This window comes from Triticum urartu, chromosome 6A (genome assembly GCF_056163025.1).
Source record: "Triticum urartu cultivar PI428250 chromosome 6A, HENAU_Tu73, whole genome shotgun sequence".
Classification (NCBI taxonomy): domain Eukaryota; kingdom Viridiplantae; phylum Streptophyta; class Magnoliopsida; order Poales; family Poaceae; genus Triticum; species Triticum urartu.
Window position 1 is genome coordinate 279,566,222 of NC_141878.1, and position 72,089 is coordinate 279,638,310.

Consider the following 72,089-nt stretch of genomic DNA (forward strand, 5'->3'; position numbering starts at 1 on the left):
TAGTAGAATGCAATGAACGATTATAAGCAAATTCAATATGAGGCAAGCATTCTTCCCACATTTTCTTGTTATTCTTCAAAACAGCCCTAAGCATAGTAGACAATGTTCTATTGACTACTTCAGTTTGTCCATCAGTTTGGGGGTGACAAGTAGTACTAAAAAGCAGCTTAGTCCCCAACTTAGCCCATAAACATCTCCAAAAGTGGCTAAGAAATTTAGTATCACGATCTGAAACAATAGTATTTGGCACACCATGTAAGCGAATAATTTCACGAAAGAACAAATCAGCAACATGAACAGCATCATCGCTTTTATGACATGGTATAAAGTGTGCCATTTTCGAGAACCTATCCACGACAACAAATATGCTATCCCTCCCCTTCTTTGTTCGAGGTAAACCTAAAACAAAGTCCATAGATATATCCTCCCAAGGAACACTAGGTACAGGCAAAGGCATATATAAACCATGAGGATTGAGGCGTGACTTAGCTCTTTGACATGTAGTGCAGCGAGCAACAAAATGCTCAACATCCCGTCTCATCTTTGGCCAAAAGAAATGTGTAGCAAGTATATCCTCCGTCTTCTTGACGCCAAAGTGTCCCATTAATCCTCCTCCATGCGCCTCCTGCAACAACAAAAGATGAACGGAGCTAGCTGGAATGCACAGCTTGTTAGCACGAAACACAAATCCATCGTTAAGAATGAACTTGTTCCAAGTTCTCCCTTCCTTACAATTCTGCAATACATCTTTAAATTCAGCATCATGAACATATTGATCTTTGATGGTCTCCAAACCAAATATTTTAAAGTCAAGTTGTGAAAGCATAGTATAACGACGAGACAAGGCATCAGCAATAACATTTTCTTTACCCTTCTTGTGTTTAATGACATAAGGGAAAGTCTCAATGAATTCAACCCATTTAGCATGTCTACGGTTCAGTTTTGCTTGACTTTTAATGTGTTTCAAAGATTCATGATCACAATGTATAACAAATTCCTTGGGCCATAAATAATGTTGCCATGTTTCTAAGGTCCGAACAAGAGCATATAATTCTTTATCATAAGTAGAATAGTTCAGACTAGGCCCACTCATTTTTTCAGAAAAGTATGCAACAGGTTTTCCATCTTGTAATAACACACCTCCTAATCCAATTCCACTAGCATCACATTCAAGCTCAAAAGTCTTATTGAAATTAGGAAGTTGGAGTAAAGGAGCATGTGTCAACTTATCTTTCAATACCGTGAAGGCTTCTTCCTGTGCGGTACCCCAAACAAAAGGCACATCCTTCTTTGTAAGCTCGTTGAGAGGTGCAGCAATGGTGCTGAAATCTCTCACAAAACGCCTATAGAAACCAGCGAGGCCAAGGAAACTCCTCACTTGTGTGACCGTTTTGGGCTGCGGCCAACTCTCAATAGCTTCAATCTTGGCTTTATCAACTTCAATTCCCTGTGGAGTAACAACATAGCCAAGAAAAGATACTCGGTCGGTGCAAAAGGTGAACTTTCCAAGGTTTCCAAACAAACGTGCATCACGTAGAGAAATAAAACAGCACGTAAATGTTCCAAATGTTCCTCCAAAGATTTGCTATAAATCAACATGTCATCAAAGTAAACTACCACAAATCGTCCAATGAAAGCACGTAAAACTTCGTTCATTAACCTCATGAAAGTACTAGGTGCATTAGTTAACCCAAAAGGCATGACTAACCACTCATATAATCCAAACTTAGTTTTAAATGCTATTTTCCATTCATCACCCAATTTCATACGAATTTGATGGTATCCACTACGGAAATCAACTTTGGAGAATATTGTAGAGCCACTCAATTCATCAAGCATATCATCTAGCCTAGGAATAGGATGACGATAACGAATAGTAATATTATTAATGCCTCTACAATCAACGCACATACGTGACGTACCATCCTTTTTCGGCACTAAAATGATAGGTACAGCACAAGGACTAAGGGATTCGCGTATATAACCTTTGTCGAGCAGTTCTTGTACTTGACGCATAATCTCCTTCGTCTCCTCTGGATTGGTACGGTATGGTGCACGGTTGGGTAAGGATGCACCAGGAATTAAGTCAATTTGATGCTCAATCCCTCGTATAGGTGGTAATCCCGGTGGCACGTCTTGTGGAAAGACGCCAGTGAACTCCTGCAAAATGTTAGTGACAGCAGGAGGCAAAGAAGAAGGCACGTCCTCGAATGAAAATAATGCCTCTTTGCACACAAAAGCATAGCAAACAGATTTGCTAAAATCTAGATCATCAATATCAGATTTGGTGGCAAGTAAACATGCACTTTTCAATTTAATTTCAGAGGCAACACTAGATTGTTTATTATTATTAGGCTGCATTTGTTGCTCAAATTCTTTTGCCACAATCTGATTTTCACTCTTATTTTTCTCCTGTTTTGCTTTATTAGCTCTATTGATATCATCTTTCAAAATGGAATCAGGAGTCATAGGAAGCAAAGTAATATTTTTATCCTTATGAACAAGAGTATTCTGATTGTTTCTACCATGGTGTACAGAATTTTTATCAAATTGCCATGGTCTACCAAGTAATAAGGAACATGCTTGCATAGGTACCACATCACAATCAACATAATCAGCATATGTAGAGATACTAAAATGCACACGAACAGTACGTGTTACCTTAACCTTGCCGCTGTTGTTGAACGATTGGATGTAGTAAGGATGTGGATGTGGTCTTGTGGTGAGAGATAGCTTCTCCACCATCTCCATGCTAGCCAAGTTATTGCAGCTCCCTCCATCTATGATCACGTGAACAGAACGTTCCTTCACAACTCCCTTTGTATGGAACAAATTATGCCTCTGATTTTGCTCAGCTTGTGTAACCTGCACACTCAAAACACGTTGAGAAACTAAACATTCATACCTGTCAGCATCTTCAGGAGCCATGTATTGCGTCTCATGATCAGAATCGTCTCCACCGTGTTTTTCACGTGTAATAAGAGCCAAAGTCTCCTCATCATAGTCACTAGCGGACTCATACCCACCATCCTCAGTAACAATCATCACACGCTTAGATGGGCATTCTCTCGCATAATGACCTCCACCCTTGCAACGTCGACAAATAATATCATGTGTTTGCCCTGTTGATGCCATGGATGAAGAAGAGCTCTTTGCAGGCCCAGAAGGTGTGCTCTTGGCAGATAGTGGTGATTGTGCCTGCTTTATTGTATCACGGTTGAAAGTGGTAGCCGACGGAGGCGCTGGTGTAGCAGAATGTGTGGAAGTAGATGATGCATGTGGTGTCCATGATGAAGGTCGACCTGCAGAAAAGTTAGTCCGCGCCAATGCCTGTCGATCCTGCACTTCACGTTCAGCTTTACAAGCAAGATGGAATAAACGAGTGATATTAGTATACTCCTTATACTCCTTATACTCTAGAATCGTCTGAATCTCTCTATTTAATCCACCCATAAAACGTGCAAGCATAGCTTCATTCTCCTCAACAATACCACATCTAATCATGCCAGTTTGTAATTCCTGATAATATTCTTCTACAGAATTTTTTCCCTGTCTTAAGCGCTGCAATTTTTGAAGTAATTCACGTTGATAATATGGTGGAACCCAACGAGTACGCATAGCAGTTTTCAAAGCAGCCCAAGTAGCCGGAATAGGATATAATCTACAATGCTCAGACCACCAAACACATGCAAAACTAGTGAATGCACAAACAACAGCAGGAACACGTCTCTCCTCGGGATATTGTAAACATGTAAATCGTTGTTCAGTTTCTAACTCCCAAGTAAGATATATATCAGGAACATATCTACCCTCAAATGGTGGAATATTCAATTTAGTTTAGGGAGATGGTCATGATCTCGTACCTGAGGGTGAGCCCTACCATTGCCATTATTTGCATGTGGACGACCTGGTGGTTGCTGTGCTGGTGGTGGCATGTAGTTCTGATTTTGATCAACCTCATCCTCATAATCTTCCACATAATCATCCTCCTCCACATCAGCAGTAGGAGCCACAGAAGTATCAACAACAGCACCAGCAGTTTGGCCCGACTGAAGAGGGACACGGCTTGCTCAGCGGAGGGCTGTTTCCCGACGTGGAGGTAGTCGATGTTGTTGCTGTTGTTGCAGAGGTGCGGCAGGAGCAGCCGGTGGTGGTGGTGGAAAACGCGAAAGCAATTCAGCAAACTTGTTATCGAGCTTTGTTTCAAACGTCTTCTCCATGCCATCTATCTTCTCCATGGCCTCTTCAAATCTGTTTATCACATCGTGCACCTGTCCACTCATCATTTGTTGAAACGTATCATGAAGCTCCTTGTTCGTCAAGTTCTCCCAGTCAGTCTCGTCGGCTTGTGATCCTGGCATGGTTAGCAGCAATAGAAAAACACAAGAATATGATCCTACAGACTACTAACAAGTGGTGGTGGTGGCGGGTGTCACAAATCCGTCAAGCAAATCTCAAATTCTTACCAGTTCTTACCCAGCAGCAGGCGGTGATCGGCAACCGTTGTAGTCAAAACTCTCAAAAGCTTGGATAGAGCGATTGCCAGGGAGAGTCAAACACACGACGTAGATGTATTTGGAGCTGGGAAGGCTTATAGTATGGTAGCAAAAAGGGTCAGCAATAATCAATTCAGAGATGCAAAGTTGAATAAACGCTCAACGACGGTACTGTGCTGGTCCTAGGCTAGACCGTACTAGACGCGAGCCTAGAACACTAACAAAATCACGGCGCTGCACGTAAATAAGGGAAAAGCACACTCTGGAACTCTTTTTTTTCGGTCTTTTTTTTGCGCTCCTTTTTTTTGCGCTCCTCTTTTTTTTTGCGAAAAATCACTATAATGGCGAGTGTCTCAAAACTCTTCCCTCGTCAAACTGATAGGATGGGCACGAAATTTTTTTCACTTTTTTTTCGGAAATCAGGGCAGCGACGACGAAAAAGTGCGACAAAAAATCACTATGATGGCACGTGGCTCAAAAGACTCAGAAAAGCCTAAAAATAGGATAGGGAAAAAAAATTTTGCCCGTGAAAATTTTGGCCCAATTTTTTTTCTTTTTTCGAGACCTACGCAGGCAAGGAAACACGAATCGGAATTTAGATTGATCTCAAGAACAAACCTAATATGAGAAGAACTCGGATTGGTGGTGGATATATGGTTGTGGTATATGGCAGCGGTGGTGGTATATGGTAGCGGTGGTGGTATATGGATAGAGATTGGTGGTGGTATATGGATACGGATTGGTGGTGGTATATGGATATGGATTCACAGCGGTGGAGGATAAGCAAAAGTGGTAGATGGACGATGATGATGGTGCGGCGGCGGCGTGACAACTTATGACCAGAACTCGAAACTCTAAAAGACTAGACTCTAAGACCAGCAACTTGACACGACGATGCAACCGCAAATTCAACAAAGCAAAAACCCTAAAAAGATTATGCAAAGGCTCAGATTGGTTCGGATATGATGAACTAACCCTAATTTTTTTTTCTAGCTTTTTCGTGGACTGTAGGTATGAAGAACAGACTCGATCTAATTGACAAAAAACTGTAAAATCTCACCGAGCAACCTGGAAAGCTGATACCACTTGATAGAGGCTAAGGTGTCCCGATGTTTCGATGAGATGGTGGCTATCATTTTTTGTGGGAGTTGACCTTGACGATCTGACTACGAATGTGCGAGACGTCGCGCCTTAGCAATCGCTAAACCAACTTTCGAGGGTTATTGACCACGCCGGAGCACGATCAACCTGACCACGAGGGTCTGTTTCCTGCGAGCAAATGAAGAACAAGCAAGAAACTGAGATTGCAATCGGGATATTGCGAATATAAGATGAAAGCTTTATTGATCAAGGTGGGGTTCTGTGACGTCTTGGTCTGGTCGTTGGACACAAACGAAGTACGCGAAGTTGCAGCTATGGCGAACTTTTAATCTAAACAAAACCCAAAGTCTAAACGACGCCCTAAGGGCTGTATATATGGAGGAAGAGGGGGAATTTCGTGGCCCTTGAGGGTGGGGTCCGAAACCAACCCTAACTCTTGTTTCCCCATACATACGGACTCTAAAAATAGCCTATACTTAAGTATTTCGAAATTACATGGGCCTGGCCCATTAATAAGGTGACGCAGCACCTAGAATAGCCTATGGACGAATATTATGAAGTGGCATCTTGTATATTTCGTCCAAGGCTTCATGCACTCCTTATGGCGGCTTCAAAGTCCTGAAATCATCACTTGTAACTCCGTTCTTGATCCCCTTGCGCATGCCATCAACTCCATGCGTGTTCTTGCTCCAATGTTCATCCTTCTCCAAGCTAGGCCCTTCATTTGTAAGCAAAACAAATGTATCCAATTTAGGCAGCATCATAATCTCATGAACATTACAATCATTACCAAGAAACGAAAGTACCTGGTAATTTAATTGGCGTGCGCGAGCTCTAGTAATTGGTCCAGTATATGTAACAGTAGGGGCTGTGGGTGTAACAATGGTATTGATGTCCTCATCAGATTTGTCACTCCGATTGTCGGAGAGGTATCTCTGGGCCCACTCGGTAATACACATCACTTAAGCCTTGCAAGCATTACAACTAATGAGTTAGTTGCGGGATGATGTATTACGGAACGAGTAAACAGACTTGCCGGTAACGAGATTGAACTAGGTATTGAGATGCCTACAATTGAATCTCGGGCAAGTAACATACCGATGACAAAGGGAACAACGTATGTTGTTATGTGGTTTGATCGATAAAGATCTTCATAGAATATGTAGGAGCCATATGAGCATCCAGGTTCCGCTATTGGTTATTGACCGGAGACATGTCTCGGTCATGTCTACATAGTTCTCGAACCCGTAGGGTCCGCACGCTTAAAGTTCGATGATGGTTATATTATGAGTTTATGTGTTTGATGTACCGAAGGTAGTTCGGAGTCCCGGATGTGATCACGGACATGACAAGGAGTCTCGAAATGGTCGAGACATGAAGTTTGATATATTGGACGACTATATTCGGACACCGGAATGGTTCTGGGGGTTATCGGATATATACCGGAGTACCGGGGGGGGGGGGGTTACCGGAACCCCCCGGAGGTTAATGGGCCTCATGGGCCCAATTGGTGGAAGAGTAGAGGCGGTCAAGGGGCAGCCGCACGCCCCTCCCCTCCCAAGTCCGAATTGGACTAGGAAAGGGGGCGCCCCCCTTCCTTTCTCCCTCTTTCTCCTTCCCTCTCCTCTCCTACTCCAACATGGAAAGAGGGGAGTCCTACTCCCAGTGGGAGGACTCCTCATGGGGCGCGCCAAGGGTGGCCGGCCCCTCCCCCTCCTCTACTCCTTTATATACGAGGCGGGAGGCACCCCCTAGAGACACAACAATTGATCTCTTGGATCTTTTAGCCAGGTGCGGTGCCCTCCTCCACCATAATCCATCTCGGTCATATCGTAGCGGTGCTTAGGCGAAGCCCTGCGTCGGTGGAACATCATCATCGTCACCATGCCGTCGTGCTGACGGAACTCTCCCTTAAAGCTTGTCTGGATCGAAATTCGAGGGACGCCATCGAGTTGAACGTGTGCAGAACTCGGAGGTGTCGTGCGTTCGGTGCTTGATCGGCCGGATCGTGAAGACGTACGACTACATCTGCCGCGTTGTGCTAACGCTTCCGCTTTCGGTCTACGAGGGTACGTAGACACACTCTCCCCTCTTGTTGCTATGCATCACCATGATCTTGCGTGTGCGCAGGAATTTTTTTGAAATTACTACGTTCCCCAACAGTGGCATTTGAGCCAGGTTTTATGCGTCGATGTTATGTGCACGAGTAGAACACAAGTGAGTTGTGGGCGATACAAGTCATACTGCTTACCAGCATGTCATACTTTGGTTCGGCGGTATTGTTGGATGAAGCAGCCCGGACCGACATTACGCGTACGCTTACACGAGACTGGTTCTACCGACGTGCTTTGCACACAGGTGGCTGGCGGGTGTTAGTTTCTCCAACTTTAGTTGAACCGAGTGTGGCTACACCCGGTCCTTGAGAAGGTTAAAACATCACCAACTTGACGAACTATCGACGTGGTTTTGATGCGTAGGTAAGAACGGTTCTTGCTCAGCCCGTAGCAGCCATGTAAAACTTGCAACAACAAAGTAGAGGACGTCTAACTTGTTTTTGCAGGGCATGTTGTGATGTGATATGGTCAAGGCATGATGCTATATTTTATTGTATGAGATGATCATGTTTTGTAACCGAGTTATCGGCAACTGGCAGGAGCCATATGGTTGTCGCTTTATTGTATGCAATGCAATCGCCCTGTAATGCTTTACTTTATCACTAAGCGGTAGCGATAGTCGTGGAAGCATAAGTTGGCGAGACGACAACGATGCTACGATGGAGATCAAAGTGTCGTGCCGGTGACAATGGTGATCATGATGGTGCTTCGGAGATGAATACCACAAGCACAAGATGATGATGGCCATATCATATCACTTATATTGATTGCGTGTGATGTTTATCTTTTATACATCTTATCTTGCTTTGATTGACAGTAGTATTATAAGATGATCTCTCACTAAATTATCAAGGCATAAGTGTTCTCCCTGAGTATGCACCATTGCGAAAGTTATTCGTGCTGAGACACCACGTGATGATCGGGTGTGATAGGCTCTACGTTCAAATACAACGGGTGCAAAACAGTTGCACACGTGGAATACTCAGGTTAAACTTGACGAGCCTAGCATATGCAGATATGACCTCGAAACACTGAGACCGAAAGGTCGAGCGTGAATCATATAGTAGATATGATCAACATAGTGATGTTCACCATTGAAACTACTCCATCTCACGTGATGATCGGACATGGTTTAGTTGATTTGGATCACGTGATCACTTAGAGGATTAGAGGGATGTCTATCTAAGTGGGAATTCTTTAGTAATATGATTAATCGAACTTAAATTTATCATGGACATAGTACCTGATAGTTTTTTGCTTGTCTATGTTGATTGTAGATAGATGGCTCGTGCTATTGTTCCGTTGAATTTTAATGCGTTCCTTGATAAAGCAAAGTTGAAAGATGGTGGTAGCAATTACACGGACTGGGTCCGTAACTTGAGGATTATCCTCATTGTTGCACAGAAGAATTACGTCCTGGAAGCACCGCTGGGTGCTAGGCCTGCTGCAGATGCCGCTGATAATGTTAAGAACGTTTGGTAGAGTAAAGCTGATGACTACTCGATAGTTCAGTATGCCATGCTTTACGGCTTAGAACCGGGACTTCAACGACGTTTTGAACGTCATGGAGCATATGAGATGTTCCAGGTTGAAGTTAATATTTCAAGCAAATGCCCGGATTGAGAGGTATGAAGTCTCCAATAAGTTCTATAGCTGCAAGATGGAGGAGAATAGTTCTGTCAGTGAACATATACTCAAAATGTCTGGGTATCATAATCACTTGACTCAACTGGGAGTTAATCTTCCTGTTGATAGTGTCATTGACAAAGTTCTTCAATCACTGCCACCAAGCTACAAAAGCTTTGTGATGAACTATAATATGCAAGGGATGGATAAGAGAATTCCCGAGCTCTTCGCAATGTTAAAGGCTGCGGAGGTAGAAATCAAAAAGGAGCATCAAGTGTTGATGGTCAACAAGACCACTAGTTTCAAGAAAAAGGGTAAAGGGGAGAAGAAAGGGAACTTCAAGAAGAACGACAAACAAGTTGCTGCTCAAGAGAAGAAACCCAAGTCTGGACCTAAGCCTGAAATTGAGTGCTTCTACTACAAACAGACTGGTCACTGGAAGCGGAACTGCCCCAAGTATTTGGCGGATAAGAAGGATGGCAAGATGAACAAAGGTATATGTGATATACATGTTATTGATGTATACCTTACTAATGCTCGTAGTAGCACCTGGGTATTTGATATTGGTTCTGTTGCTAATATTTGCAACTCGAAACAGGGACTACGGATTAAGCGAAGATTGGCTAAGGACGAGGTGACGATGCGCGTGGGAAATGGTTTCAAAGTCGATGTGATCGCAGTCGGCATGCTACCTCTACATCTACCTTCGGGATTAGTTTTAGACCTGAATAATTGTTATTTGGTGCCAGCGTTAAGCATGAACATTATATCTGGATCTTGTTTGATGCGAGACGGTTATTCATTTAAATCAGAGAATAATGGTTGTTCTATTTATATGAGTAATATCTTTTATGGTCATGCACCCTTGAAGAGTGATCTATTCTTATTGAATCTCGATAGTAGTGATACACATATTCATAATATTGAAGCCAAAAGATGCAGGGTTGATAATGATAATGCAACTTATTTATGGCATTGCCATTTAGGTCATATTGGTGTAAAGCGCATGAAGAAACTCCATACCGATGGACTTTTGGAACCACTTGATTATGATTCACTTGGTACTTGCGAACCGTGCCTCATGGGCAAGATGACTAAAACGCCGTTCTCCGGAACTATGGAGCAAGCAACAAATCTGTTGGAAATCATACATACAGATGTATGTGGTCCAATGAATGTTGAGGCTCGCGGCGGGTATCGTTATTTTCTCATCTTCACAGATGATTTAAGCAGATATGGGTATATCTACTTAATGAAACATAAGTCTGAAACATTTGAAAAGTTCAAAGAATTTCAGAGTGAAGTTGAAAATCATCATAACAAGAAAATAAAGTTTCTACGATCTGATCGTGGAGGATAATATTTGAGTTACGAGTTTGGTCTTCATTTGAAACAATGCGGAATAGTTTCGCAACTCATGCCACCCGGAACACCACAGCGTAATGGTGTGTCCGAACGTCGTAATCGTACTTTACTAGATATGGTGCGATCTATGATGTCTCTTACTGATTTACCGCTATCATTTTGGGGTTATGCTTTAGAGATGGCTGCATTCACGTTAAATTGGGCACCATCGAAATCCGTTGAGATGACGCCTTATGAACTGTGGTTTGGCAAGAAACCAAAGTCGTCGTTTCTTAAAGTTTGGGGCTGCGATGCTTATGTGAAAAAACTTCAACCTGATAAGCTCGAACCCAAATCGGAGAAATGTGTCTTCATAGGATACCCAAAGGAAACTGTTGGGTACACCTTCTAACACAGATCTGAAGGCAAAAATGTTTGTTGCTAAATTTGGATCCTTTCTAGAGAAGGAGTTTCCCTCGAAAGAAGTGAGTGGGAGGAAAGTAGAACTTGATGAGGTAACTGTACCTGCTCCCTTATTGGAAAGTAGTTCATCACAGAAACTGGTTCCTGTGACACCTACACCAATTAGTGAGGAAGTTAATGATGATGATCATGAAACTTCAGATCAAGTTATTACTGAGCCTCGTAGGTCAACCGGAGTGAGATCCACACCGGAGTGGTTCTGTAATCCTGTTCTGGAGGTTATGTTGCTAGACCATGACGAACCTACGAACTATGAAGAAGCGATGGTGAGCCCAGATTCCGCAAAATGGCTTGAGGCTATGAAATCTGAGATGGGATCCATGTATGAGAACAAAGTGTGGACTTTGGTTGACTTGGCAGTTGATCGGCAAGCCATTGAAAATAAATGGATCTTCAAGAAGAAGACCGACACTGACGGTAATGTTACTATCTATAAAGCTCGACTTGTTGCAAAAGGTTTTCGACAAGTTCAAGGGATTGACTACGATGAGACTTTCTCACCCGTAGCGATGCTTAAGTCTGTCCGAATCATGTTAGCAAATGCCATATTTTATGATTATGAAATTTGGCAAATGGATGTCAAAACTGCATTCCTGAATGGATTTCTGGAAGAAGAGTTGTATATGATGCAACCAGAAGGTTTTGTCGATCCAAAGGGAGCTAACAAAGTGTGCAAGCTCCAGCGATCCATTTATGGACTGGTGCAAGCCTCTCGGAGTTGGAATAAACATTTTGATAGTGTGATCAAAGCATATGGTTTTATACAGACTTTTGGAGAAGTCTGTATTTACAAGAAAGTGAGTGGGAGCTCTGTAGCATTTCTGATATTATATGTGGATGACATATTGTTAATTGGAAATGATATAGAATTTCTGGATAGCATAAAAGTATATTTGAATAAGAGTTTTTCAATGAAAGACCTCGGTGAAGCTGCTTATATATTGGGCATCAAGATCTATAGAGATAGATCGAGACGCTTAATTGGACTTTCACAAAGCACATACCTTGACAAAGTTTTGAGGAAGTTCAAAATGGATCAAGCAAAGAAAGGGTTCTTGCCTGTGTTACAAGGTGTGAAGTTGAGTAAGACTCAATGCCCGACCATTGCAGAAGATAGAGAGAAAATGAAAGATGTTCCCTATGCTTCAGCCATAGGCTCTATCATGTATGCAATGCTGTGTACCAGACCTGATGTGTGCCTTGCTATTAGTTGAGCAGGGAGGTACCAAAGTAATCCAGGAGTGGATCACTGGAAAACGGTCAAGAACATCCTGAAATACCTGAAAAGGACGAAGGATATGTTTCTCGTTTATGGAGGTGATAAAGAGCTCGTCGTAAATGGTTACGTCGATGCAAGCTTTGACACTGATCCGGATGATTCTAAATCGCAAACCGGATACATGTTTTTATTAAACGGTGGAGCTGGCAGTTAGGTGCAGTTCTAAACAAAGCATCGTAGCGGGATCTACATGTGAAGCGGAGTACATAGCTGCTTCGGAAGCAGCAAATGAAGGAGTCTGGATGAAGGAGTTCATATCCGATCTAGGTGTCATACCTAGTGCATCAGGTCCAATGAAAATCTTTTGTGACAATACTGGTGCAATTGCTTTAGCAAAGGAATCCAGATTTCACAAAAGAACCAAGCACATCAAGAGACGCTTCAACTCCATCCGAGATCAAGTCCAGGTGGGAGACATAGAGATTTGCAAGATACATACGAATCTGAATGTTGCAGACCCGTTGACTAAGCCTCTTCCATGAGCAAAACAAGATCAGCACCAAGGATCCATGGGTGTTAGAAACATTACTGTGTAATCTAGATTATTGACTCTAGTGCAAGTGGGAGACTGAAGGAAATATGCCCTAGAGGCAATAATAAAGTTATTATGTATTTCCTTGTATCATGATAAATGTTTATTATTCATGCTAGAATTGTATTAACCGGAAAAATGATACATGTGTGAATACATAGACAAACAAAGTGTCACTAGCCTCTAGTAGACTAGCTCATTAATCAAAGATGGTTATGTTTCCTAGCCATAGACATGAGTTGTCATTTGATTAATGGGATCACATCATTAGGAGAATGCTGTGATTGACTTGACCCATTCTGTTAGCTTAGCACTTGATCATTTATTTTGTTGTTATTGCTTTCTTCATGACTTATACATGTTCCTATGACTATGAGATTATGCAACTCCCGTTTACCAGAGGAACACTTTATGTGCTACCAAACGTCACAATGTAACTGGGTGATTATAAAGGTGCTCTACAAGTGTCACCAAAGGTACTTGTTGGGTTGGCGTATTTCGAGATTAGGATTTGTCACTCCGATTGTCGGAGAGGTATCTCTGGGCCCACTCGATAATACACATCACTTAAGCCTTGCAAGCATTGAAACTAATGAGTTAGTTTTGGGATGATGTATTACGGAACGAGTAAAGAGACTTGCCGGTAACGAGATTGAACTAGGTATTGAGATACCGACGATCGAATCTCGGGCAAGTAACATACCGATGACAAAGGGAACAACGTATGTTGTTATGCGGTTTGACCAATAAAGATCTTCGTAGAATATGTAGAAGCCAATATGAGCATCCAGGTTCCGCTATTGGTTATTGACTGGAGACATGTCTCGCTCATGTCTACATAGTTCTCGAACCCGTAGGGTCCGCACGCTTAAAGTTCGATGACGGTTATATTATGAGTTTATGTGTTTTGATGTACCGAAGGTAGTTCGGAGTCCCGGATGTGATCACGGACATGATGAGGAGTCTCGAAATGGTCGAGACATGAAGTTTGATATATTGGACGACTATATTCGGACACCGAAATGGTTCTGGGGGTTATCGGATATGTACCGGAGTACCGGGGGTTACCGGACCCCCCCGGAGGTTAATGGGCCTCATGGGCCCAATTGGTGGAAGAGGAGAGGCGGCAAAGGGGCAGCCGTGTGCCCCTCCCCTCCCAAGTCCGAATTAGACTAGGAAGGGGGGCGGCGCCCCCCTTTCCTTTCTCCCTCTTTCTCCTTTCCCTCTCCTCTCCTACTCCAACATGGAAAGGGGGGAGTCCTACTCCCGGTGGGAGTAGGACTCCTCATGGGGCGTGCCAAGGGTGGCCGGCCCCTCCCCCTCCTCTACTCCTTTATATACGGGGAGGGAGGCACCCCCTAGTAGAGACACAACAATTGATCTCTTGGATCTTTTAGCCGTGTGCGGTGCCCCCTCCACCATAATCCACCTCGGTCATATCGTAGCGGTGCTTAGACGAAGCCCTGCGTCGATGGAACATCATCATCGTCACCACGCTGTCGTGCTGATGGAACTCTCCCTCAAAGCTCGGCTGGATTAGAGTTCGAGGGACGTCATCGAGTTGAACGTGTGCAGAACTCGGAGGTGCCGTGCGTTCGGTGCTTGATCGGTCGGATCGTGAAGACATACGACTACATCAACCGCGTTGTGCTAACGCTTCCGCTTTTGGTCTACGAGGGTACGTAGACACACTCTCCCCTCTTGTTGCTATGCATCACCATGATCTTGCATGTGTTTAGTTTTTTTTTTGAAATTACTACGTTCCCCAACACATTTCACGTGATGATCGGACATGGTTTAGTTGATATGGATCACGTGATCACTTAGATGATTAGAGGGATGTCTATCTAAGTGGGAGTTCTTAAGTAATATGATTAAATGAACTTAAATTTATCATGAACTTAGTCCTGATAGTATTTGCATATCTATGTTGTAGATTAATTGCTCGCGTCTAGCTTCCCCGTTTTATTTATGATATGTTCCTAGAGAAAACTATGTTGAAAGATGTTAATAGCAATGATGCGGACTAGCTCCATGATCTGAGGATTATCCTCATTGCTGCACAGAAGAATTATGTCCATGATGCACTGCGAGGTGACGGACCTATTGCAGGAGCAGATGCAGACGTTATGAACGTTTGGCAAGCTCGGTATGATGACTACTTGATAGTTTAGTGCGCCATGCTTTGCGGCTTAGAACCGGGACTTCAAAAACGTTTTGAACACCATAGAGCATATAAGATGTTCCAGGAGCTGAAGTTGGTATTTCAGACTCATGCCCGAGTCAAGAGGTATGAGAGCTCTGACAAGTACTTTGCCTACAAGATGGAGGAGAATAGCTCAACAAGTGAGCATATGCTCAGAATGTCTCAGTACTACAATCGCTTGAGTCAAGTGGGAGTTAATCTTCCAGATAAGATAGCGATTGACTGAGTTCTCTAGTCACTATCGCCAAGTTACTGGAACTTCGTGATGAACTATAATATGGAAGGGATGACGAAAATGATTCCCGAGCTCTTCGTGATGCTGAAATCAACGAAGGTAGAAATCAAGAAAAGCATCAAATGGTGATGGTTGACAAGACCACTAGTGTAAAGTAAAAGGGAAAGGGAAAGAAAGGGATCTCCAATAAGAATGGCAAGCAAGTTGTCACTCCCATGAAGAAGCCCAAAGCTAGACCCAAGCCTGAAACTGAGTGCTTCTACTGCAAAGGAAATGGTCACTAGAAGCGGAACTTCCCCCAATACTTGGCGGATAAGAAGGATGGCAAAGTGAACAAAAGTATATATGATATACATGTTATTGATGCGTACTTTACTAGTATTCATAGTAGCCCCTGGGTATTTGATACTGGTTCAGTTGCTATGATTAGTAACTCAAAACATGAGTTACAAAATGAACAAAGACTAGTTGAGGGTGAGGTGACGATGTGTGTTGGAAATGATTCCAAAGGTTGATAATATCACCATCGCACACTCCCTTTACCTTCGGTATTAGTGTTGAACCTAAAATAAATGTTATTTGGTGTTTGCGTTGAGCATAATATGATTGGATCATGTTTATTGCAATACAGTTATTTATTTAAGTCAAAGAATAATTGCTATTCTGTTTACATGAATAAAACCTTCTGTGGTCATACACCCAGGGTGAATGGTTTATTGAATCTCGATCGTAGTGATACACATATTCATGATATTGATGCCAAAAGATGCAAAGTTGATAATGATAGTGCAAAATACTAGTGGCACTGCCATTTAGGTCATATTGGTGTAAAGCGCATGAAGAAACTCCATGTTGATGGGCTTTTGGAATCACTTGATTATGAATCACTTGATGCTTGCGAACCATGCCTCATGGGCAAGATGACTAAGACTCCGTTCTTCGGAACAATGGAGTGAGCAACAGACTTATTAGAAATAATACATACTAATGTATGCGATCTAATGAGTGTTGAGGCTCGCGGCGGGTATCGTTATTTCCTGACCTTCATAGATGATTTGAGCAAAATGAGTATATCCACTTAATGAAACACAAGTCTGAAACATTTGAAAAGTTCAAAGAATTTCAGAGTGAAGTGGAGAATCATCGTAACAAGAAAATAAAGTTTCTATGATCTGATCACGGAGACGAAATATTTGAGTTACGAGTCTGGCCTTCAGTTGAAACAATGTCGAATAGTTTCGCAACTCACGCCACCTGGAACACCACAGCGTAATGGTGTGTCTGAACGTCGTAACTGTACTTTATTAGATATGGTGCAACCTATGATGTCTCTTACCGATTTACCACTATCATTTTGGGGGTTATGCATTAGAGATAGCCACATTCACGTTAAATAGGGCACCATCTAAATCCGCTCAGACGACACCGTATGAACTATGGTTTGGCAAGAAACCAAAGCTGTCGTTTCTTAAAGTTTGGGGTTGCGATGCTTATGTGAAAAAGTTTCAGCCTGATAAGCTCAAACCCAAATCGGAGAAGTGCGTCTTCATAGGATACCCAAAAGAAACTGTTGGGTACACCTTCTATCACAGATCCGAAGGCAAGATCTTTGTTGCTAAGAGTGGATCATTTCTAGAGAAGGAGTTTCTCTTGAAAGAAGTGAGTGGGAGGAAAGTAGAACTTGATGAGGTAATTGTACCTTCTCCCAAATTGGAAAGTAGTTCATCACAAGAATCAGTTCTAGTGATGCCTACACGAATTAGTGAGGAAGTTCATGATGATGATCATGAAACTTCAGATCAAGTTACTAACGAACCTCGTAGGTCAATTAGAGTACGTTCTGCACCAGAGTGGTACGGTAAATCCTGTTCTGGAAGTCATGTTACTAGACCATGATGAACCTACGAACTATGAGGAAGCGATGATGAGCCCAGATTCCGCGAAATGGCTTAAGGCCATGAAATATGAGATGGGATCCATGTATGAGGACAAAGTATGGACTTTGATTGACTTGCCCGATGATCGGTGAGCCATTCAGAATAAATGGATCTTCAAGAGGAAGACATAAGCTGATAGTAGTGTTACTATCTACAAAGCTCGAATTGTTGCAAAAGGTGTTCGACAAGTTCAAGGTGTTGACTTTGATGAGATTTTCTCACTTGTATCGATGCTTAAAAGTCTGTCTGAATCATGTTAGCAGTTGCCGCATTTTATGAAATCTGGCAAATAGATATCAAAACTACATTCCTTAATGGATTTATTAAACAAGAGTTGTATATGATGCAACCAAAAGGTTTTGTCAATCCTAAAGGTGCTAACAAAGTGTGCAAGCTCCAGCGATCCATCTATGGACTGGTGCAAGCATCTCGGAGTTAGAATATATGCTTTGATGAGTTGATCAAAGCATATAGTTTTATACAGACTTTTGGAGAAGCCTGTATTTACAAGAAAGTGAGTGGGAGCTCTGTAGCATTTCTGATATTATATGTGGATGACATATTGTTGATCAGAAATGATACTGAATTTCTGGATAGCATAACAAGATACTTGAATAAGAATTTTTCAATGAAAGACCTCGGTGAAGCTGCTTACATATTGAGCATCAAGATCTATAGAGATAGATCAAGACGCTTGATAAATTTTTCAATAAGTACATACTTTGACAAGGTTTTGAAGTAGTTCAAAATGGAACAGTCAAAGAAGGAGTTCTTGCCTGTGTTGCAAGGTGTGAAGTTGAGTAAAGACTCAAAACCCGACCATGGCAGAAAATAGAAAGAGAATGAAAAGTCATTCCCTATGCCTCAGTCATAGGTTCTATAAAGTATGCTATGATGTGTGCTTGACCTATTGTATACCTTAGCATGATTTTGGCAAGGGAGTACATCTAGGAGTAGATCACTGGACAGCGGTCAAAATTATCCTTAGAGGACTAAGGAAATTTTTCTCGGTTATGGAGGTGATAAAAGAGTTCATCGTAAAAAGTTACGTCGATGCAAGCTTTTGACACCGATCTAGATGACTCTAAGTCTCGATCTAGATACATATTGAAAGTGGGGGCAATTAGCTAGAGTAGCTCCATGCAGAGTATTGTAGACATAAAAATTTGTAAAATACATACGGATCTGAATGTTGCAGACCTGTAGACTAAACTTCTCTCACAAGCAAAACATGATCACTCTTTGGGTGTTATTCACATAGCGATGTGAACTAGATTATTGACTCTAGTAAACCCTTTGGGTATTAGTCACATGAAGATGTGAACTAATCACATAAAGATGTGAACCATTGGTGTGAAATCACATGACAATGTGAACTAGATTATTGACTCTAGTGCAAGTGGGAGACTGAAGGAAATATGCCATAGAGGCAATAATAAAGTTTTTATTTATATTACCTTATATCATGATAAATGTTTATTATTCATGCTAGAATTGTATTAACCGGAAACTTAGTACATGTGTGAATACATAGACAAACAAAGTGTCCCTAGTATGCCTCTACTTGACTAGCTCGTTAATCAAAGATGGTTAAGTTTCCTAGCCATAGACATGTGTTGTCATTTGATGAACGGATCACATCATTAGAGAATGATGCGATGGACAAGACCCATCCGTTAGCTTAGCACTATGATCGTTTAGTTTATTGCTATTGCTTTCTTCATGACTTATACATGTTCCTATGACTATGAGATTATGCAACTCCTGAATACCGGAGGAACACTTAGTGAGCTATCAAACATCACAACATAACTGGGCGATTATAAAGATGCTCTACATGTGTCTCCAATGGTGTTTGTTGAGTTGGCATAGATCGAGATTAGGATTTGTCAATCCGATTGTCGGAGAGGTATCTCTGGGCCCTCTCGGTAATGCACATCACTATAAGCCTTGCAAGCAATGTGACTAATGAGTTAGTTGCAGGATGATGCATTACAGAACGAGTAAAGATACTTTCCGGTGACGAGATTGAACTAGGTATGATGATACCGATGATCGAATCTCAGGCAAGTAACATATCGATGACAAAGGGAACAATGTATGTTGTTATGAGATTTGACCGATAAAGATCTTCGTAGAATATGTAGGAACCAATATGAGCATCCAGGTTCCGCTATTGGTTATTGAGCGGAGATGTGTCTCGGTCATGTCTACATAGTTCTCGAACCCGTAGGGTTCGCACGCTTAACGTTCGATGACGATATGTAGTGTGAGTTATGTGATTTGATGTACCAAAGGTTGTTTTGAGTCCCGGATGTGATCACGGACATGACGAGGAGTCTCGATATGGTCGAGACATAAAGATTCATGTATTGAAATGCTACATTCGGACACCGGAATGGTTCGGGTCATTTCGGATAAGTTTCGGAGTACGGGGGGTTACCGGAACCCCCCCGGGAAGTTATTGGGCCTCATGGGCCTAATGGTGGAAGAGAGGAGGCATGCCAAGGTGTGGCGCACGCCCCTCTAGCCCAAACCGAATTGGACTAGGGCTGCCCCCCCTTTCCTTCTCGTCTTCCTCTCCTTCCTTCTTCTCCTACTAGGACTAGGAAACGGGGAAACCTACTCCTACTAGGAGTAGGATTCCCCCCTTGAGCGCTCCCCTTATGGCCGACCCTCCTCCTCCTCCCCTCCTTTATATACGGGGGAGGGGGGCACCCCATAGACACACAAGTTGATCTTTTAGCCGTGTGCAGTGCCCCCCTCCATAGTTACACACCTCGGTCATATCGTCGTAGTGCTTAGGCAAAGCCCTGCGCCGGTAACTTCATCATCACCATCACCACGCCATCATGCTGACAGAACTCTCCCTCGGCCTGAACTGGATCAAGAGTTCAAGGGACTTCATCGAGCTGAACGTGTGCTGATCACGGAGGTGCCGTGTGTTCGGTACTTGGATCGGTTGGATCGCGAAGACGTTTGACTACATCAACCGCGTTACTAAACGCTTCCGCTTTCTGTCTACGAGGGTACGTAGACACACTCTCCGCTCTCGTTGCTATGCATCTCCTAGATAGATCTTGCGTGATCGTAGGAATTTTTTTGAAATACTGCGTTCCCCAACACCATGATGACATATAAGGACATGAATGAAATATACAAGATGGTCTTTCATAAATTTCGTCGATAGTTTAATATAGGTGTTACGCCACCCTATTTTGGACCTAGCCCATGTATTTTTGAAATACACTTATTAATAGGTTGTTTTTAGAGGTAGTATCCTCTATAATAGTAAGCTCCCTAATTTTAAAGAGTCAACATTCAATTGAGGTCTTCACTTAGAATTGGGTCACCTGATTTTGATCGGGTTAACAATTTCTTAAAGCTTTCTCATTCAATTCTTTTATACTATACACTATGCTTCCTAATTTTAAGGCCACAATTAATTAAGATATTCAATATAGAACATGATTAATTGATTTTGACCAGGTCAACACTTTCTCAAACTCTTCCATCCAGTTTTTTTAATTCACGATGTTTCCTAATTTTAAAGGTCTTTTATTCAGTTGAGATATTCAATTTTGGATTTGGCTTACAATTTTGATCGGGCCAACGTTTTTTCAAATCAATCTGCAGCAACCGGCCTATAAAAATATATCAATTCTGCACACCCTCCCATCACCCGGAAAAAGATGCCCCACCATGTGATATTGTAGCGCCAATATAATAGTACATGCAACTACGGATACATAAATTTTCCCACATAAATATCGGTTTGTTGGCATATAACACAGAATCTGACCACAAAAGGCCCATCAAATCACTGCATTATAAAATTAAATACACTCTATCATATCCCTGACCCGCCAAACTAAATATTCCTTCAGTTCCAAAATATAAGGGGTATTAGTTTTGTTGAAAGTCAAATTTCTTTAACTTTAACTAAGTTTAGAGCAAAAATATTGACATCCATAATATTAAATAAAAAAGTAAATTAATTTCATGATGAATTTAAAAATACCGATTTGATATTATGGATTTTTATATATTTCTCTACAAATTTGATCAAACTTAAAATGTTTGACTTTTAAAAAAAGTGATACACCTTATATTTTGAAGCATGGTGATTATTTTTTGAAGAAACCCAACAACACCAACAGTGCAGCAAAGCGTGCCCAACCATTCTAGTTAATATGAAAAACGACTTAGGACATAATTTAGTCCCACCTTGCAAAGGGTGGATGAAATTCCCCTCTATCACCCTATAAATACAGCCTTTAGGGCGTCGTTAGACTTGAGCTTTGTTTAGATTAAGGTTCGTCATACTCCAACGGGCATACCAAGACATTTCAGAAATCCACTTTGATCAATAAAAGCTTTCCTCTTAAATTCGTAACATCCATAATTACAATCTCAATTTCTTGCTTGCTCTTCGTTTGCCTGTAGGAAATAGGCCCTTGTGGTCAGGTTGATCGTACTCCGGCATGGTCAATAATCTCTCGGAGTTGGTTTAGCGATTGCTAAGGCGCGACGTCTTCGTACGTTTTAGTCGAATCGTCAAAGCCTACTCCACCAAAAATGGAACATTGTCTACTATGCTTAGGGTTATTTTGAAGAATAACATAAAAATGTGGGAAGAATATTTGCCTCATATTAAATTTGCTTATAATCATTCGCTCCATTCTACTATTAAAATGTGTCCCTTTGAAATTGTGTATAGTTTCCTACCTCGTGCACACCTTGATTTGTTGCCTCTTTCATCTTTGAAGAAGCTTAATCTTGATGCTAAAAAACGTGCCGAATTGATTTTTAAAAATGCATGAGTTAGCGAAGGAAAACATTGAACGCATGAATGCTAAATACAAACTTACTGGCGATAAGGGTAGAAGGCATATTGTGTTTGAACCAGGAGATCTTGTTTGGCTACTGTTGGTGTCAAAACCGGCGGATCTCGGGTAGGGGGTCCCGAGATGTGAATCTTGGATCAATGGGGAACATGAGACGAAGGAGATAATGTTCACCCAGGTTCGGACCCTCTCGAAGAGGTAAAACCCTAAGTCCTGCTTGATTATATTGAAGTGTATATGATGGTTACAGAGTCGACCTATCACGAGATTAAATGAACCAAACCCTAGCTGAGTAGGATGATGGTTATTCTTCTAGCCTCTACAGACTAAACCACCTAGTTTATATAGACACCAGGGGTACTAGGATTACACATGGTTGGTTACAATAAAGAGATAAACATGTCGATTCTCCTATCTTGGCTTGGAGGACACACCAAGGCTTCAAAGGTTCCCTGTTCGGACATGGAGCCACCTTATAGCTCGACCTTCTAGTAGTTGCAGAGAGGCCCACCTATCCGGCCCATAAGAGATAGGTCGGTGGCCCGAGTGAGGGAGTCCTGGATTAGGGGGTCTCCGGACAGCCGGACTATATCCTTTGGCCGGACTGTTGGACCATGAAGATACAAGATTAAAGACTTTGTCCCATGTCCGGATGGGACTCTACTTGGCGTGGAAGGCAAGCTAGGCAATACAGATATGCATATCTCCTCCTTTGTAACCGACCTTGTGTAATCCTAGCCCCCTCCGGTGTCTATATAAACCGAAGGGTTTTAGTCCGTAGGACAACAGACAATCATACCATAGGCTAGCTTCTAGGGTTTAGCCTCTCTGATCTCGTGGTAGATCAACTCTTGTAATACTCATATCATCAAGAACAATCAAGCAGGACATAGGGTTTTACCTCCATCAAGAGGGCCCGAACCTGGGTAAACATCGTGTCCCCTGCCTCCTGTTACCATCCGCCTTAGACACACAGTTCGGGACCCCCTACCCGAGATCCGCCGGTTTTGACACCGACATTGTTGCTTTCATTGAGAGTTCCACTGTGTTGTCACCATAAGGCTCGATGGATCCTTCGATCATCGCTAGCGATGCAGTCTAGGGTGAGGCTTTCCTCCCCGGACAGATCTTCGTATTCGGCGGCTTTGCACTGCGGGCCAATTCGCTTGGCCATCTGGAGCAGATTGAGAGCTACACCCCTGGCCATCAGGTCAGATTTGGAAACTTGAATTACACGGCAGATATCCGCGGAGATTTGATCTTCGACGGATTCGAGCCCATGCCGAATGCGCCGCGCAGTTACGACGAGCAAGACATAACTCTACCGTCGGACAGTGTTCTGGAGATCGCATCCAAGCTACTCCGGCCTTTAATCCGAAGCAAGTCGCACCATTCAAGAGCGGAGGGATGGACCCCGCCATGGAGGCCGCACTCTCAGTGGCGATAGAGCCGGACACTGACTTCACCCCGTACGAGAGCCGTGTCGCCGAACCACTGGATTTATCCCCGGCCACGGACTCCGAGCCGCCTACATCTGTGCCTGTCGAAACCGACGGGGCACCGATCATGGAGTTCACCTCCGCGGATATCTTTCAGCACTCACCTTTCGGAGATGTGCTAAATTCATTAAGGTCTCTCTCCCTGTCAGGAGAACCCCGGCCGAACTATGTCCGACTAGAATGGGATGCGGACGATGAAGAAATTCGCTGCCCACCCACCACCCACTTAGTAGCCACTGTCGACGACTTAACCGACATGCTCGACTTCGACTCCGAAGACATCAACGGTATGGACGACGATGCAGGAGACGAACCGGAACCACCGCCCACAGGGCGCTGGACCGCTACTTCATCACATGACGTATACATGGTGGACACCCCCAACGAAGCCAATGGCGATGAGAAAGCGGAGGATGACCCCTCTAAGAAGCAACCCAAGCGCAGACGTCAGCGGCGCCGCTCTAAGCCCCGCCATAGCAAAAACAACGATAATAATAGTCCACGCGACTCTGGAAGAGACGACAACTGCACCACCCCGATGGCAGAAAATGATCAAGATGCAAACTGCAAACATAGTACGAATCCGACGTCCGAACACGATGACGCCAAAGATAAGCCTCATCAATCCCCGTCTAGGGAAGAAAACAGTCCGGACGAAGATGCACCCATCATCTCGGAAACACACTTGGAGCAAGAGAACCTCCGCAGAAGGCTTACTGCCACAGCGAGAAGCCTGAAGAAACAGAAGCAAAGGCTCAAGGTCACACAAGATACGCTCGACAACAAGTGGAACAAAGTAACAAAGTATGGTGGAAGTTACCATCCAAATAGCTATCCAAAGCGCAAACTACTACCGGAATTCGACGATGAGGCCTTAGAGCCCATACAGCCGAAAAGTGATATAGCCAACCGGCCGGATCCACCACCCTGTGAACGCGATAGAGCGGCTAACAAAGTCACGCATAAGTCAACACACGTTCTACGTGATAACTTGTGTCAAAAATCCGGCGCGACCAGATCTATCTATGGATCTAGGAAGCGCGCTACGGTACACAACCAACACCGAATACTACAACCGTCCGAACACCATGGCGCATCCCAATACAGGGGTGCCGCACACCCATTATGTTTCATTGATGAGGTGCTGGATCACGAATTCCCAGAGGGATTCAAACCAGTGACATAGAGGCATACGATGGAACCACAGACCCGGGAGTCTGGATAGAGGACTTCATCCTCCATATTCATATGGCTCGTGGAGACGATCTCCATGCCATTAAATACTTGCCCCTCAAGCTTAAAGGGCCAGCTAGGCACTGGCTGAAAAGCCTCCCCGAAAACTCAATTGGAAGTTGGGAGGAGCTCGAGGACGCTTTCCGGGCCAATTTTCAAGGGACTTATGTCCGACCTCCGGATGCAGACGATTTAAGTCATATAATCCAACAGTCCGGAGAGTCCACCCGAAAGCTTTGGAACAGGTTCCTCACCAAGAAAAACCAAATAGTCGATTGTCCGGACGCCGAAGCCTTAGCAGATTTTAAACATAGCGTCCGAGACAAATGGCTCGCCAAACACCTCGGTCAAGAAAAACCGAGAACAATGGCAGCCCTAACAAGCCTCATGACCAACTTTTGTGTGGGCAAGGACAACTGGTTGGCCCGTAGCAACACCAGCGACCCAAGCACATCCGAAGTAAGGGATGGCAATGGTAAACCATGACGCAACAAAAACAAGCATCGAAGTAAAGAAGGTAGCCTAGATAACACGAGGTAAACGCCGGATTGAGGGGCTCCCGACCAGGTCAGCGGAAAAAGCCTTTCAAAGGCAGCAGAGAAGGACAATCTGGCCTAAACAAAATTCTTGACAAACTCTGTCAGATTCACGGCACCCCAGACAAACCTGCAAATCATACCCACAGAGAATGTTGGGTCTTCAAGTAGGCCGGCAAGCTAAACACCGAACACAAAGGGGAAGAGACACCAAGCAAAGACGAGGATGAACCTCGCCAGCAAAGCGCCAGAGGATAGAAAAAGTTCCCACTGAAGGTTAAAACAGTAAACGTGATCCATGTGACAAGGAGGAGAAGCAATCACACACTCCAATGCACACGCGCCATAGAGCCCGTCACCCCTAGGTCCAACCCCTAGTTGGCCTGCCCGACCACCTTTGATCGTAGGGATCGCGATACACATATCCGGCGCGAAGGACTGACGGCCTTGGTGTTAGACCCAATAATAAATGGGTACCATTTCACAAGGGTCCTCATGGACGGCGGCAGTGATCTCAATCTGATATATCAGGACACAGTCTGCAAAATGGGGATAGACCCGACACAAATAAGCCACAGTAATACTACCTTCAAGGGAGTAATACCAGGCCAAGAGGCCCACTACACGGGCTCTCTACTACTAGAGGTGGTATTCGGTTCGCCCGATAATGATGAGGACATCAATACCATTGTTACACCCACAGCCCCTACTGTTACATATACTGGACCAATTACTAGAGCTCGCGCACGCCAATTAAATTACCAGGTACTTTCGTTTCCTGGTAATGATTCTAATGTTCATGAGATTATGATGCTGCCTAAATTGGATACATTTGTTTTGCTTACAAATGAAGGGCCTAGCTTGGAGAAGGATGAACATTGGAGCAAGAACACGCATGGAGTTGATGGCATGCGCAAGGGGATCAAGAACGGAGTTACAAGTGATGATTTCAGGACTTTGAAGCCGCCATAAGGAGTGCATGAAGCCTTGGACGAAATATACAAGATGCCACTTCATAATATTCGTCCATAGGATATTCTAGGTGCTGCGTCACCTTATTAATGGGCCAGGCCCATGTAATTTCGAAATACTTAAGTATAGGCTATTTTTAGAGTCCATATGTGTGGGGAAACAAGAGTTAGGGTTGGTTTCGGACCCCACCCTCAAGGGCCACGAAATTCCCCCCTCTTCCTCCATATATACAACCCTTAGGGCGTCGTTTAGACTTTGGGTTTTGTTTAGATTAAAAGTTCACCATAGCTGCAACTTCGCGTACTTCGTTTGTGTCCAACGACCAGACCAAGACGTCACAGAACCCCACCTTGATCAATAAAGCTTTCATCTTATATTCGCAATATCCCGATTGCAATCTCAGTTTCTTGCTTGTTCTTCGTTTGCTCGCAGGAAACAGACCCTCGTGGTCAGGTTGATCGTGCTCCGGCGTGGTCAATAACCCTCGGAAGTTGGTTTAGCGATTTCTAAGGCGCGATGTCTCGCACGTTCGTAGTCGGATCGTCAAGGTCGACTCCCACAGAAAACGATAGCCACCATGTCATCAAAACATCGGGACACCTTAGCCTCTATCAGATAACTTCCGAAGTGAAACGCTAACTTTTCACATCGCTCCATTCTGAAGTGATTTTCAAGCACTACTCGGAAGGGCGGCTTTCGCTTGTTTTAACGCAATACCGCATTATGCTTTTCTCAAGCTCAAGATGCCCGGTACACGAGGCGTCATTACAGTTAGCGGAAACACCAACCGTTCTTTACGTATGGAAGAGGACGGGACGGCTCTAACAGCCGCACACTAGACGGCCTCACCAACCAGAAAAAATGACAGGTCGTCAAGACCACGGACACGGTTAGACAAGTTCGGCGTTCCATCATACATGCATGAGATTGGTTTTTGAACCCTCATAAAACGATACTAGGGGCTTCCCGCGTGTAATCAGGGCCAGCCCGGCTCAACTAGGCCTCTCTGGAATTTTGATCATTCATTCTTCTTTTTGGCACGACAACTTTCACCTAAGTTCTTTCCTTTTGCAGGTGACAATCGTGCTACACCCATCCAAGACACGACACAATAGAGACACAGGCGCAGGCGTGAAGCAGGGACCCGCCCAAAGGTTTCTTTTTAGATCAAGGCCCTGCGTAGACCTTTTTTACCGTCTCTTGTTGCTCACATCCTCGGGATACTCCACACAACCGAGAAGGATGCCGGTGTTATTGGCATGTGGCCACGCTAGGATTTTGCATGTACCTGGACACATGGGGTTTCTTATAAAGGGCATTGTTTAGCCTGATATATGTTATAAAGACCAAACACCTTAGGGAGTGTTCGGCGTCGCGAGTTTGGCCCTATATGCATCAGCTCCGAATCATGTCTTTGGTCAAATGTTGGGTTTGCTCGGCTCCCACGTTTTGGTACCTTACGTTCCGTTACATTGGCTAAGGTAGCACTGGGAGAACTACTGCGATTGTGTCCTGGTTCATCCGGATGAGCACCTCAGTAGAGAAAGCCGAAAATTGACTGTCATGATATAGTGAGAGACTGGTCAACCACTCGATGACTAACCAGAATCTTCGGGATTCCTCCGCATTAACGAAGGGTCGTTTCCAGGTCATGTACGTACGCACCCCGTATTCGGACGAGCGCAGAAGTACCAGGGGCTATATAGTAGCCCCACTGTCAAACTCCTATGGCTAAGTGAAAGTGTTAAAGCAATATAGTCTGATTGCCTCGCTCACTATGCTATCACCTCCTTAACGGACCAAGACATTGGATCAAGTGTGGATATGCATCTTTTGCGAACACCCCCGCATTATATGTGTGGGGGCGGAAGCCGACGACTGCAAACTTTCAGGTTATATACATATATACATAAACGGTCGCACAGGAGGCATCATAGTACTTTCGGGCAAAAGTATAAATACAACCTTGATTAATTCAAAAAAACATTGTTTGTACAATGGGACTACATGTCACTGGAAAATAATATTCTTCGAGCACTGAGCCTCTATCGAACGAGCGCCTTCAAGGACTTCTTCAAAATAGTGCTCGACAGCCACTCGGCCTATGGCCGAACCCTGTGCCGCAACAGTGGTGGCCTCCATCTCCGCCCAATATGTTTTGACACGGGCAAGGGCCATCCGCGCACCTTCTATGCATGCCGATCTCTTTACAGCATCGATGCGTGGCACAACATGAAGGAATTGTTGCACTAAGCTAAAGTAGCTATTCGGCCTTGGCCCTCCCGGCCACAGGTGATCCACAATGGACCTCATGGAAAGTCCGGACAACCTATGGAGCTCGGCCCAACCGGTCAATCGCTCATTCAGTAGCAGCGGACAGACTAGAGCGTGAAACTGTGACCAGAACAGCTTTTCTACTTCGGGATCTTTTTGATCCCTGAAGTACTCGGCTGCATCAGCAGCACTTGCAGCCAAATCCATGTATGCGTCTGCAGAACTCCATAGCCAGTCCAGAGGAGCATACTTCGGATCTCCGAACTTACTCCGCAACAAGAAGGGCTTCCCATACACGATATCTGTAGCTTGATTCAGCTCCTCCTTCGTCGCTCTAATTTTGGAGCGGGCTTCCTTGGCAACCACCCGGGCCTTCTCCAGGCCCGCCGCCTTCGCCCGGTTTTCTTCTTCAAGAAGCTGGTAACGGTCAGCAGCATCTTTTAACTCTACATCCATCTTGGCTATTTTTTCCTTGCTCTCGCAATGCGCGGCCTGTTCGGCCCTTAACTCTTCGGACGCCTTTAAAGCGGCCGCATTGCTACTCCTTGCTTGCGCCTTGGCTCGGGCAAGCTTTGCCTGAAGGGTCTCCACGGTGGCAGCTCCATCTGCAGTCACAACATATTAAAGATACTGGCATCATGCTGCTCTTATTATGTGACGATCACCAGAAAAATCACTCACCCTGTGCCTCGTCAAGCCACTTGTTGACAAGCACGATGTCGGCATCTGCCACATCCAGTTGCCGCTTTAGTTTGGCAAACCCATTAGTCCGGCTAGCCACCGGAGCTTCAACCACCTGCACATAAAGGCGGTCTAGTTATTGCCCGGGACTATGATCCTCTGTTTGCCGCCGTTCTCGATGACAACCAGAGTCTCAGGGGCTACTATCTGCATGGGCATACCTAACGTATGCGGTACTGTTAAAGGCATACATTATTTCACGTACCTCGAAGCCTTTCAGCAGACTCATAAAAGCTTTGTGCAAACCACTTTCAGCGGATGAAATCCTTTCAATTACCGTACCCATTAGCATACGATGCGCTTCCGAGACGGCAGCTTGCCCCAGAAAACCCTTCAGCGCGTCCGACCGCACACTGTACGGACCCTTGCTGTCGCTCTCCTCAGGAGCCGGGTACTAGGGATTCCGGACAGCCAAAGGGTTATCCTCTGGCCCTAGTGGATCCGGAGATACCCTTCGCGACGACACTTCAAGGTCGCCCGCTTCTTGAGTTGGGGAGTCCGGGGGAGGCGTTTCGCTCTCCATCATCTTCGGAAGAAGATCCCCCGAAGATGAACTCTGTCGAGAAGGGCTGCGATCCGGACTACAATTTATAAGCATCGGTTATTGTCTTTGGAAGTAAGGTAGGATATCTTCACTAGTAAGTACTTTTTGAATACTTACAGCTCGATAGAGGGCTGATCCCCGCGCGGACATTGTGCGGCAAGAATACCCTCCGAGGCAGGACCCTCTGGCGGAGATTTCATCTCCCACTTGGAAACCTTAGTTTCCGGATCTTCAGAGGTAGTCCTCTTCCTTCCCCGGGGAGAGAGAATGTCAGATTCTTCCCTTGTGTTATCCTCCCTCGTGGAGGCGCTCATTCCCTCGGTTGGAATGGGTAGCGAAGGAGGCCCGCTTTTGCCCTCTTTATTCCCCCTTCATCTTCCTTTGAGGGCACTAGACAAGGTGCTGGCTCGAGCATCTTTTCCAGCACCGGATTGTCCAAGCCCTCAGGAAGGGGGGCCGAACACCGGATCATCTTCGCCTTTGTTATCCAATCCTGGTCAAAGAGCGCTTCTTCAAGATGATGTCATGATAAATAAAAGGACAGTGTGTTTGGCCATGGGATTACTTACTTGGGCAGCGGGGCGGTTGCAGCTTAGGCCCACGCCCTCAGTGGTGTCCGGACACTCTATTTGGGGTCCAAAAAACGGTTTGTACATCTCCTTGTGCGTCATGCCGAGGAAATGCTGAATAGTGCGCGGTCCTTCCGGGTTGAATTCCCACATGCGGAGGGGTCGGCGTTTGCAAGGATGGACTCGACGAACCAGCATAACTTGCATTACCATAACCAGACTGACATCTCCCTCGAAGAGATCTCGGATACGGCTCTGCAGTATTGGCACGTCCTTGGCTGGACCCCAGCTCAGCCCCCTGCTGATCCATGACATCAGTTGTGGTGGGGGGCCCGAGCGAAAGGTGGGAGCAGCTACCCATTTGGCACTTCGGAGAGCTGTGATGTAAAACCACTCCCGCTGCCACAATCCGGACACCTCTGGAAAGGAACCCTTTGGCCATGGAGCGTCAGCAATTTTTCTTATTAAAGCACCTCCGCACGCTGCGTACTGCCCCTCGATCGTCTTCGGCTTCACATCGAAGGTCTTGAGCCACAGGCCGAAGTAAGGGGTAATACGGAGGAAGGCCTCACATACGACAATGAATGACGAGATGTGAAGAAGGGAATCCGGGGCCAGATCATGAAAATCCAGCCCGTAATAGAACATAAGACCCCTAACAATGGGATCCAGAGTGAGGCCTAGCCCTCGGAGGAACTGGGAGACGAACACAACTGATAGAGGCAAAGGTGTCCCGATGTTTCGATGAGATGGTGGCTATCGTTTTCTGTGGGAGTCGACCTTGACGATCCGACTACGAACGTGCGAGACGTCGCGCCTTAGCAATCGCTAAACCAACTTCCGAGGGGTTATTGACCACGCCGGAGCACGATCAACCTGACCACGAGGGCCTGTTTCCTGCGAGCAAACGAAGAACAAGCAAGAAGCTGAGATTGCAATCTGGATATTGCGAATATAAGATGAAAGCTTTATTGATCAAGGTGGGGTTCTGTGACGTCTTGGTCTGGTCGTTGGACACAAACAAAGTACGCGAAGTTGCAGCTATGGCAAACTTTTAATCTAAACAAAACCCCAGTCTAAACGACGCCCTAAGGGCTGTATATATGGAGGAAGAGAGGGGAATTTCGTGGCCCTTGAGGGTGGGGTCCGAAACCAACCCTAACTCTTGTTTCCCCACACATACGGACTCTAAAAATAGCCTATACTTAAGTATTTCGAAATTACATGGGCCTGGCCCATTAATAAGGTGACGCAGCACCTAGAATAGCCTATGGACGAATATTATGAAGTGGCATCTTGTATATTTCGTCCAAGGCTTCATGCACTCCTTATGGCGGCTTCAAAGTCCTGAAATCATCACTTGTAACTCCGTTCTTGATCCCCTTGCGCATGCCATCAACTCCATTCGTGTTCTTGCTCCAATGTTCATCCTTCTCCAAGCTAGGACCTTCATTTGTAAGCAAAACAAATGTATCCAATTTAGGCAGCATCATAATCTCATGAACATTAGAATCATTACCAAGAAACGAAAGTACCTGGTAATTTAATTGGCGTGCGCGAGCTCTAGTAATTGGTCCAGTATATGTAACAGTAGGGGCTGTGGGTGTAACAATGGTATTGATGTCCTCATCATCCTCCCCTTCTTGAAATGAAGTCGTCCTCGACGGAAGCTCATCTTCCTCACCCAAATAAGGCTTCAAATCTGCAATGTTAAAAGTGGGACTAACCCCAAAATCTGCAGGTAGCTCAAGTTTATATGCATTATCATTTATTTTCTCTAAAACCTTAAAAGGACCATCAGCACGTGGCATTAGCTTTGATTTGCGCAGATTAGGAAATCTATCTTTACGCAAATGTAACCAAACAAGATCTCCAGGTGCAAACACAACATGTTTTCTACCCTTATCTCCAGCAAGTTTATATTTAGCATTCATACGCTCAATGTTTTCCTTAGTTAACTCATGCATTTTTAAAATCAATTCAGAACGTTCTTTAGCATCAAAATTAACCTTCTCCGAAGATGGAAGAGGCAACAAATCAATAGGTGCACGAGGTAGGAAACCATACACAATTTCAAAAGGGCACATCTTAGTAGTAGAATGCAATGAACGATTATAAGCAAATTCAATATGAGGCAAGCATTCTTCCCACATTTTCTTGTTATTCTTCAAAACAGCCCTAAGCATAGTAGACAATGTTCTATTGACTACTTCAGTTTGTCCATCAGTTTGGGGGTGACAAGTAGTACTAAAAAGTAGCTTAGTCCCCAACTTAGCCCATAAACATCTCCAAAAGTGGCTAAGAAATTTAGTATCACGATCTGAAACAATAGTATTTGGCACACCATGTAAGCGAATAATTTCACGAAAGAACAAATCAGCAACATTAACAGCATCATCACTTTTATGACATGGTATAAAGTGTGCCATTTTCGAGAACCTATCCACGACAACAAATATGATATCCCTCCCCTTCTTTGTTCGAGGTAAACCTAAAACAAAGTCCATAGATATATCCTCCCAAGGAACACTAGGTACAGGCAAAGGCATATATAAACCATGAGGATTGAGTCGTGACTTAGCTCTTTGACAGGTAGTGCAGCGAGCAACAAAACGCTCAACATCCCGTCTCATCTTTGGCCAAAAGAAATGTGTAGCAAGTATATCCTCCGTCTTCTTGACGCCAAAGTGTCCCATTAATCCTCCTCCATGCGCCTCCTGCAATAACAAAAGACGAACGGAGCTAGCTGGAATGCATAGCTTGTTAGCACGAAACACAAATCCATCGTTAAGAACGAACTTGTTCCAAGTTCTCCCTTCCTTACAATTCTGCAATACATCTTTAAATTCAGCATCATTAACATATTGATCCTTGATGGTCTCCAAACCAAATATTTTAAAGTCAAGTTGTGAAAGCATAGTATAACGACGAGACAAGGCATCAGCAATAACATTTTCTTTACCCTTCTTGTGTTTAATGACATAAGGGAAAGTCTCAATGAATTCAACCCATTTAGCATGTCTACGGTTCAGTTTTGCTTGACTTTTAATGTGTTTCAAAGATTCATGATCAGAATGTATAACAAATTCCTTGGGCCATAAATAATGTTGCCATGTTTCTAAGGTCCGAACAAGAGCATATAATTCTTTATCATAAGTAGAATAGTTCAGACTAGGCCCACTCAATTTTTCAGAAAAGTATGCAACAGGTTTTCCATCTTGTAATAACACACCTCCTAATCCAATTCCACTAGCATCACATTCAAGCTCAAAAGTCTTATTGAAATTAGGAAGTTGGAGTAAAGGAGCATGTGTTAACTTATCTTTCAATACCGTGAAGGCTTCTTCCTGTGCGGTACCCCAAACAAAAGGTACATCCTTCTTTGTAAGCTCGTTGAGAGGTGCAGCAATGGTGCTGAAATCTCTCACAAAACGCCTATAGAAACCAGCGAGGCCAAGGAAACTCCTCACTTGTGTGACAGTTTTGGGGTGCGGCCAACTCTCAATAGCTTCAATCTTGGCTTTATCAACTTCAATTCCCTGTGGAGTAACAACATAGCCAAGAAAAGATACTCGGTCGGTGCAAAAGGTGCACTTTCCAAGGTTACCAAACAAACGTGCATCACGTAGAGCAATAAAAACAGCACGTAAATGTTCCAAATGGTCCTCCAAAGATTTGCTATAAATCAATATGTCATCAAAGTAAACTACCACAAATCGTCCAATGAAGGCACGTAAAACTTCGTTCATTAACCTCATGAAAGTACTAGGTGCATTAGTTAACCCAAAAGGCATGACTAACCACTCATATAATCCAAACTTAGTTTTAAATGCTGTTTTCCATTCATCTCCCAATTTCATACGAATTTGATGGTAACCACTACGCAAATCAACTTTGGAGAATATTGTAGAGCCACTCAATTCATCAAGCATATCATCTAGCCTAGGAATAGGATGACGATAACGAATAGTAATATTATTAATGCCTCTACAATCAATGCACATACGCGACGTACCATCCTTTTTCGGCACTAAAATGATAGGAACAGCACAAGGACTAAGGGATTCGCGTATATAACCTTTGTCGAGCAGTTCTTGTACTTGACGCATAATCTCCTTCGTCTCCTCTGGATTGGTACGGTATGGTGCACGGTTGGGTAATGATGCACCGGGAATTAAGTCAATTTGATGCTCAATCCCGCGAATAGGTGGTAATCCCGGTGGCACGTCTTGTGGAAAGACGTCGGCGAACTCCTGCAAAATGTTAGTGACAGCAGGAGGCAAAGAGGAAGGCGCGTCCTCGAATGAAAATAATGCCTCTTTGCACACAAAAGCATAGCAAACAGATTTGCTAAAATCTAGATCATCAATATCAGATTTGGTGGCAAGTAAACATGCACTTTTCAATTTAATTTCAGAAGCAACACTAGATTGTTTATTATTATTAGGCTGCATTTGTTGCTCAAATTCTTTTGCCACAATCTGATTTTCACTCTTAGTTTTCTCCTGTTTTGCTTTATTAGCTCTATTAATATCATCTTTCAAAATGGAATCAGGAGTCATAGGAAGCAAAGTAATATTTTTATCCTTATGAACAAGAGTATACTGATTGTTTCTACCATGGTGAATAGAATTTTTATCAAATTGCCATGGTCTACCAAGTAATAAGGAACATGCTTGCATAGGTACCACATCACAATCAACATAATCAGCATATGTAGAGATACTAAAATGCACACGAACAGTACGTGTTACCTTAACCTTGCCGCTGTTGTTGAACCATTGGATGTAGTAAGGATGTGGATGTGGTCTTGTGGTGAGAGATAGCTTCTCCACCATCTCGATGCTAGCCAAGTTGTTGCAACTCCCTCCATCTATGATCACGCGAACAGAACGTTCCTTCACAACTCCCTTTGTATGGAACAAATTATGCCTCTGATTTTGCTCAGCTTGTGTAACCTGCACACTCAAAACACGTTGAGCAACTAAACATTCATACCTGTCAGCATCTTCAGGAGCCATGTATTGCGTCTCATGATCAGAATCGTCTCCACCGTGTTCGTCACGTGTAATAAGAGCCAAAGTCTCCTCATCATAGTCACTAGCGGACTCATACCCACCATCCTCAGTAACAATCATCACACGCTTAGATGGGCATTCTCTCGCATAATGACCTCCACCCTTGCAACGTCGACAAATAATATCATGTGTCTGCCCTGTTGATGCCATGGATGAAGAAGAGCTCTTTGCAGGCCCAGAAGGTGTGCTCTTGGCAGATAGTGGTGATTGTGCCTGCTTTATTGTATCACGGTTGGAGGTGGCAGCCGACGGAGGCGCCGGTGAAGCAGAACGTGTGGAAGTAGATGATGCACGTGGTGTCCATGAAGAAGGTCGACCTGCAGAAAAGTTAGTCCGCGCCAATGCCTGTCGATCCTGCACTTCACGTTCAGCTTTACAAGCAAGATGGAATAAACGAGTGATATTAGTATACTCCTTATACTCTAGAATCGTCTGAATCTCTCTATTTAATCCACCCATAAAACGTGCAAGCATAGCTTCATTCTCCTCAACAATACCACATCTAATCATGCCAGTTTGTAATTCCTGATAATATTCTTCTACAGAATTTTTTCCCTGTCTTAAGCGCTGCAATTTTTGAAGTAATTCACGTTGATAATATGGTGGAACCCAACGAGTACGCATAGCAGTTTTCAAAGCAGCCCAAGTAGCAGGAATGGGATATAATCTACAATGCTCAGACCACCAAACACATGCAAAACTAGTGAATGCACAAACAGCAGCAGGAACACGTCTCTCCTCGGGATATTGTAAACATGTAAATCGTTGTTCAGTTTCTAACTCCCAAGTAAGATATATATCAGGAACATATCTACCCTCAAATGGTGGAATATTCAATTTTAGTTTAGGGAGATGGTCATGATCTCGTACCTGAGCGTGAGCCCTACCATTGCCATTATTTGCATGTGGACGACCTGATGGTTGCTGTGCTGGTGGTGGCACGTAGTTCTGATTTTGATCAACCTCATCCTCGTAATCGCCAGCAAAATCACCCTCCTCCGCATCAGCAGCAGGAGCCACAGAAGTAGCAACAGCAGCACCAACAGTTTGGCCAGGTGCAAGAGGGAGACGGCTCGCTCGGCGGAGGGCTGTTTCACGATGTGTAGGTAGTCGTCGTCGTTGTTGTTGTAGAGGTGCGTTAGGTGCAGCCGGTGGTGGTGGTGGAAGACGCGCGAGCAATTCATTAAACCTGTCATCGAGCTTTGTTTCGAACGTCTTCTCCATGTCATCTATCTTCTCCATGGCCTCTTCAAATCTGTTTAGCACATCCTGCACCTGTCCATTCATCATTTGCTGAAATTTATCATGCAACTCCTGATTCGTCATGTTCTCCCAGTCAGTCTCGTCGGCTTGTGATCCTGCCATGGTTAGCAACAATAGAAAACACACAAGAATATGATCCTACAGAATACTAACAAGAGGTGGTGGTGGCGGGTGTCACAAATCCGTCAAGCAAATCTCAAATTCTTACCAGTTCTTACCCAGCAGCAGGCGGTGATCGGCAACCGTTGTAGTCAAAACTCTCAAAAGCTTGGATAGAGCGATTGCCAGGGAGAGTCAAACGCACGACGTAGAGGTATGTGGAGCTGGGAAGGCTTATAGTATGGTAGCAAAAAGGGTCAGCAATAATCAATTCAGAGATGCAAAGTTGAATAAACGCTCAACGACGGTACTGTGCTGGTCCTAGGCTAGACCGTGCTAGAGACGCGAGCCTAGAACACTAACAAAATCACGGCGCTGCACGTAAATAAGGGAAAAGCACACTCTGGAACTTTTTTTTTTCGCTCTTTTTTTTTGCGCTCCTTTTTTTTTTGCGCTCCTCTTTTTTTTTTTTGCGCTCCTCTTTTTTTTTTGCGCTCCTCTTTTTTTTTTTGCGAAAAATTACTATAACGGCGAGTGTCTCAAAACTCTTCCCTCGTCAAACTGATAGTATGGGCACGAAAATTTTTTTTTCCACTTTTTTTTTCGGAAATCAGGGCAGCGACGACGAAAAAGTGCGACAAAAAATCACTATGATGGCACGTGGCTCAAAAGACTCAGAAAAGCCTAAAAATAGGATAGGGAAAAAAAAATTTTGCCCGAGAAAATTTTGGCCTAAAAACTGCCCGGGGGTCTCCAGACTTTTTTTTTTTCCGAGACCTACGCAGGCAAGGAAACACGGATCGGAATTGAGATTGATCTCAAGAACAAACCTAATATGAGAAGAACTCGGATTGGTGGTGGATATATGGTTGTGGTATATGGCAGCGGTGGTGGTATATGATAGCGGTGGTGGTATATGAATACAGATTGGTGGTGGTATATGGATACGGATTGGTGGTGGTATATGGATATGGATTCAAAGCGGTGGCGGATAAGCAAAAGTGGTAGATGGGCGATGATGATGGTGCGGCGGCGGCGTGACAACTTATGACCAGAACTCGAAACTCTAAAAGACTAGACTCTAAGACCAGCAACTTGACACGACGATGCAACCGCAAATTCAACAAAGCAAAAACCCTAAAAAGATTATGCAAAGGCTCAGATTGGTTCGGATATGATGAACTAACCCTAATTTTTTTTGTGGCTTTTTCGTGGACTGTAGGTATGAAGAACAGACTCAATCTAATCTACGAAAAACTGTAAAATCTCACCGAGCAACCTGGAAATCTGATACCACTTGATAGAGGCAAAGGTGTCCCGATGTTTTGATGAGATGGTGGCTATCGTTTTCTGTGGGAGTCGACCTTGACGATCCGACTACGAACGTGCGAGACGTCGCGCCTTAGCAATCGCTAAACCAACTTCCGAGGGGTTATTGACCACGCCGGAGCACGATCAACCTGACCACGAGGGCCTGTTTCCTGCGAGCAAACGAAGAACAAGCAAGAAGCTGAGATTGCAATCTGGATATTGCGAATATAAGATGAAAGCTTTATTGATCAAGGTGGGGTTCTGTGACGTCTTGGTCTGGTCGTTGGACACAAACAAAGTACGCGAAGTTGCAGCTATGGCAAACTTTTAATCTAAACAAAACCCAAGTCTAAACGACGCCCTAAGGGCTGTATATATGGAGGAAGAGAGGGGAATTTCGTGGCCCTTGAGGGTGGGGTCCGAAACCAACCCTAACTCTTGTTTCCCCACACATACGGACTCTAAAAATAGCCTATACTTAAGTATTTCGAAATTACATGGGCCTGGCCCATTAATAAGGTGACGCAGCACCTAGAATAGCCTATGGACGAATATTATGAAGTGGCATCTTGTATATTTCGTCCAAGGCTTCATGCACTCCTTATGGCGGCTTCAAAGTCCTGAAATCATCACTTGTAACTCCGTTCTTGATCCCCTTGCGCATGCCATCAACTCCATTCGTGTTCTTGCTCCAATGTTCATCCTTCTCCAAGCTAGGACCTTCATTTGTAAGCAAAACAAATGTATCCAATTTAGGCAGCATCATAATCTCATGAACATTAGAATCATTACCAAGAAACGAAAGTACCTGGTAATTTAATTGGCGTGCGCGAGCTCTAGTAATTGGTCCAGTATATGTAACAGTAGGGGCTGTGGGTGTAACAATGGTATTGATGTCCTCATCAACAACGCTCTCGTTGGGTTCGGGAGTAGGGACGACCTGCCCTCGGGCGGGCAGCCTATGCGAAATTTCGGCGGTCAGATATCTGGCCTCCCTCAACTTCTTAATGTCCTCCTCCGTGACGGAGGAAGGCATCCACCGGCCTTGAAGGCTAGATCCGGACATGATTGAAGGTCCGAAGCGCCTGACCTGAGCTTTGGGTGTTAGAACTCGAGGCGGGGCAAGGATTCGATTGAGCGCGGGAGGGAAAAAAGAAAAAGCCTTGTCCCCTTTATAAAGAGGGTGAATATCAGGCGTCCTCCTCGTGGCCGTTTGAGACTTACCTAAGATCTAGGAGTCATACCAACAGGCACGGTTGGGTTACCCACGTTTGTATTGATGAGAATCCCGGGATAAGGGGAACATGATCTCTGCTTTGACGAGACGTGTCAAGGAAACCGCCTCGCGTTATGTGCGGGGCTGGTTAAAGAAAAACGGTTCAAATAATTACCGGGCCATGGCGTGATGTCATGCTGCCAAAACGTGTCAGCAGATTAGATTTGTGGAAATATTATTCTCTCTACGGTGGTATGTGGAACTTATTTTTGATAGAGGCGAGGGTGTCCCGATCTTTCGATGAGATGATAACTATCGATTTGGTGGAGACGACTTTGACGATCCGACTACAAACGTGCACGACGTTGCGCCTTAGCAATCGCTAAACCAATCTCCTGAGGTTACTGACGATGCCGGAAGCACGGTCAGCCTGACCACGAAGGTCTATTCCTGCAAACAATCGAAGAACGAGCAAGAATATGATAAAGCAATCTGAATATTGCAAATATATATGAAGTATTGATAATGGTGGGGATCCGAAAGCGGTCTTGGTTTGGTCGTTGGACACAAACGAAGTACACGAAGTTACAATGGCTAACTTTTAACTAAACAAATCCCAAGGAAAAAGCTACTAGATGGATCTACTTATATAGGAGCAAGGGGTGGCGGCCAAGGAGGTGGGAGGACGTCCCAAGGCAGCCTAAAACTAACCCTAAGTCGTACAAGGCTCATGGGCCCAAGTGGAGGTGATGCAACACCTTTGGGCTTGTAGTTTGACTCGGATTCTGCTGCAACGTCAGATTGTTTCGTCCGTAACTCAACGCTCCGGATGAATTTGAAGATGAATCCAATTGGATTGGAAAGAGCACGAAATCTAGTTTCTAACAAAAAAAGAATCACCCAATTCGGAGTCCGTATGAAAAAGTTGTTGGCGTTTTGAGTCAGGTATGTCTGTGCAGTCCGAATCTGAATTCAGAACGTGAGAGACTTGGACTCTATCTTCTCTTGGCCCAAAAGTGATGTGAGAGGACTTTTTGAACACAACCTAAACTTCTCCTTTTCCCTTGTCTTCATATGTGGATTGTACAAATGTCCCATACACCTGCAATTAGACAAAACACAAAAGTGTGTGAAATATTTTTGTTCTGGATAACATAAATAGATTATTGAATAGTTTGCATTAGAAATCACCTGACAAATATGCATGTATGCAATATTTTTGGTCGTATCCAAGGTAGTCATGTCCTCATCATCCTCCCCTTTTTGAAAACAAAGCCGTCCTCGGCATTGCTTAATCTGAAATGTGGCTAACAAAAGAGACAAGGTGTACATGTTGTATATGTATATGTCATCCATTTTAACTTCCCTTGATTTTTGCACATATGTCACATGTATACATGAGTAACTTTCATTGTTCATAAAATCTAAAGCCAAAAAATTAACACAAGAAGTAGAAGGCATGAAAATATTGGAACTCAGTTTGCACATATAAGTGAAGCTCTTATTCTCTTCAAAAGATTGGCAATGTTCATCATTAAACCATCCTAACTTCGATGAATAAACCTTACTTGCATCAAATTTACATGCTACAACATGCTTAAATAAGCAAATATGCAATAAGTCATTGGACACAGAATCATCATCAAGATTAGAGGTCATATCAAAATGATTAAACATTGGTTCTTTTGCATCAACAGTTAATTCAATGGGTGCACTCAAAATTGTTGATATTTCAGTTGTTTGATCACATGACGCATTCATGACAGTAACAAGAGTCTCTAAAATAGGTGGTGTGCTCAAATAAACAGGTAACTCAACACATGATGCATTCAAGTTAACTAGGCATGCTTCATTCTCATGTGAAGTTATATCATCAATACCTTTACTGTTACCTCGCAGAGATGTAGCTGATGTAGGTACGGACGTTGGCAATGTACCATACTCTTGAGATGATATTGCGCTCACAATCCGAGGTGGGGCTGCTCTAGTAGGTGCAATAGTGGAGTAACCAACCGGCGATGGTGAGCATGAACTGGAATAGTAGTTGTTGTAGTCACCCAATGCATCCTCCTGTATCTGTCTCTCAAAGGTACAAGCACGGACATACATACCAGTAATGCAACGAGAAATATACTGAAATCTTGCCTGAATATCATGGTTCAAACCACCAAAAAATCTATTCATTGTATCATTCTCAGATTCTTCTATGTCACAATGATGCATATTAGATTTGAACTCTTGGTAGTAAGCATGAACGGTGTTGTTGCCTTGTTTAAATTGTTCAAATTTGCGAAGCAATTCACGACGATAATAAGGAGGGAAAAATTGTTGTCTCATTACAGCTTTCAAAACTTTCCAAGTTGTGGGTTGGTTATCAATGTTTTTCTTACAATGTACACTCCACCAGACAGAAGCAAAATTAGTAAATGCTCTAGTGGCTACTCGCACTCGCTCAAGTTCAGCAAAGTCATGGTGACTAAAAACTTGTTCTACTTTAAGCTCCCAAGCTAGATAAGTAGTAGGATTAAATCTACCCTCAAATGATGGTAAAGAGATAACCTGACCATATGCTTGTGTGTGTTGTCCCAACTCTCGTGATGGTGAAGATGTGTCCGTCGTCCAAGAACTTCTATCTCTGGAACCTGTCATGATTAGTAGAAACAAGAAGCAAAATTCGAGAATAATGTTCCTATGAACTACTAGGATGTGGTTGTAAAGTGCTCACAGTAAAGCAAATATCAATATCTTACAAGTTCTTACCATGCAGCAGGTGGTGAGAGGCAACTAGCGGTGTCAAATAACTCTGAAGATTGTGTAAAGCGATTGCCAGGGGAACATGCGTATATACGATGTAGAAATATGTGGAGCTGGGTTGGCTATATATGGTAGCAAAAGATTAGCAATAATCAATCCAGAGATGCAATGTTGAATAAACGCTCAACGACAGTACTGTGCTGGTCCTAGGCTAGGCCGAACTAGAGACGCGAGCCTAGAACACTAATGAGGTCACGTCGTAGCACAACTAGCATCAATGAAGGATACTAAGTAGCTCTGGACAGCAAGATATAAGTGAAGATCACAACGGCAGTAAAGATAATGATGTGAAACAACAGCCAAGCAGGATATATCAACAACTTTGTCTCCAACTTTCCTCTGAAAAAGTTTGTGCCGTTTTTTTTTGTTTTTTTTCAAGAATGGTATTGACTCAAGCTTTCAAACACAAAAGGAATCACTCAATTCCGAGTTGATATGAGGAGTCAAAAAATTCAAAAACTGTCCTGAAAACTGGAATAAGCTGTGTTCATGAACTTCGGAGGGCAAAAAGACCTATTTAGAAGCCGATTTTGAGGTGCCAAATATTAAACTAGCTTCTTCAACTATTTAGATGCGGCTCGTCGCTAGTTTTCGTTTGAGTACTCGCGGAGGCAAAACGGACTTCGTATGAGGAAGTTATGCCTGTTTTACTGAACAGTGCACAAAACAGATTCCAATCCGAATTCAACTACGAGATTGAGTCTAAAAAGATCCGAATTTTGTTTTTTTTCTTCTCTCTTTTTTTCTCACACTTTTTTTCTTTCTCTCCTTTTTTTCTGACTTTTTTTTTCTCTCGTTTTTTTTCTCTCTCTTTCCAAAACAAACTAGATAAGATGCAGATTGGATCAAGTGAAGATGTGAACGATCTCAACTATTATTATGACAATGAATGGTGGGTAGCACGTGCTGGAAATTGATGGATGAGTGGTGGACAGCGGAAGAGATAATGATGCAGCGGTGACGTGACTAATGTGAACAGAACTCGAAACTCTAAATGAATTAGACACTAAGACCAGCAACTTGACACGACGATGCAACCGATAATTCAACTATGCAAGCAATGAAAAGAAAATTGCAAAGGCTCAGACTGGCTTGGACCAAGGATGAATAGATCTAACTCTTTTTTGTGGCTTTTTCTTGGACAATAGGTAAGAAAATAAATCTAATCTAGGAAAACTGGAAATTCTCACCGAGCAACCTGAAAATGGTGGGCGCCACTTGATAGAGGCGAGGGTGTCCCGATCTTTCGATGAGATGATAACTATTGATTTGGTGGAGACGACTTTGACGATCCGACTACAAACGTGCACGACGTTGCGCCTTAGCAATCGCTAAACCAATCTCCTGAGGTTACTGACGATGCCGGAAGCACGGTCAGCCTGACCACGATGGTCTATTCCTGCAAGCAATCGAAGAACGAGCAAGAATATGATAAAGCAATATGAATATTGCAAATATATATGAAGTATTGATAATGGTGGGGATCCGGAAGCGATCTTGGTCTGGTTGTTGGACACAAATGAAGTACACGAAGTTGCAATGGCTAACTTTTAACTAAACAAATCCCAAGGAAAAAAGCTACTAGATGGATCTACTTATATAGGAGCAAGGGGTGGCGGCCAAGGAGGTGGGAGGACGTCCCAAGGCAGCCTAAAACTAACCCTAAGTCGTACAAGGCTCATGGGCCCAAGTGGAGGTGATGCAACACCTTTGGGCTTGTAGTTTGATTCGGATTCTGCCGCAACGTCAGATTGTTTCGTCCGTAACTCAACGCTCCGGACGAATTTGAAGGTGAATCCAATTGGGTTGGAAAGAGCATGAAATCTAGTTTCCAACAAAAAAAGAATCACCCAATTCGGAGTCCGTATGAAAAAGTTGTTGGCGTTTTGAGTCAGGTATGTCTGTGCAGTCCGAATCTGAATCCAGAACGTGAGAGACTTGGACTCTATCTTCTCTTGGCCCAAAAGTGACGTGAGAGGACTTTTTGAACACAACCTAAACTTCTCCTTTTCCCTTGTCTTCATATGTGGATTGTACAAATGTCCCATACACCTGCAATTAGACAAAACACAAAAGTGTGTGAAGTATTTTTGTTCTGGATAACATAAATAGATTATTGAATAGTTTGCATTAGAAATCACCTCACAAATATGCATGTATGCAATATTTTTGGTCGTATCCAAGGTAGTCATGTCCTCATCAATTTTGCAGGGTCGGATACTATCTGATAGAGGCGAAGGTGTCCCGATGTTTCGATGAGATGGTGGCAATCGTTTCTGTGGGAGTCGACCTTGACGATCCGACTACGAACATGCGAGACGTCGCACCTTAACAATCGCTAAACCAACTTCCGAGGGGTTATTGACCACGCTGGAGCACGATCAACCTGACCACGAGGGTCTGTTTCCTGCGAGCAAACGAAGAACAAGCAAGAAACTGAGATTGCAATCTGGATATTGCGAATATAAGATGAAAGCTTTATTGATCAAGGTGGGGTTCTGTGACGTCTTGGTCTGGTCGTTGGACACAAACGAAGTACGCGAAATTGCAGCTATGGCAAACTTTTAATCTAAACAAAACCCAAAGTCTAAACGACGCCCTAAGGGCTGTATATATGGAGGAAGTGGGGGGGGGGGGATTTCGTGGCCCTTGGAGGAGGGGTCCGAAACCAACCCTAACTCTTGTTTCCCCACACATACGGACTGTAAAAACAGCCTATACTTAAGTATTTCGAAAATACATGGGCCTGGCCCAATAATAAGGTGACACTGCAACTAAAATAGCCTCTGGACGAAACTTATGAAGTGGCATCTTGTATATTTCATCCAAGGCTTCATGCACTCCTTATGGTGGCTTCAAAGTCCTGAAATCATCACTTGTAACTCCGTTCTTGATTCCCTTGCGCATGCCATCATCTCCATGCTTGATCTTGCCCCAAGGTTCATCTTTCTTGTCCAAGCTAGGCCCTTCATTTGTAAGCAAAACAAATGTATCCAATTTAGGCAGCATCATATTCTCATGAACATTAGAATCGTTACCAAGAAACGGAAGTACCTGATAATTCAATTGGCGTGCACGAGCTCTAGTAATTGGTCCAGTATGTATAGCAGCAGGGGCTGTGGGTGTAACAATGGTATTGATGTGTAACGCCCTGGATGCGGCTATATCTCCCACGTGTCGAAGCACGACTTAGAGGCATAACCGCATTGAAAGCAATGTCGCAAGTGAGGTAATCTTCACACAACCCATGTAATACATAAGGGAAAGAGATACATAGATGGCTTACAATCGCCACTTCACACAATTACATGAATAAAGCATTACATCATCCAGATACAATCAAGGTCCGACTATGGAACCAAAATAAAAGAAGAACCCCAAATGCGACAAAGGTCCCCGATCGACCCCAACTGGGCTCCACTACTGATCAACTGGAAACGGGACAACACAAAGGACAAGATCTTCATCGAGCTCCTCCTGAGCTTGGTTGCATCACCTGCACTGTTCAACGGCACCTGCAAGCTGGTTTTGGAAGTATCTGTGAGCCACAGGGACTCAGCAATCTCGCACCCTCGCGATCAAGACTATTTAAGCTTATGGGTAAGGTAAAGGTATGAGGTGGAGCTGCAGCAAGTGACTAGCATATATGGTGGCTAACATACGCAAAAGAGAGCGAGAAGAGAAGGCAAAGCACGTTCGAGAAAGTATGATCAAGAAGTGATCCTAAAACAACCTACGTCAAGCATAACTCCAACACCGTGTTCACTTCCCGGACTCCGCCGGAAAGAGACCATCACGGTTACACATGCGGTTGATTCATTTTAATTAAGGTCAACTTCAGGTTTTCTACAACCGGACGTTAACAAATTCCCATCTTCCCATAACCGCGGGCACGGCTTTCGAAAGTTCAAATCCCTGCAGGGGTGTCCCAACTTAGCCCATCACAAGCTCTCACGGTCAACGAAGGAATAGACCTTCTCCCGAGACATTCCGATTAGACTCGGTATCCCGGTTCTACAAGACATCCTCGACAATGGTAAAACAAGTCCAGCAAGACCACCCGCTGTGCCGACAAATCCCGATAGGAGCTGCACATATCTCGTTCTCAGGGCACACCGGATAAGCTAAGCGTACAGGAGCCGACGTAACCCAAGTTGCCAAGGGATGGCCCTGCACGGTGCTCTGGGTTGGACCAACACTCAGAGGAGCACTGGCCCGGGGGTTTAAAATAAAGATGACCCTTGGGCTGGCCGACCCAAGGGAAAGGAAAAGGCTAGGTGGCAAATGGTAAAACCAATGTTGGGCCTTGCTGAAGGAGTTTTATTCAAGGCGAACTGTCAAGGGGTTCCCATTATAACCCAACCGCGTAAGGAACGCAAAATCCGGGAACATAACACCGAGATGACGGAAACTAGGGCGGCAAGAGTGGAACAAAACATGAGGCATAAGGCCGAGCCTTCCACCCTTTACCAAATATATAGACGCGTTAACTAAATAAGATATATTATGATATCCCAACAAGTAAACATGTTCCAACAAGGAACAACATCTCCATGTTCCAACAAGGAACAAACTTCAATCTTCACCTGCAACTAACAACGCTATAAGAGGGGCTGAGCAAAGCGGTAACATAGCCAAACAACGGTTTGCTGGGACAAGGTGGGTTAGAGGCTTGGTTCAACAATATAGGAGGCATGATAAGCAAGTGGTCGGTATCGCAGCATAGGCATAGCAAAAGAGCGAGCAACTAGCAAGCAAAGATAGAAGTGATTTCGAGGGTATGATCATCTTGCCTGAGATCCCACAAGGAAGAAGAACGAGTCCATGACGAATGGGTCCTCACAAACGCGATGTTACCGGAATCAACCTGAAGAAGCAAACACCGGAAAGAAGCACACAACATAGTAAACAACCAACACATGAACGTGATATGATATGAGGGATGCGGTATGCGATGCATATGCATGATTTGCAAGGGAAAGAATGAACCTGGCCTCAACTTGGAAATCCAAGTGTGCCACTGGAAAGATGAGATAAAATCGCTTGAAAACGATATAAAGATCACCGGAATCGGAGTTACGGTTTGGAAATGGCAAGTGATTCAAATATGGCACCGATCTGCGATTTACAGCAAGTAGCCATCTAAATGCAACAAGATGAACATGCTACAGCACCCAAACATGGCATCAAAATACATGGCAGGAATCCATTCATAAAGCTTAACAAAAGTCTAGCACTGAGCTACGGCCAATTAATCCATTAACAGGTTCAAACAAGCATGGCAAAAATGCATTTGACAAACATATTTCAGACTTAGTGAAATTAACACTTGTCTGGAATTTCAGATCAGATAGCACTCTTCGGAGCATGAAAACTATATGCTACAGGACCTGAACATGGCAAAGTAAAGCATGGCATGGAACTACTCAAATAGCTTAACAAAAGTCCCTTAGTGACCTTGATCCAAAAGGGATCAGAAAATACATTTGTAAGCATGTGAACATGGCAAAAACATAATCAGTTCTCAGACTTAGTGAAAACTGGAGCATGCTGAAACAGATATCAAGTAGGCATGTTTACGAGCTCGATGCACTCACTACAGAGCAAGTCATGACAATCTAAGCATACACCCATCAAGAATACACAAAATGCAAGCTAGACATGGCAAGAACAATAACATAGCATGCACGGATCAACTACAACATCATCGGCAAAATCGCTAACAAGTAGACAATCTGCCCAGATTCACGAAGTAGCAAAAGTAGAGCTCGATTGACTCAAGCTAGGGTGCTCCATAAATGCAAACAAAGACATGGATGGATAGAGCACTACAAGATTAACAAAACATCCTTACTGATCATCCTCAAAAGAGGAACGGATCACTAGGAAACAACATGAACATATGGCCATATGAGATAAACAGGTCAAGGACTTAGTGGAAATGCTAAGTCGCTGAAATCAGCATTAACAAATGCCTCACTTTGCAAGCTTGTGCTAGTCACCACACACATCACAAAAATACATGGGTTGCACCTCTGGAAAGATGGCAAAACCCTTAACAAAACATATGTAGAGCTCAGGGGCATATCATGCACACATTAATCATGGCAAAAATGACAAATATCTAAATGGAGCAGCAGATCTGACAATTAACTCAAGTAGCACTCTTCTAACAGCATTTCGGGCATCAATATGAACTCAAATGAAAAAGATGCAATGAGATGAAATGATATACTCTCTGAGACGAACATTTTGATATGCTATATGCATGAATCGGAGCTACGGATGCAAAGTTATGGCACGATGAAGAACAAATCAGCAACATTAACAGCATCATCGCTTTTATGACATGGTATAAAGTGTGCCATTTTCGAGAACCTATCCACGACAACAAATATGCTATCCCTCCCCTTCTTTGTTCTAGGTAAACCTAAAACAAAGTCCATAGATATATCCTCCCAAGGAACACTAGGTACAGGCAAAGGCATATATAAACCATGAGGATTGAGTCATGACTTAGCTCTTTGACATGTAGTGCAGCGAGCAACAAAACGCTCAACATCCCGTCTCATCTTTGGCCAAAAGAAATGTGTAGCAAGTATATCCTCCGTCTTCTTGACGCCAAAGTGTCCCATTAATCCTCCTCCATGCGCCTCCTGCAACAACAAAAGACGAACGGAGCTAGCTGGAATGCATAGCTTGTTAGCACGAAACACAAATCCATCGATAAGAACGAACTTGTTCCAAGTTCTCCTTTCCTTACAATTCTGCAATACATCTTTAAATTCAGCATCATTAACATATTGATCCTTGATGGTCTCCAAACCAAATATTTTAAAGTCAAGTTGTGAAAGCATAGTATAACGACGAGACAAGGCATCAGCAATAACATTTTCTTTACCCTTCTTGTGTTTAATCACATAAGGGAAAGTCTCAATGAATTCAACCCATTTCGCATGTCGACGGTTCAGTTTTGCTTGACTTTTAATGTGTTTCAAAGATTCATGATCAGAATGTATAACAAATTCCTTGGGCCATAAATAATGTTGCCATGTTTCTAAGGTCCGAACAAGAGCATATAATTCTTTATCATAAGTAGAATAGTTCAGACTAGGCCCACTCAATTTTTCAGAAAAGTATGCAACAGGTTTTCCATCTTGTAATAACACACCTCCTAATCCAATTCCACTAGCATCACATTCAAGCTCAAAAGTCTTATTGAAATTAGGAAGTTGGAGTAAAGGAGCATGTGTCAACTTATCTTTCAATACCGTGAAGGCTTCTTCCTGTGCGGTACCCCAAACAAAAGGTACATCCTTCTTTGTAAGCTCGTTGAGAGGTGCAGCAATGGTGCTGAAATCTCTCACAAAACGCCTATAGAAACCAGCGAGGCCAAGGAAACTCCTCACTTGTGTGACCGTTTTGGGCTGCGGCCAACTCTCAATAGCTTCAATCTTGGCTTTATCAACTTCAATTCCCTGTGGAGTAACAACATAGCCAAGAAAAGATACTCGGTCGGTGCAAAAGGTGCACTTTCCAAGGTTACCAAACAAACGTGCATCACGTAGAGCAATAAAAACAGCACGTAAATGTTCCAAATGTTCCTCCAAAGATTTGCTATAAATCAATATGTCATCAAAGTAAACTACCACAAATCGTCCAATGAAAGCACATAAAACTTCGTTCATTAACCTCATGAAAGTACTAGGTGCATTAGTTAACCCAAAAGGCATGACTAACCACTCATATAATCCAAACTTAGTTTTAAATGCTGTTTTCCATTCATCTCCCAATTTCATACGAATTTGATGGTAACCACTACGCAAATCAACTTTGGAGAATATTGTAGAGCCACTCAATTCATCAAGCATATAATCTAGCCTAGGAATAGGATGACAATAACGAATAGTAATATTATTAATGCCTCTACAATCAACGCACATACGCGACGTACCATCCTTTTTCGGCACTAAAATGATAGGAACAACACAAGGACTAAGGGATTCGCGTATATAACCTTTGTCGAGCAGTTCTTGTACTTGACGCATAATCTCCTTCGTCTCCTCTGGATTGGTACGGTATGGTGCACGGTTGGGTAATGATGCACCGGGAATTAAGTCAATTTGATGCTCAATCCTGCGAATAGGTGGTAATCCCGGTGGCACGTCTTGTGGAAAGACGTCGGCGAACTCCTGCAAAATGTTAGTGACAGCAGGAGGCAAAGAGGAAGGCACGTCCTCGAATGAAAATAATGCCTCTTTGCACACAAAAGCATAGCAAACAGATTTGCTAAAATCTAGATCATCAATATCAGATTTGGTGGCAAGTAAACATGCACTTTTCAATTTAATTTCAGAAGCAACACTAGATTGTTTATTATTATTAGGCTGCATTTGTTGCTCAAATTCTTTTGCCACAATCTGATTTTCACTCTTAGTTTTCTCCTGTTTTGCTTTATTAGCTCTATTAATATCATCTTTCAAAATGGAATCAGGAGTCATAGGAAGCAAAGTAATATTTTTATCCTTATGAACAAGAGTATACTGATTGTTTCTACCATGGTGAATAGAAATTTTATCAAATTGCCATGGTCTACCAAGTAATAAGGAACATGCTTGCATAGGTACCACATCACAATCAACATAATCAGCATATGTAGAGATACTAAAATGCACACGAACAGTACGTGTTACCTTAACCTTGCCGCTGTTGTTGAACCATTGGATGTAGTAAGGATGTGGATGTGGTCTTGTGGTGAGAGATAGCTTCTCCACCATCTCGATGCTAGCCAAGTTGTTGCAACTCCCTCCATCTATGATCACACGAACAGAACGTTCCTTCACAACTCCCTTTGTATGGAACAAATTATGCCTCTGATTTTGCTCAGCTTGTGTAACCTGCACACTCAAAACACGTTGAGCAACTAAACATTCATACCTGTCAGCATCTTCAGGAGCCATGTATTGCGTCTCATGATCAGAATCGTCTCCACCGTGTTCGTCACGTGTAATAAGAGCCAAAGTCTCCTCATCATAGTCACTAGCGGACTCATACCCACCATCCTCAGTAACAATCATCACACGCTTAGATGGGCATTCTCTCGCATAGTGACCTCCACCCTTGCAACGTCGACAAATAATATCATGTGTTTGCCCTGTTGATGCCATGGATGAAGAAGAGCTCTTTGCAGGCCCAGAAGGTGTGCTCTTGGCAGATAGTGGTGATTGTGCCTGCTTTATTGTATCACGGTTGGAGGTGGCAGCCGACGGAGGCGCCGGTGTAGCAGAACGTGTGGAAGTAGATGATGCACGTGGTGTCCATGAAGAAGGTCGACCTGCAGAAAAGTTAGTCCGCGCCAATGCCTGTCGATCCTGCACTTCACGTTCAGCTTTACAAGCAAGATGGAATAAACGAGTGATATTAGTATACTCCTTGTACTCTAGAATCGTCTGAATCTCTCTATTTAATCCACCCATAAAACGTGCAAGCATAGCTTCATTCTCCTCAACAATACCACATCTAATCATGCCAGTTTGTAATTCCTGATAATATTCTTCTACAGAATTTTTTCCCTGTCTTAAGCGCTGCAATTTTTGAAGTAATTCACGTTGATAATATGGTGGAACCCAACGAGTACGCATAGCAGTTTTCAAAGCAGCCCAAGTAGCAGGAATGGGATATAATCTACAATGCTCAGACCACCAAACACATGCAAAACTAGTGAATGCACAAACAGCAGCAGGAACACGTCTCTCCTCGGGATATTGTAAACATGTAAATCGTTGTTCAGTTTCTAACTCCCAAGTAAGATATATATCAGGAACATATCTACCCTCAAATGGTGGAATATTCAATTTTAGTTTAGGGAGATGGTCATGATCTCGTACCTGAGGGTGAGCCCTACCATTGCCATTATTTGCATGTGGACGACCTGATGGTTGCTGTGCTGGTGGTGGCACGTAGTTCTGATTTTGATCAACCTCATCCTCGTAATCGCCAGCAAAATCATCCTCCTCCGCATCAGCAGCAGGAGCCACAGAAGTAGCAACAGCAGCACCAACAGTTTGGCCAGGTGCAAGAGGGAGACGGCTCGCTCGGCGAAGGGCTGTTTCACGATGTGTAGGTAGTCGTCGTTGTTGTTGTTGTAGAGGTGCGTTAGGTGCAGCCGGTGGTGGTGGTGGAAGACGCGCGAGCAATTCATTAAACCTGTTATCGAGCTTTGTTTCGAACGTCTTCTCCATGTCATCTATCTTCTCCATGGCCTCTTCAAATCTGTTTAGCACATCCTGCACCTGTCCATTCATCATTTGCTGAAATTTATCATGCAACTCCTGATTCATCATGTTCTCCCAGTCAGTCTCGTCGGCTTGTGATCCTGCCATGGTTAGCAACAATAGAAAACACACAAGAATATGATCCTACAGAATACTAACAAGAGGTGGTGGTGGCGGGTGTCACAAATCCGTCAAGCAAATCTCAAATTCTTACCAGTTCTTACCCAGCAGCAGGCGGTGATCGGCAACCGTTGTAGTCAAAACTCTCAAAAGCTTGGATAGAGCGATTGCCAGGGAGAGTCAAACACACGACGTAGATGTATTTGGAGCTGGGAAGGCTTATAGTATGGTAGCAAAAAGGGTCAGCAATAATCAATTCAGAGATGCAAAGTTGAATAAACGCTCAACGACGGTACTGTGCTGGTCCTAGGCTAGACCGTACTAGAGACGCGAGCCTAGAACACTAACAAAATCACGGCGCTGCACGTAAATAAGGGAAAAGCACACTCTGGAACTCTTTTTTTTCGCTCTTTTTTTTGCGCTCCTTTTTTTTGCGCTCTTTTTTTTTGCGAAAAATCACTATAATGGCGAGTGTCTCAAAACTCTTACCTCGTCAAACTGATAGGATGGGCACGAAATTTTTTTTCACTTTTTTTTCCGAAATCAGGGCAGCGACGACGAAAAAGTGCGACAAAAAATCACTATGATGGCACGTGGCTCAAAAGACTCAGAAAAGCCTAAAAATAGGATAGGGAAAAAAAATTTTGCCCGTGAAAATTTTGGCCCAATTTTTTTTCTTTTTTCGAGACCTACGCAGGCAAGGAAACACGAATCGGAATTTAGATTGATCTCAAGAACAAACCTAATATGAGAAGAACTCGGATTGGTGGTGGATATATGGTTGTGGTATATGGCAGCGGTGGTGGTATATGGTAGCGGTGGTGGTATATGGATAGAGATTGGTGGTGGTATATGGATACGGATTGGTGGTGGTATATGGATATGGATTCACAGCGGTGGAGGATAAGCAAAAGTGGTAGATGGGCGATGATGATGGTGCGGCGGCGGCGTGACAACTTATGACCAGAACTCGAAACTCTAAAAGACTAGACTCTAAGACCAGCAACTTGACACGACGATGCAACCGCAAATTCAACAAAGCAAAAACCCTAAAAAGATTATGCAAAGGCTCAGATTGGTTCGGATATGATGAACTAACCCTAATTTTTTTTTCTGGCTTTTTCGTGGACTGTAGGTATGAAGAACAGACTCGATCTAATTGACAAAAAACTGTAAAATCTCACCGAGCAACCTGGAAATCTGATACCACTTGATAGAGGCTAAGGTGTCCCGATGTTTCGATGAGATGGTGGCTATCATTTTTTGTGGGAGTTGACCTTGACGATCCGACTACGAATGTGCGAGACGTCGCGCCTTAGCAATCGCTAAACCAACTTTCGAGGGTTATTGACCACGCCGGAGCACGATCAACCTGACCACGAGGGTCTGTTTCCTGCGAGCAAACGAAGAACAAGCAAATCTCAAATTCTTACCAGGTCTTACCCAGCAGCAGGCGGTGATCGGCAACCGTTGTAGTCAAAACTCTCAAAAGCTTGGATAGAGCGATTTCCAGGGAGAGTCAAACGCACGACGTAGAGGTATGTGGAGCTGGGAAGGCTTATAGTATGGTAGCAAAAAGGGTCAGCAATAATCAATTCAGAGATGCAAAGTTGAATAAACGCTCAACGACAGTACTGTGTTGGTCCTAGGCTAGACCGTGCTAGAGACGTGAGCCTAGAACACTAACAAAATCACGGCGCTGCACGTAAATAAGGGAAAAGCACACTCTGGAACTTTTTTTTTCGCTTTTTTTTGCGCTCCTCTTTTTTTTTGCGCTCTTTTTTTTTGCGAAAAATTACTATAATGGCGAGTGTCTCAAAACACTTCCCTCGTCAAACTGATAGGATGGGCACGAAATTTTTTTTTTCACTTTTTTTTTGGAAATCAGGGCAGCGACGACGAAAAAGTGCGACAAAAAATCACTATGATGGCACGTGGCTCAAAAGACTCAGAAAAACCTAAAAATAGGATAGGGAAAAAATATTTTTGCCCGTGAAAATTTTGGCCTAAAAACTGCCCGGGGGTCTCCAGACTCTTTTTTTCCGAGACCTACGCAGGCAAGGAAACACGAATCGGAATTGAGATTGATCTCAAGAACAAACCTAATATGAGAAGAACTCGGATTGGTGGTGGATATATGGTTACAGATTGGTGGTGGTATATGGATACAGATTGGTGGTGGTATATGGATATGGATTGGTGGTGGTATATGGATACGGATTCAGAACGGTGGCGGATAAGCAGTGGTGGTAGATGGGCGATGATGATGGTGCGGCGGCGGCGTGACAACTTATGACCAGAACTCGAAACTCTAAAAGACTAGACTCTAAGACCAGCAACTTGACACGACGATGCAACCGCAAATTCAACAAAGCAAAAACCCTAAAAAGATTATGCAAAGGCTCAGATTGGTTCGGATATGATGAACTAACCCTAATTTTTTTTGTGGCTTTTTCGTGGACTGTAGGTATGAAGAACAGACTCGATCTAATCTACGAAAAACTGTAAAAATCTCACCGAGCAACCTGGAAATCTGATACCACTTGATAGAGGCAAAGGTGTCCCGATGTTTCGATGAGATGGTGGCTATCGTTTCCTGTGGGAGTCGACCTTGACGATCCGACTACGAACGTGCGAGACGTCGCGCCTTAGCAATCGCTAAACCAACTTCCGAGGGGTTATTGACCACGTCGGAGCACGATCAACCTGACCATGAGGGCCTGTTTCCTGCGAGCAAACGAAGAACAAGCAAGAAACTGAGATTGCAATCTGGATATTGCGAATATAAGATGAAAGCTTTATTGATCAAGGTGGGGTTCTGTGACGTCTTGGTCTGGTCGTTGGACACAAACGAAGTACGAGAAGTTGCAGCTATGGCGAACTTTTAATCAAACCAAAACCCAAAGTCTAAACGACGCCCTAAGGGCTGTATATATGGAGGAAGAGAGGGGAATTTCGTGGCCCTTGAGGGTGGGGTCCGAAACCAACCCTAACTCTTGTTTCCCCACACATACGGACTCTAAAAATAGCCTATACTTAAGTATTTCGAAATTACATGGGCCTGGCCCATTAATAAGGTGACGCAGCACCTAGAATAGCCTATGGACGAATATTATGAAGTGGCATCTTGTATATTTCGTCCATGGCTTCATGCACTCCTTATGGCGGCTTCAAAGTCCTGAAATCATCACTTGTAACTCCGTTCTTGATCCCCTTGCGCATGCCATCAACTCCATGCGTGTTCTTGCTCCAATGTTCATCCTTCTCCAAGCTAGGCCCTTCATTTGAAAGCAAAACAAATGTATCTAATTTAGGCAGCATCATAATCTCATGAACATTAGAATCATTACAAAGAAACGAAAGTACCTGGTAATTTAATTGGCGTGCGCGAGCTCTAGTAATTGGTCCAGTATATGTAAGAGTAGGGGCTGTGGGTGTAACAATGGTATTGATGTCCTCATCATGTCCCATTAGTCCTCCTCCATGCGCCTCCTGCAACAACAAAAGACGGACGGAGCTAGCTGGAATGCATAGCTTGTTAGCACGAAACACAAATCCATCGTTAAGAACGAACTTGTTCCAAGTTCTCCCTTCCTTACAATTCTGCAATACATCTTTAAATTCAGCATCATGAACATATTGATCTTTGATGGTCTCCAAACCAAATATTTTAAACTCAAGTTGTGAAAGCATAGTATAACGACGAGACAATGCATCAGCAATAACATTTTCTTTACCCTTCTTGTGTTTAATGACATAAGGGAAAGTCTCAATGAATTCAACCCATTTAGCATGTCTACGGTTCAGTTTTGCTTGACTTTTAATGTGTTTCAAAGATTCATGATCAGAATGTATAACAAATTCCTTGGGCCATAAATAATGTTGCCATGTTTCTAAGGTCCGAACAAGAGCATATAATTCTTTATCATAAGTAGAATAGTTCAGACTAGGCCCACTCAATTTTTCATAAAAGTATGCAACAGGTTTGCCATCTTGTAATAACACACCTCCTAATCCAATTCCACTAGCATCACATTCAAGCTCAAAAGTCTTATTGAAATTAGGAAGTTGGAGTAAAGGAGCATGTGTCAACTTATCTTTCAATACCGTGAAGGCTTTTTCCTGTGCGGTACCCCAAACAAAAGGCACATTCTTCTTTGTAAGCTCATTGAGAGGTGTAGCAATGGTGCTGAAATCTCGTTTGCCTATAGAAACCAGCGAGGCCAAGGAAACTCCTCACGTGTGTGACCGTTTTGGGCTGCGGCCAACTCTCAATAGCTTCAATCTTGGCTTTATCAACTTCAATTCCCTGTGGAGTAACAACATAGCCAAGAAAAGATACTCGGTCGGTGCAAAAGGTGCACTTTCCAAGGTTACCAAACAAACGTGCATCACGTGGAGCAATAAAAACATCACGTAAATGTTCCAAATGTTCCTCCAAAGATTTGCTATAAATCAATATGTCATCAAAGTAAACTACCACAAATCGTCCAATGAAAGCACGTAAAACTTCGTTCATTAACCTCATGAAAGTACTAGGTGCATTAGTTAACCCAAAAGGCATGACTAACCACTCATATAATCCAAACTTAGTTTTAAATGCTGTTTTCAATTCATCTCCCGATTTCATACGAATTTGATGGTATCCACTATGCAAATCAACTTTAGAGAATATTGTAGAGCCACTCAATTCATCAAGCATATAATCTAGCCTAGGAATAGGATGACGATAACGAATAATAATATTATTAATGCCTCTACAATCAACGCACATACGCGACGTACCATCGTTTTTCGGCACTAAAATGATAGGAACAGCACAAGGACTAAGGGATTCGCGTATATAACCTTTGTCGAGCAGTTCTTGTACTTGACGCATAATCTCCTTCGTCTCCTCTGGATTGGTACGGTATGGTGCACGGTTGGGTAATGATGCACCGGGAATTAAGTCAATATGATGCTCAATCCCTCGAATAGTTGGTAATCTCGGTGGCACGTCTTGTGGAAAGACGTCAGTGAACTCCTGCAAAATGTTAGTGACAACAGGAGGCAAAGAGGAAGGCACGTCCTCGAATGAAAATAATGCCTCTTTGCACACAAAAGCATAGCAAACAGATTTGCTAAAATCTAGATCATCAATATCAGATTTGGTGGCAAGTAAACATGCACTTTTCAATTTAATTTCAGAAGCAACAGTAGATTGTTTATTATTATTAGGCTGCATTAGTTGCTCAAATTCTTTTGCCACAATCTGATTTTCACTCTTATTTTTCTCCTGTTTTGCTTTATTAGCTCTATTAATATCATCTTTCAAAATGGAATCAGGAGTCATAGGAAGCAAAGTAATATTTTATCGTTATGAACAAGAGTATACTGATTGTTTCTACCATGGTGTACAGAATTTTTATCAAATTGCCATGGTCTACCAAGTAATAAGGAACATGCTTGCATAGGTACCACATCACAATCAACATAATCAGCATATGTAGAGATACTAAAATGCACACGAACAGTACGTGTTACCTTAACCTTGCCGCTGTTGTTGAACCATTGGATGTAGTAAGGATGTGGATATGGTCTTGTGGTGAGAGATAGCTTCTCCACCATCTCGATGCTAGCCAAGTTGTTGCAACTCCCTCCATCTATGATCACGCGAACAGAACGTTCCTTCACAACTCCCTTTGTCTGGAACAAATTATGCCTCTGATTTTGCTCAGCTTGTGTAACCTGCACACTCAAAACACGTTGAGCAACTAAACATTCATACATGTCAGCATCTTCAGCAGCCATGTATTGCGTCTCATGATCAGAATCATCTCCACCGTGTTCTTCACATGTAATAAGAGCCAAAGTCTCCTTATCATAGTCACTAGCGGACTCATACCCACCATCCTCAGTAGCAATCATCACACGCTGAGATTGGCATTCTCTCGCAAAATGTCCTCTTCCCTTACAACGACGACAAATAATATCACTTGTGTGCCCTGTTGATGCCATGGAAGAAGAAGAGCTCTGCGCGGGTCCAGCAGGTGTGCTCTTGGCAGATAGTGGTGGTTGTGCCTGCTTTCTTGTATCACGGCTGGAGGTGGCACCTGATGGAGGTGCTGGTGGAGTGGAAGTAGAGGATGCACGTGGTGTCCATGATGAGGATCGACCTGCAGAAAAGTTAGTTCGTGCCAATGCCTGTCGATCCTGCACTTCACGTTCAGCTTTACAAGCAAGATGGAATAAACGAGTGATATTATTATACTCCTTATACTCTAGGATGGTCTGAATCTCTCTATTTAATCCACCCATAAAACGTGCAAGCATAGCTTCAGTCTACCACATCTAATCATGCCAGTTTGTAATTCCTGATAATATTCTTCTTCAAATTTTTTTCCTTGTCTTAAACGCTGCAATTTTTGAAGTAATTCACGTTGATAATATGGTGGAACCCAATGAGTACGCATAGCAGTTTTCAAAGCAGCCCAAGTAGCTGGAATAGGATATAATCTACAATGCTCAGACCACCAAACACATGCAAAACTAGTGAATGCACAAACAGCAGCAGGAACACGTCTCTCCTCGGGATATTGTAAACATGTAAATCGTTGTTCAGTTTCTAACTGCCAAGTTAGATATATATCAGGAACATATCTATCCTCAAATGGTGGAATATTCAATTTTAGTTTAGGGAGATGGTCATGATCTCGTACCTGAGGGTGAGCCCTACCATTGCCATTATTTGCATGTGGACGACCTGGTGGTTGCTGTGCTGGTGGTGGCACGTATTTCTGATTTTGATCAACCTCATCCTCGTAATCTCCGGCAAAATCATCCTCCTCCGCATCAGCAGCAGGAGCCACAGAAGTATCAACAGCAGCACCAACAGTTTAGCCAGGTGCAAGAGGGAGACGGCTCGCTCGGCGCAGGGCTGTTTCACGATGTGTAGGTAGTCGTTGTTGTTGTTGTTGTAGAGGTGCGTTAGGTGCAGCCGATGGTGGTGGTGGAAGACGCGCGAACAATTCATTAAACCTGTTATCGAGCTTTGTTTCGAACGTCTTCTCCATGCATGTATCTTCTCCATGGCCTCTTCAAATCTGTTTAGCACATCTTGCACCTGTCCACTCATCATTTGCTGAAATTTATCATGCAACTCCTTATTCGTCATGTTCTCCCAGTCAGTCTCGTCGGCTTGTGATCTTGCCATGGTTAGCAATAATAGAAACACACAAGAATATGATCCTACAGAATACTAACAAGAGGTGGTGGTGGTGTCACAAATCCGTCAAGCCAATCTCAAATTCTTACCAGTTCTTACCCAGCAGCAGGCGGTGATCGTTAACCGTCGTAGTCAAAACTCTCAAAGCTTGTATAGAGCGATTACCAGGGAGAGTCAAACGCACGACGTAGATGTATGTGGAGCTGGGAAGGCTTATAATATGGTAGCAAAAAGGGTCAGCAATAATCAATTCAGAGATGCAAAGTTGAATAAACACTCAACGACGGTACTGTGCTGGTCCTAGGCTAGACCGTGCTAGAGACGCGAGCCTAGAACACTAACAAAATCATGGCGTTGCACGTAAACAATGGAGGAGCACAATCTGAATTTTTTTCCCTTTTTTAACTTTTTTTTGCACTTTTTTTCCTCTTTTTTTGCTCAACGACATTTTTTTTCGAAGAAGTCTACAAATGGTCTAAAAACTGCCTAGCCAGAATTTTCCAGACTTAGTTTTTTTTGAGTTTGGAACTATTTTTCTTCTGCGGGTAGCACGGAATCTCAGGAGCCCTACTCTCTCACGACTCGGAGTATGGCGTGATCTGGAACTCGAAAACAAAGCAACAAATACTGGACTCGGACTAGGACTGGTGGCGGAGATGAATCTGGTGGAACCCGGACTGTGGTGGTATATCTGGACTCGGATTGGTGGTGGTATATGGCGATGGTATATCTGGACTCGGATTGGTGGTGGTATATGGCGATGGTATATGTGGACTCGGATTGGTGGTTGTATATGGCAGCGGCGATGTATATGGTGGGGTGGTGGTATATGGTAATGATGATGACGATGGTGCGGCGGCGGCGTGACAACCTGTGAACAGAACTCGAAACTCTAAAGGACTAGACGCTAAGACCAGCAACTTGACACGACGATGCAACCGCAAATTCAACAAAGCAAATACAGAAAAGATTATGCAAAGGCTCAGATTGGTTCGGATAGGATGAACTAACCCTAATTTTTTGGCTTTTTCGTGGACTGTAGGTACGAAGAACAGACTCGATCTAATCTACGAAAAACTGTAAAATCTCACCGAGCAACTTGAAAATCTGATACCACTTGATAGAGGCAAAGGTGTCCCGATGTTTCGATGAGATGCTGGCTATCGTTTTCTGTGGGAGTCGACCTTGACGATCCGACTACGAACGTGCGAGACGTCGCGCCTTAGCAATCGCTAAACCAACTTCCAAGGGTTATTGACCACGCCGGAGCATGATCAACCTGACCACGAGGGTCTGTTTCCTACGAGCAAACGAAGAACAAGCAAGAAACTGAGATTGCAATCTGGATATTGCGAATAAGATGAAAGCTTTATTGATCAAGGTGGGGTTCTGTGACGTCTTGGTCTGGTCGTTGGACACAAACGAAGTACGCGAAGTTGCAGCTATGGCGAACTTTTAATCTAAACAAAACCCAAAGCCTAAACGATGCCCTAAGGGCTGTATATATGGAGGAGAGAGGGGGAATTTCGTGGCCCTTGGTGGAGGGGTCCGAAACCAACCCTAACTCTTGTTTCCCCACACATACGGACTCTAAAAATAGCCTATACTTAAGTACTTCGAAAATACATGGGCCTGGCCCAATAATAAGGTGATGCAACACCTAAAATAGCCTCTGGACGAAATTTATGAAGTGGCATCTTGTATATTTCGTCCCATGTTTCATGCACTCATTATGGTGGCTTCAGAGTCCTGGAATCATCACTTGTAACTCCGTTCTTGTTCCCCTTGCGCATGCCATCATCTCCATGTTTGAACTTGATCCAAGGTTCATCTTTCTTGTCCAAGCTAGGCCCTTCATTTGTAAGCAAAACAAATGTATCCAATTTAGGCAGCATCATATTCTCATGAACATTAGAATCGTTACCAAGAAACGAAAGTACCTGATAATTCAATTGGCGTGCGCGAGCTCTAGTAATCGGTCCAGTGTGTATAGCAACAGGGGCTGTGGGTGTAACCATGGTATTGATGTCCTCATCACAGTTCCTTCCCTCCCCGGTATTTATGGCAGGTAAGAAGTCCCCCTCAGCCAAACCTTCAAGGGTCGCTTAGCCAAGTTCAGCCATGTATTATCCGTAATATGTCCCGATTCTGACTTGTAAATATTGCTTAGCCTCGAAGGGCAACTGCTCAAGTGTGAATAGTGCCCTCGCATGACTACTTTTGGCGAAAGGTCACAGTCAGACACAAACACGGAAACGTTGTGAGAACTCGATTCGCGATTCGAGGCAGTTTCTCCATTGGCACGCCCATCAATATGGAGATGGTGCCCCGTTTTTAAGGGATATGATCAATAATTTTGGTTATTCCACTCGCACATATGGCACGATTATATCGGGAAGCGGTGAGGTATGCGGTGCAATAAAGGGACTCTTGGTATTAGGCAGCTTATAAAAGGAAAAAAACGACCATTTTCTCTGCATGCTTTCCCCTTCCTTTCTCGATGTTGCTTTCCCAAACTTCTGAGCTCCAATGCCCCAGACCATTCTTCCTCGAGAATCCGCCCTAGCCAGTTCTTCAATCCGGCCATGGCTGGATATGGCTCAAAAGGCAAGTGGGAGGCCTCCAGTGTCACCAACAACGACATCGAGGGGCTGAAGTGCGCCGGCTACCTCCCGGCCAACGTCATCCACCGGGCTCCGAAGGAGGGCCAGGTTGTCCCGATGCCCCGGCCAAGCGAAAGGGTGGTGTTCATCTCCCACTTTATTTGGGGCTGGGTTTCCCGCTCCACCCCTTTGTCAGGGGGTTGATATTCTTCCACAGGTTGGATTTTCATGATCTTGGCCCAAACTCCTTCTTGCATATTTCGGCCTTCATTGTTATCTGCGAGGCCTTTTTGTTGGTCCAACCACACTTTGGCTTGTGACTAAAGGTCTCCAACGTCAAGCCCAAGATTGTCGACGGCCAGCAGGCAGACTATGGGGGGGGGGGTGATCAACAAGCTTCCCCGGGTCGAGTGGTCGGAGGGTACCTTCATAGATATCGTCAAGATTTGGCAAAATGAGTGGTTTTATATCACCAAACCACGTGGCACGGGCTGGGCAGCGGCCCCCGAATTTAGGTCCAAACCTCCCACGAGGCTAACTTGGTGGACCAAGAAGGGCCTCGACTAGGGGTCGCCCACGGGGGTGGAGTTGCTGTAGAAACGTGTCTCCATGATGATAAATGCGAAGGCCGAGTTGATCAACGTGGTTCAGGTGATGCTTCACCGCCGCCTCTGGCCTTGCCAGCACCGAGCCGCACCGATATGGTCCTACAAGCCTAAAGACCCTGCCACCGTGCTTCGCTTCTACGGCACCACCCATGACAAGCTGTTGAAGGTGTTGTTCAAGCCCTAAAAAGACTGGCCAGACAAGGAAGAAGACATCGGCCTCGATACCGCACACCCTCCTTGAGAGGTAATCTATACCTACTATTAAAGGGAATAGGTATTCTTGGTTTGGTTTAGTCCTTTTCGTTTGGTTTGAGTGCACCTAAGCGATTTGGGCCAGACACTTGTACATTGATGGGCCTTTTATGGGCTTTTATAGAGACCGCGAATAATAATTAGGTCAAAATAAATCAATATAGTCGGAATTGATCACAAGAACTCCTATCTGGATGTTTTATGTAACAACCAACGACCTATACACCATTCACATTTACTAATCCCAACTCATTCTAAATATATAAGTGGCAGCCCTCGTGTTTAGGGCGAGCTAATTGAAGGAATGACTTGAGGTAAAAAATATAGCATAATTTAAAAAAGATTTGTAGGCTTTAATGTGTTGGGCTACTAAATAAGAAAAGGAATAATTTGATTCCCGACTAAAATGGGTGAGGACGTCATGGTAACTAAAGGAAGAATTTTACTTAAATGGAATCAATGGAAGATTATGCCTGGCAAAGAAAATATAACACGGCTAAATTGCATCGTATTTTTTATGTTCATTTTATAGAAGGATGTTATGAGACATTATGCTTGAACAAAACATCATTTTTTCCGTTGCAACGCACGGGCATATGTGCTAGTACAATTTTATTCTTTATGTTTGGATTTTTGCCTTTTAATAAGGAACTTGACTCTTTCTTCCATGCATTCGCAAAGCTGGATAGAGAAAGTCGTGCGGATCGACTACGCGGATCCGCTGCCTGAGGGCCCCACGATGGCCCCAGTGGAGGAGGTGTCAACCGTGGCGTTGTACAAGGCGTCGAAGAAGAAGCAGAAGAAGAAGACCGAGAAGAGGGAGGCCCGAGGCCTCCGCCCAAGGGGACCTCCAGACACCAAGTCTGGGGAAACCCAAGCCCCCTCAGCTCATGAGGGGGAACAGGAAGATGACAGGAAGGAGAGCGACTCCTCCCGAACAAGAAAGAGGGCGCATCAGATGACGCAGAGGAGGATTTGCCTCCTCCTGGCCTGAAGAAGCAATGCAGGGCCAAGGTGGCAGTGTCCAATGACAGCTCGAACTCCGCAGAGGAGTCTGAGGCTTCCGAATAGGTTCCCCGTAGGAACCCTAGGGTAAAGCCTCCGCCCAAAGGTATGAATCTGAAGACTCTCTGTGCGTTTACCTTAAGGTTCATTACTAACCACATGCATGTTTTTCACATTGCATCCCGCCGCGTGACCTCCCCGCTGATCGGCTCTCGGAGGGGGACTCTCCGCCAGTCGAGTTAGCGGAGAGCGGGACCGTGTCACACTCTACGCCTCCTCCTATCATCGAGGAGACCGAGGAGGTGTTGTCCCGAAAGACCCCTCCCGACCGGACACAGTGGGCGGGGGTGATAATATTATGACCGAGGCCAACACCTCGGCCGCCGAAGACCAGGAGGGGGATCCCTTCTGGCAAACAACGAGGGAGAGCTCAATCAATCCGATCTCTCCCCGAAGACGGTTCCGGAGCCCTTGAGGCCCCCGGAGTCGTCCATTCCGCCCTCCACTAAAGGGGGAGCCGGGGCCCCACCACCAACACCATCCGCCATAGAGCGGGTCGTAGCTGGGTGGCCGGACGTGATGGAGGAGGCTTTTAATGGCTCTTCCATCGTCGCAGAACACCATGCCCTAATGGGCGTGGTTTTACAAAGTATTCGATCCATGAACAGTGGACTGAAGGAAGCTTTTGACGGCCTCCTGACGGGCTTCGAGGTAAGCCATGTAATATCCTTTCTATAAAGAGAATTTCTTATGAAAGGTCATGCAATCCTCATATATAGCATCCCCCGAGCCCTGGGTGAGCTTGAAAAACTCAAACGAGGATTAAATAGTCAAAAAATGCCGGTGATAGCAAAAAGTGAATCATAGCCCCCGAGACTCTGGCAGGGTTGGAAAAACCTAGCACAGGATCGAAAATTGACAGGTCGGGAGTCTGATGTGTGTATGTTATTGCGCAGGCCTCATCTTCGGCGGCGGCTACCAGTGCCACAGAGTTGGCCGATGTGAATCAGAAGCTCAGGAGCTCCGATGAGGAGCTCGACCTTCTCAACAAGCGTTTCAACGAAGTGCAAGGTTGGTCCAGACTAGAGTTGTTTAATAGTTTGGTTTTCCTTATCCGGCAAAGTATTCGGGGTTAACCCTAAGCAAGGAGTGCTTTATTATGACTACAGCTGTCTTCACGGAGGTTGAGAACAAGGCTAAGCTGAAGAAGGTGAAGCAGGAGGCCGCCGAACAGAAGGCAACGGTCGAGCGAGCGACCGCCAAACTATTGACGGTGAAGACCATCAGTGATAAGCACGAGGCCCGAGTGGCCGAGGTGCAGCAGGAGCTCAAGGATGCCATCACTAAATGTGAGGACCTTGAGCTGAAAAGTAAGGGTCAAGCCACTAAGATGTTCTCAATGAAGCTAGAGATCCAGGAGGCGAGGACGAAAACGTGAGGCACCCGAGAAGAACTCCGCCAGGTGAAACTTATTGCAGATGGTAAGCCATACTTACTGCAAAGTGTCTTTAGCGGTCACAGGTTCGCTTTGCTCACATGAGTGTGGTGTTCCTCAGGCGCGTTTGCGGATCTTCCGAGGAGTGCGACAGATGTGGCAGACATTTTGCATCTCAGGAGGGCGATGTCAAGCCAGGCGCCCGAGCACCCTTCCCTCATGAGCAATCAAATGAAGAAGCTGATGGAGTTGCACCAGATGGCAAAGCCGGCCATGAAGGACCTCCGTGTTCGACTATGGCCTTCAAAGCCATTACCGAGTAGCTACTTTGGCTTAGTGCAGAAGCTGTGCAACGCCGCGTCCTGGATTGACGTCTTGAAGCGATTAGTATGCATCGAGGGAGCTCGGATGGCCTTCGCGAAGACCATGGTGCACTGGCCGAAGATCAAGCCGACCGAGATGGCCAGTGGACCGCCGCCCCTTGGAAAGGAGCATGGGTGCCCTGAGTAGTATTTTCCCATGGTAATGGATGGTGCTCGGGCGATAGAGGCTCAATGCTCAAAGGATGTAATTTATGAGTGAGTGTGCTATCATGTATCAAATGACAGTTGAACTTTTGTGCTCTACAATGTGGTTGCTTTGTATGGTGTATCATACTTTGTCTGTTTTTGTTTATTTTGAATCATGTGTGGTCGTTTTAATCTGAAAGTTACCAGTCATTGGCTTTAGCCCCTTTATAGATGCTACAAGGGGTGTTTCGACCTCCACACTGTGACCCTTAGCCGACGTCTCGGTTCCCAAAGGTAGTAGTGTGTGAGGGAAATGAGGCAATTAGACTATGCGGTTTTAGTGCTTTCACTTAGCCATAGGAGCTTCACTGCGGGGGCTAGTGACTAGCCCCTAGTATTTTGTGATGTTCGGATGAGCCGAGGTATATACCTTCATCACTTGGTTTGTGTGAAGGCAAACCCTTCGTATAACATGACGTAACCTCCATCGATTTGTAGTTTAACACTTGTTGTTGGATCGCCGACCAGTTCTCCCCCGTTATGACAGTCAGTTTTCGGTTTTCTACACTGAGGTACTTAACCAGACGAGCAGGAAGTACAATCATCGCAGTGGTTCTCCCTTTACCCTCCTAACCGAACATGCGGAATGTAAGAGGGCAAACACAGGATCCGGACAAGCCAACTATTGACCCAAGACATAATTCGGAACCGATTCATATAATGCAATATCCAAGACACCGAGCACATGAGATATAAACTAGTGCCGGGGTGATGCTTGGGGCGAGTTTTATAATCAAGCCCCCGGTCTATTAGCCGATCACATCTAAAGAAAATATGTACCGAACTAGTTTGTTTCAGCGTCGGAGAGTGGAAAACGTTATGCAACATAAATAACTACAAGGGGACCATGAAGAATGATCTTTATTTCTGATGAACTCGTGACATCAAACTGTACAATCTGAACTGCTGAAGCAACTATTACAGATATTTTGTTTAAAAATAAATTTTACGGAGGGAAGGTTTACACAGGGCCTTTATGCGTGGTTTGACATCCCTACTGTGCCCTGCTGAACGTCTGCGCCTTTGCTCTTGGGGGGGGACTCCTAGGATGGAGATCAGATGACGGGCCCTTGAGAGAGGGTCTTGAGAAGTCACGACAACGTATTATCTTGATGCCGGATATGTCCTAGATGGTACCTACTTTTGTCCGAAGACGTGTTTGACCATAGCTCGGTTAAGCCGAACACTTGGCTCTTGGATGGTTAGTCCCCAGAGCTGCCCATGGTATTTTAAGCGCAAAGTTGTGCATATGAGGCACGTATTGTGCAGCTGGGGTGGGCATGCTATGGGTGTGTATCCCTATTTACATTGAGCGTAGGGAGGCTCCGGGAGCCGAGATAGGGCTCAGGCCCGTTTGCTTGCCTCTCGCGCCTTGGCAGCGGGCTGGTAGTTCGTCCCCTCGTTCCATTTTGGACTTCGGCTGCCAAAGACGTTGTATGCTCCTCGATCTTGTAACACCCATGATGCAGCTATATCTCCCATGTGTCGAGGCACGACTTAGAGGCATAACCGCATGGTGGTTTAGTCGCAAGTGGGGTAATCTTCACACAATCCCATGTACTGAATAAGAAAGGGATAAAGAGCTGGCTTACAATCGCCACTTCACACAAATAACAAGTTAAACATACATCATCCAGAATACAATCAAGGTCCGACTACGGAACCAAAATAAAGAAGACAACCCCAAATGCTAGATCCCCGATCGCCTCAACTAGGCTCCACTACTATCAACTGGAAAAGACACATAACAAAGACCAAGATCTTCATCGAGCTTCCACTTGAGCTCGGTTGCGTCACCTGCACTGGTATCATTGGCACCTGCAACTGTTTGGAAGTATCCATGAGTCGCGAGGACTCAACAATCTCACACCCGCGAGATCAAGACTATTTAAGCTTATGGGTAGGATAGAGTAATGAGGTGGAGCTGCAGCAAGCACTAAGCAAATATGGTGGCTAACATACGCGAATAAGAGCGAGAAGAGAAGCAAAGCAACGGTCATGAAGCTAGAAGTGATCAAGAAGTGATCCTGAAACTACTTACACACAACCATAACACAAGAACCGTGTTCAGTTCCCGGACTTCGCCGAAAAGAGACCATCACGGCTACACACGCGGTTGATGCATTTTAATTAAGTCAAGTGTCAAGTTCTCTACAACCGGACATTAACAAATTCCCATCTGCCACATAACCGTGGGCACGGCTCTCGAAAGTTCATACCCTGCAGGGGTGTCCCAACTTAGCCCATCACAAGCTCTCACGGTCAACGAAGGATATTCCTTCTTCGGAAAGACCCGATCAATCTCGGAATCTCGGTTACAAGACATTTCAACAATGGTAAAACAAGACCAGCAAAGCCACCTGATGTGCCGACAATCCCGATAGGAGTCACACGCATCTCGTTCTTAGGGCAACACCGGATGAGACAGGCTACGAGTAAAACCAACCCTTGAGTTTCCTCGAGGTGGCCCCGCAGGCGGCTCGGTTCGGACCAACACTTAGAGAAGCACTGGCCCGGGGGGGATTAAAATAAAGATGACCCTCGGGTTGGCCGACCCAAGGGAAGGGTAATAGGTTGTTAGGAAAATGTAAAACCAAGGTTGGGCCTTGCTGGAGGAGTTTTATTCAAAGCGAACTGTCAAGGGGTTCCCATAACACCCAACCGCGTAAGGAACGCAAAATCAAGGAACATAACACCGGTATGACGGAAACTAAGGCGGCAAGAGTGGAACAAAACACCAGGCATAAGGCCGAGCCTTCCACCCTTTACCAAGTATATGGATGCATTAATTAAAATAAGAGATATTGTGATATCCCAACATATCCATGTCCCAACATGGAACAAACTTCAACTTCACCTGCAACTAGCAACGCTATAAGAGGGGCCGGGCAAAAGCGGTAACATAGCCAAACAACGGTTTGCTAGGATGGTGGGTTAGAGGCTTGACATGGCAATATGGGAGGCATGATATAACCAGTGGTAGGTAGCGCGACATAGCGATAGAGCGAACAACTAGCAAGCAAAGATAGAAGTGATATCGAGGGTATGGTCATCTTGCCTGAGATCCCGCAAGGAAGAAGAACGAGTCCACGAAGAAGACAAACAAACGTAGTCGAACGGATCCTCACAACTCCGGAACGAAACCGAAGCTAACGAGAGAAGCAACCCAGAAAGAAGAAAGCAACATAGTAAACAACCATCACATAAACATGGCATGATGCACAACCAAGTATGATGCATCTCCGATTTAATGAAACATGGCATGGCAAAGTGCACAAACAACACTACAAGTTAAGCGGAGCTCAATATGCAACGAGTTGCATATTGACGAAACACCACATGACTTATTTAGTTCTCTCTCGTTTTTGTACCCAACAATATTAAATGTTGTTAAACATGGCAAGAGGTGAACTACACATTTAAGCAAGTTTAAATGACGCCGGAAACAACAACAATTCCGGAAAATCCTCATATGCACATTTCGAATTAGCTACTGTTCTGCCCTAAACATAATTTTAGAGTTGTTAAGCATGCAAAGTAAGTACACCATGTTAATCTATGCATTTTTTTGCCCCATTTACATATGAAGTTTATTAAATTCGGAGCTACGGTTAATTAGTTATGAAATAAAGCATTTTAACATGGCATTTAAGCAAATTAATGCAAACATCAGTTTAAACATTTTAAACATAGATGAAAGTGACATATTATGAAACTAGACAAAATTCTAAGCATATTACATATAAAGTTTAATTAGTTCCGATGCACGTTAGTGAGATATGATATGGATGAACATGAGAGGTTTTCTGTAAAACTGCCGTTCTCTGGATAATAGACAAATTCGCAGGCAGGAAAAAAACCTAAACGGGCCGAAATAGAGGCTGGCCCAACATGCATAGGAGGCGGCCACTCACATTGGGCCAACAGGCCGAAGGGGAAGAAGAGTGGTGGGCCGGCGGATCTGGGCCGCGGGGATGCAGCCCACGCGGACGCGGTCAATGGTGACGGCCGAGGTGTCGAGGCAGAGGCGCCATCCTCCTCTGCCCGAACTGCTGCTGCTCGATGCAGCAAAGGAGACCCGCGGCTGGAGGGGACTTGGCGTGGCGGGACTTGGTGCAGCGACGGGAAGCTGCCAGATCCGACGAGGAGTCGAACGAGGAGGTCGGGGAAGAGGCGATGCTCAGCGCGGGGCTGCCGGACCTGGTGCCGCGGAGGTCACAGGCGAGGCGGAGGAAGGCGGGGCGCGGAGCTCTAGCTGCGCGTCCATGGTGATGTAGAGGACAACAAGGATGACATAGGGTGGCGGGGTCGAGGAAAACCGGCGAGGAAGTCGGAACTGGTCGAGGACGACGACGTCCGGGCGCGGGAGGCGAGGATGGCCGACGCAAACTCCTCGGGGGCTCCCCGTGCAGAGAACGAGAGAGACTTAAGGCAGGGAGCTAGAGAGCCAAGAGAAACAAACGATAGGAGAGGGAGAAGAAGCATGGTAGCGGGGCACTCATCTCCGGCAACGGCAGCGCTCCAAACGACGGCGGTGGCGCTCGTGGCTCCAGCGTGGAGGCCTCGGGCTCCTCTCGAGCGGACACGCAGCTGACTGCTGGCGGTTGTGGGAGCTCAGGGGGCTCTCCTGGCCGTTAGATGCATGATCCAGCGGTCATGATTGACAGGAGGGGTTGGATCTAGTTTGGTGGATCAGGGAAAACGAGATAGGAAGGATGGCTGCGTGTGGGTTGGCTCGGGCGGGATCCCGAGGAAGATGCTGCTGCCGGCGGCGCGAGGGACAAGCTGCCTAGAATTTAGAGTTTGTCTAGAAATGGACAAAGGGGGGACTATATATAGCAATACAGATCAGTTTAGGGCGATTAGGTCCCTCTGATCGTAATCGGGCGGTCCGAGATAATTAGGTTAGGAGAGTCCAATGAGAAACCGATGATAGTTTATAGATGTTTGGGGATGATCCGAACCCAACGACGACGACTGTCCGGGTTGGGTTCGAGGGAGTTTCGGGCGCGCGCGAGGGGTCGATGCACTGTGGAAAGAGGGGTTAGGCGAACGAGGTCAAGTGTGTGGTTGGACTGAGAAGAGAGAGGAGGAATGCAACCCGGCGACCGTTTCCAGAGACCGGAAACGTCCGACGTTAGACCGGCTATAATGCCTCTATAGTTAACCATTGGGGCATCAAACGGACTCTGAATGCGATGAAACTTGGCAGGCGACCTACTAACAACATAACAACACCGCACGCCAACTTTCATCCCATTCCGAGAACGTTTTAATGCCACTTATAAAATAATATTTCGGAGGTGCCGCGGGCGCGTGCAAGTGTGTCTGGGCTCAGAATGGACAACGGACAGAACTGGGGGAACCCGGACGGATGCAAGTTTTGAAAACATGATGATGCAATGCACATGATGACATGGCAAGATGCGACACGCAAGCAAATGACATGGCAACAACGCGCATAACTGGAAGACACCTAGCGCAACGATCTCGGGGTGTTACAACACTCCACCACTACAAGAGGATCTCGTCCCGAGATCTAGGGATGGCACCGGAGAGAAGCGGAAGAGGAAGAGAAGAGGTAAAACTAAGTTGCTTCTTTGACAAATAAGTGAAACCATAGAACCTTGCGAGGTTGAACAAATTGAAAGAAAAAATACAACGAAGATG